Genomic DNA, 72,089 nt, shown 5'->3' on the forward strand with positions numbered 1-72,089 from the left:
TTTTTAACTGTATCTTCTCTTTTGTTAGGGAAGGGGACCTACATAGCCGACTTTCCCTGGGCCAATGTCGGGGCCACTCTTTTATGAAATGGGGAGATGGACCTTTCCCCGGGGCCTGGCCGCTCTACTGGGTGACCTGGTCCTACTCAGGGTACTTACTTTTTAAATGTTGGGTACTGCAGGGGAGCCTGAAGGCCCCTGCTGTCCCTGCCAGCTCCCACAGGACTCAGGCATTGCTTTTACACATAGGGGAAGCCAACATGCAGCTCCCTGTGTGTGAAAGAATTTCTGCTCTGCTTCCAGAAAGCTACAGCATTTTTTGCAATATCTATATCTCACAATGGCAGATGTCAATGAGTAGTTATACTTAGGTCAGAGATTTATTTAATCAATAACTTTGGATTTCTTTGACAGATCTTCACAAAATGTTCTAATAAATACTTCATCCACCTCAGCTCCTTCCTGGAAAGTGTTGGGGTGCTCTGTCAAGTAGTATCCAAGAGCCACTTCTCCAGACCATAGATAGAGCCTAAGCTGGAAAAATAAAAGAGGTCAACCTGCAGCCAGGGCACATCTCTGATCATGCTGCAGTCAGCATCACACTTGCGGGTCTTGGGGTTCAATGTGGTATAAGCTGGACGTTAAAAATGGCTATCCTCCTAGACCCAGGGGTTGTTGCTCCTTTAGAAAAAGCAAGCACTGACTTTTTGCATGACAATGCTCATTCAGCCCCTCTAGATATAATCTGGGACACCTTAGTAGCATATATCAAAGGGGTGTTACTATCACACACCAATTTTTAAAAACAGTTGAAAAAGCAGAACTGAGTAAACTGGAGTAAAGTGTGGAGATGTTGGAGGCTGAGCTGCAGCAGCAAAGTATGATGAATAACAGGATAGGGAAAGACTACCGAACCAGCTTGTGGGGGCCAGGTTGAATCATAAGATTAAACTGACTGTGAAGTATCGAGAGCGTTGGCAAACTGGGTGTATGCAGCAATTTGTATACAGGGAGAGAGCTGGGGTGCTGTTTTCCAGAAAGGTAAGGGTCGAGAGGTCTCAGAATTACAACAGTGAACGGATGATTAGCCCACAGGATGATGTCTTAAATAAGGTGGAGGAGCAGGAGCAAAGACGCCGCCGCTGGAACGCAGATGCAGAATTGTCCAATGGAAGCACTTCCTGTAAGGTGGAATGATACATCAAACAGCTAATAGCATAAGGCGCTCCTGGTCTTGATCCCCGGGGAGTCAAGCCTACCTGGTGCTCTGTCCCTGCTTTGTTTCCACTGCTGCCGCCACCGCCAAAAGAGTCATCTGGACATTCAGGAAGATCCCGGTCCCGGCCGTGAGCAAGGACGCCGGTCGGGGACCACAAGCCCCAGCAGCCCCAGTGGCTTGCACGCCGCCCACGCTCATTCGTAGCGCCAGGAGGTGCTTAAGAAGTGCGCAGGGCTTCCGCAACGCGGGACGCATGCGGGTGGGATGGAGCAAAGCCCTGGCCATTGGCGGGCCCGTCTGCGCCCGACAGAGGCCAGAAGAGGCTGGGCTGGGATACTCCCCTGAGAGGTGTTGCCAAAGTAACTGTGCCGCCGGACTTAGGTGAGTGCTAAATAGACATTGCGACATGGGGAAACGCACCACCACACCAAACTCTCGTCCCACCACCACTACTACCATAGACAGCATGTTAGTAAGGGCTGTCAACATTGTCTCAACAGAAATTGAGTTAACAGAAAGGAGACTATCCCTGGGACTGTTAGTACCTCGACCCACTATGATGGAAGGGGAGGAGCAGGAGGACTGTACTGGCCCTCCTCTAATGCCAAACGTAATTCTTAATACCATCAGACACTCACCAATCCAGAGAGGTGGCTGTGAGTTGGTAAACAATGAGGGCAATGAGGACAACAACGAATTTAGGGAAATTCAAACTATGATCCCCGCAAAGGACTTTTTCCAAATAAAGATGTCTGACCAGATCCAACAACTACAGGGGCTAAAAGAAAAAGAACTTTGGCTAAACCAAGAGGAAACAACCATCACGCTCAAAACCACAATGCACAGCCCTGAGCTCATGGATACAAGACACGGTTGCCCCGGCGCTCACAGTAAATACAGAGCACATTAATGCCACAATTGACACCAACTTTAATCTGACCTCACCAGAAGTTCTAACTCACTCTATTTACACACAAACTGAGCATACAATAGCCCCGACAACTTGCATCAGACCTGGTGACATTTTAACTGACACTATAGTGGACATTGTATGCGAACGTATGTAAAACTTGGTGGATAAAAACTTTAACGCTCTTCTGAAACGTCTAAATTGTTTGGAGGCTTTGATAAATAAATCAAATACACATACAAGTATTTCTAAAGTCACAACCAAATCAGGGGGTGTTCAGAATCCAAAGCCTTCTGGCGGAATAAACTTTAATATGCGACAGCAAATTGCGAATTCTATATCCTCCCCTTTTAAAAATGGCAGTGTAATGTGTGGCAAAACAAAAGAAAATCTACCCACCCCCAAGCCTATCCCCTGTGAGAACACTTTATCATGCACAGGGCACACTAACAACAGCAACTGCTCACATTGTAACACTTCCCTAGTCAATCCTCCTGTCACCAATAACCCCACAACTTTAGCCCCCAAGGGGCCCAACACCTTGAGTGCCACTTCATCACAGACAACCATGACATGGGGCCATCGCTAGAGCCCAAGAGTGATGTACTTAACCTACCACCTGCAGCGTGTCCCTATGTCCTAGTCTTAGCAGGCGTTCCTCCTATAAGAAAAAAACAAACTGAGATTTGGGACCAACTGCGGAATAAAAGCGCCGACTGGTTAGTTAAACACAAAGCCTTTAGGGTGGCAAATGTCAGTGAGATATTAATGGTGCGCAGGTCGTGCTGGGTAGGACCTTCACAAAAGGAACATCAAATGGGACTGTGTTGTTATTAATTTTAGACAACCGTTACTGGTAAAATCGTTACTGTCAGTACAGGAATTCAATAATAACTTTCCAACCCTCATTTGATCTTTGCCCCTAGGTTCTTCTATAAACCAACCCCGGCCCAAATACCCACACACCATCCATAACAGGTTCTCTGCTTTGTCTGGTTTAGACAGCCTGGATTGACTGTCTCCCTCTCCTACACCAGCTACACCTGCTATCACTGGACCCTTGTTAGACCCTTCTGCCGTTGCTACCCCTGAACCAGACGAATCATATCTGCAGGTGCTTAGCTGGAATGTTGCAGGCCTAGCTTCCAAGCTATGCTCTACAGAGTGGGTTAACAAAGTCCAAAAATATGACATCCTAATGTTCCAGGAAACATGGTGTACAAAGGAACTATTTTTAGAAGGTTTTGCATGTTTTAGTAGTATTGTACCGTGCCCTAAAGCAGGCCGCCCTTCAGGTGGACTCTCAACCTGGAGGATCTCAGCAGGTGGGAGCATAAAGTCTCTTGTGACAAATAATGAATACTGCCAAGCAATGATTTATACACGAGGGGCATCAATTTGTTTTATTAACTTTTACAACAATGATTTTATAACGGTTGTATGATGATACAGCGGAAACACTTTCCTCGTGCGGCTTTACATCGCCGCAAATACATCGCATCTACTGTTACACCGCCATGTTTTACCTCGAACGTCGTTGCGATGCTAGTGCGGTAAATCCTATTGGCAGGATAGCACATCGCATGGCTTGAAATCGCGTGTCAGGACAACGCGTTATCTAGCCTGGGCGCGTAGTGATGAATATTTCTAAGTCTGCTGAAGACCCATGTACGTAAAGTCAGAACGAGGTAATGGATGGTTGAAACACCTACCTAAGAACAGTTTGAATATGGTGATGCGCTCATATGCGCTGTATAATCCAGGTCATCAAGATTCGATTTAACAAAGGCAGTACTTGGCTATTATGTCTAACATCGGTTTCTGATTAAGTGCTAGGCAATCCTAATCGTGCCACATCTCATAAAAGCATGCTCCTCCAACCAATTTCAGACCTTTCTCTGTTTATGTTAAAACTGTCAGCAGATCTCCGAAAAGCGATTAAGACACAGTTTATTTTATACACTGTTTATTTTATTCATGTCCAGGCACGGTTCTTTCACAACGGGAGCCTCCCTTCGGGACGAGGCCTTATCCCGTTAAGCACTCTGCAGGCTTGGCCGTCTCAACAGCAACACCCTTTGCAGTCTCAGTGCAGCTGCACTTCCGTTACAAAGACCCCTCCAATCTCACTAACTACTGCAGCGCTCTCTGGTATAGCGCGCTTTGCAGTCACTCTGTAATCACGCTCTCGTCCCCGGAGTCTCCCTGCTCCCCCTGCACTCTCTTATATGGCTGCCTGTAGCTTGTCTCTGTGGTGGGTCCTGACTGCCATCTGAATCGATAATCTCAAAAGAACTTCAGACGTAACTGTGTGCTGTGTGCAACATGTTGTGTGGAAGTTTACAATTGCTATAGTCCCTCTAATAAAGTTGCACTCCAATTTCTGAAAATGAGATAGTACGAAATTTCGATGGCTCCCTAGTCCTTCAGTTTATGGCTTATACCAGATATAGCAAACACTAGACATTCACTTAGGCTCCCTGTTGCAGTTGGGTGCTGGAGTCCCCATATAAGCATCAAAAGACGACTTACATTTTTGCTTGGGAGTGGTAAAATGAGAGGTTTGCCTAGGTTGTTTTAAATGTATTTGCTAAAGCCGTACATGAGAATAACCATTACTGCAGTCATCCATCATCCACTCATTCAGCCATTCATTATTCCTCCATCAATCTGCTCATCCCTCCACTCATTCATCCGCTCATCCATCCGACATTCATCCTTCAATCCATCCACCATCTACTCATCCACCCATACATCCACTCATTGAGCCATTCATTATTCCAACATCCATCTGCTCATCCACCCACTCATTCATTCGCTCATCCATCCGACATTCATCCTTTATTTCATATACCTGTTCTTCATTCATGCATCCATCCACCCATAAACCCATCCATCCACTCCCTAGCAACTACCCATCCATCCATTCATCCACCATCACCCACCCACTCACTCATCCATGCATTCACCCACCATCACCCACCCATTCACCCATCCATGCATTCACCCACCATCACCCATCCATTCACCCATCCTTCATTCATGCATCCATCCACCCATAAACCCATCCATCCACCCCCTAGCAACCACCCATCCATCCATTCATCCACCATCACCCACCCATTCACCCATCCATGCATTCACCCACCATCACCCACCCATTCACCCATCCATGCATTCACCCACCATCACCCATCCATTCACCCATCCTTCATTTATGCATCCATCCACCCATAAACCCATCCATCCATCCCCTATCAACCCCCATCCATCCATTCATCCACCATCACCCACCCATTCACCCATCCATGCATTCACCCACCATCACCCACCCATTCACCCATCCTTCATTCATGCACTCATCCTCCCATAAATCCATCCATCCATTCATCCACCATCACCCATCCATTCAGCCATTCACCATAATGCATTTGACTGTCTGTGATTTTATTTATTCACCATAAGGCATTTGACTGTCTGTGATTTTATGTTTAATGGTGTGCTGCATTTTTCCACATGTTCCCGTTCTTTTAATCGCTAACATCGTTCTATGAATGCAAATGCATAATGGTGTAACATAATATCCGCCTCATGCTTAGATTTCCCGTATATTTAATAGCGCTTTCAAATAATAGTCCGCTTCCGTTGCATTTTTTTTCCCGTGTATTAACATCGGTAACATATATGTTTTTTAATCGCTAACATAGTTTTGGAAATGCATTTTAATGGTGGAACGTTTTGGAAATGCATTTTAATGGTGGAACATAATATCCGCTTCATGTTTAGATTTCCCGTTCATTAATGCGTTTTAATGGTGTATTAACATCGGTAACATCGTTTTTTCTAATCGCTAATATTGTTTTGGAAATAATATCCGCTTCATGTTTAGATTTCCCGTTCATTCGCTGTAACATCGGTAACATCGCATCCGTTGTAATGGCATGCGATGTTAATGACATCGCGCAGTGGGAGCATGCGATGTGAACGACGATGCGATGTGAAAGTGGCGGTGCGATAGCACCGCGATGTTTAGACACCGATGCTGTGGGTGCTTCCCTTTTATAACACTACCTAACACAAATTTTATTAATTTGTTTGAGTTTATTGTTAATTTACAAAACCAGCATGTGTATGATAAACTTGTCGGAATCGGTCTGGGCGGTGATTTGACTTCCTAAGGAAAATGGCCCAACTACTATTTCTTTGGCTTTCGGACCTTTATGTAAAAGAGGGATGGAACTATCAGATCACCTGTCAATCTGCAATTTACTTATTGTGATGGAAATAACGAATGTACATCATCACAAAAATCGTCTCATACCCACTTATAAGGGTCGTGGCAGTGCCTCAACCATTGACTATATTTTTATATCTGCCTCATTGGAGGACTTTTTAGTAAAGGCAGAGGTCTTGTGCACTTCGCAGTGTGACCATAACCCAATTTTAGCAACAATCAGATTTTCCCCTAGACCTAGTCTTGTCAAAGAGCCTGGGGCAAGTAATTTAGTGGCCTCAACTGACAAACTAAGAGTAATTTGGAAAGGCATTGATAACAAAGCTTTATTTGCCAATATGATAAATCTACACTGACTGCTCATTGAAACTTGCTTGTCAATTAGCAATTCTAACCCAGAGATTATTGAGGCATTTAGTAGCCTATGCGCTGGTATTAAACAAATGATCTCCAGACCAGCGTTAGACACCAGCGAGAAACTTGGATGGTTCAATGGTACCTGCTCCCGAGCTAACAGAGAACTGCGTGTAGCACTGGTGGCTACACCCAGGGATGCAACTCTTGTTAAATTATTACCATCCCATTACAAAGAAGCTGCCAGGCAACGAAAAGACAAGCTTCTAGAAGAACGCTGGGACAATCTTGCCGGTGCCGCTACACTTAACGCTGGAAATGGTTTCTGGGCAGCAGTCAAAGCTATGAGATCTATGGGCCCCACCCTCACTCCCCTAAGTTAAAATATAACTAGTGAATCATGGGAGGCACATTTTTCTAGGATCTACACAGCCCCGCCACAGACTGAGGACATGTTAAACAGTTCTTCTGCCACTGGGGTTTTTATATCGGTGTCAGAATTTGAGGATGCCATACACCAAAATGTAGGCAACAAAGCCCAAGGGCCGGAGGGTCTTTCTATTGATCTTAATAAACATGAACCGGACTTCTGGCCACCCCTTTTACTTCATTTTTTTAACAATCTAACAAGCACTTTTATCCCAAGTACCTTGTCTACTAGCATCATCGTGCCCATTTTTAAAAAGGAAGACCGATCCAACCCTAGCTGCTACAGACCGATCTCCATGATCGATAACACTCTAAAGATCCTTGGGAGGGTCGTGTTTAACAAAATAAGGACTTGGGGAGAAAGAGAACACATTTTAAATCAATGCCAGCTGGGATTTAGAAGCAAATTTGGAACAGTAGAACAGTGCTTTAATTTAAATCTGATCGTTGGCAAGTATACGATAGCACAGAAGTGACCGATCTATTTGGCTTTTATGGACCTCACCTCAGCTTTTGATTTTGTCAACAGGTCATGCTTGTGGTCGGTCTTTTTAAATTATGGGTTAGACGATGTCTTCATTTATTTTTTGGCATACTTGCACAGGGAGTTGAAGGCAAGAGTAAGGATCAGTTTTATATGCGGATGATGCAGTCCTAATGGGCCGCTCTCCAAATGCAATACACACTTTAGTTGAGGGTTTTGAAGTCTACATGGCAGACCTAGACCTCTGCACTAATTTAAAGAAATCTTTCATAATGACCTGCGGCCCAAAAAACACTGTATCAACTCAATAACTTCAGCTTCTGAACGCTTATTACGCACTCGTACTTTCCCATATTTGGGTTTAGTATTCTAATGCTGCCCATAGTAGAAGTAAGTTCCTAAAAGCGACTAACCCGATCCTGAACCCTCCTCAACCAAAACAAGCAGAGGTAGTCTTACCCATAATCAAGATCTACAAATCGCAGTGCATTCCCACCGCCACATATGGCGCTGAAGTCTGTGGTTTCATAAACTGCAATGGGATCCAAAGAGAGGAAAACAGATTTTACAGGAAACTTTTAGGGGCTCAAATCTCCTCCCCAAACTTTGTGTGTCATAAGGAACTAAACTTGCACTATATAGAAGATTTTATCAGGTCACGTCCAGCTATATTCTGGCTAAAAATTTGGCAAATCCCTGCAGAGTTTATTGTAGACTGCCTTAACTGCGACAAGGGAGGGTGCATACCCTGGCTTTCCGCTGTCAGAAAAAGCCTAACCAGTGTGAACCTAGAGCATATCTTCTTAAACCCATAGGACCTAGATGGTATGAATAAAAGAGTCCTCATGGTTGCATTGTACAAGTCTTATAACAACGCAAGACAAGTTACAGAGCACTCTAAACCATCAGTCATTAGGTACATGTCACTATTGGAGCCAAAACAGCCTTCAAACACATATGCCATCCAAATATCTCCTGAAGAATACTGGACATTGAGTGAGAAGCCTGCTTTTTTGTGCTAGGGATGGCATCTTCAAATACTCACTCTGCTTTCCCTTGGGATTTAATATAAATCTTTAGTAAATCCCCTGCCTATGCGGCACCGGCAGCAATCAAACAATGGTACACTTTTTACTCTTTTGCAATTTTAATGAAAAATACAGAAAACAATACCTGATTCCGTATTTAAGGCATTTGTTAACATTGATTATAGGACAGCATACCTGGAGACTATTAGACTTGAGCGCGATGATTTGATTTTTCACGTCAGCTCCTTCCTGAGAGCGGCAGTCCGCTCACGTATTTCCATGAGCAATTTTTAATGTGTTAAGTGCACCTGAATACATAATACTGCTCTATCGTATGCACTTACCTTCACCTTATAGTTGGAATACTATTTAAAGTGCTACCTGCGAGCTGGAACACCTTATAAGCTAAACAATGATTTGCACGTACATTATGCTGCTGGAATTGTTTACAAACTGATTGCACTTTACCTTAATGTGCTGCTATAAATTTGTCCAACCTTTTAATGTGCTAACATTTCAACGCTGCTATCTGCCCATCCATTTGAAAATTTTAATCATGATATTGCTGTTTGTATATTATGTCCCTTTTAATATTTGTACACAATTGTAGTCTTTTCATCCCGAAAGTTCTTTTTAACTATTGTTTTTTATGGCGCTTTTAAACAAGAACTCGTACTGTTGCTGAACTGTGCTTTTATGGATATTTGTATCCCAATAAAGATTATTGAATTGAATTGAATTGAATAAGGTGAAGGAAATGCAGGCCTCCCTTGTATCTCTGTGTACTGAACGATATACAGAAAAGGTTCAAGCCAGACGTGGGGAGGCTTAAGGAATGGGTGTTTAGTGTAGGGCTTTCGGTGCTCACAACGAAGGGTAGAAAATGTTTGGAAGCTCCAATAACTAGGGGAAAATTAAGGAGCATCTTCTATGGATAAAGAATAGTAAGTATGCTGGCCCAGATGCAATATCTTCTCAGTTATAAAAACTATTAATGGAGAAGATAGTTTCAGAATTGGAATTATTGCTTAACTCAATATATAAGCGGGAGGACAGATTCTAAATTCTGGCAAAGAGGCCACAATTATTTTGGTTTTAAAACCTGCCAAGGCTTCTAGGAAAGCGGTACAAAAGGGGGTGGTGATGGATGGAGCATCTGAACCAATCAAACACTCACACCCAGTCAAAAGATCTGGGTTTAATCCATCACCGTTCTTTAGCCCACTCTACCACCCCAGTTCAGATATGGCCATATGCAAATCAGTCTGACCCTGTGCCTCATGGGAACAGTCCAGCCCAAACTGCCAAGCCATGCCTTCCCTGGACTGGAAACAAGCTTCCTAGGACAGTTTCTGGCATTTCAACCGTCTTCAGCCAGGCTTGCTTGAATCCAGTGGCAAAGTGAGCAAGGGACTCACATCTGAGCATACCCTGCCAACTTATGGCGAACAAAGCGGTACAAAAGGTGGTGGTGATGGACAGAGCATCTGAACCAATCAAACACTCACACCCAGTCAAAAGATCTGGGTTTAATCCATCACTGTTCTTTAACCCACTCTGCCACCCCAGTTCAGCCATATGCAAATCAGTCTGACCCTGTGCCTCATGGGAACAGTCCAGCCCGAAATGCCGAGCCATGCCTTCCCTGGACCGGAAACAAGCTTCCTAGGACCGGTTTCTGGCATTTCAGCCGTCTTCAGCCAGGCTTGCTTGATTTGTTGACTGGGTGTGAATGTTTGATTGGTTGAGATGCTCCGTCCATCACCACCCCCTTTCGTACCGCAAAGGATTCTAGGAAGGCAGACTCATGTTGGCCAATATCCCTGCTAAATTCAGATTATAAAATTATAACAGGTATTTTGGCAGGGAACCTGGCTAAGTTAGCCCCCAGTTGATAAACCCAGATCAGAAAGGATTTGTCCCAAAGCGCCAAATCCAAGAACTTACACAGTAGTTGATAGGGACTATTGATCTCCCCACTGCTCGTTTGAACCCCTGGCCATGGTTACGATAGATGCGGCCAAGGCGCTCGACTGTTTATGTTGGGCATACTTGTGGACGGTACTGGATTTGATGGAATTTAGTGTTAGCTTAATCTCGTTACTCTGGAAACTTAATGAAATCTCTTTGGCTAGAATCCTCCTAAATAGTTCCCTGACAAGGAGTTTCAGTATTCAAAGGGTACTAGGCAAGGTAGTCCCCTGTGGCCACTTTTCTTTGATGTCTACATTTAACGATTAGCACAACTCCTCAGGAAAGGTAACCAAGTTGTCCTTCTCAATTCACTCCCTTCTAGTAGTAAAATCGCACTATACGCTGATGAGCTGATAAAATATATATCAGACCCCGTCCAAACCATACCTAGAGTGGAGAAGTTGATGGAGTAGTTTGTGACCAACCCCGGATAATTGGCGAATAACTCCAAGACGGAGGTAATGTGTTGGAATATAGAGGATGGGAGGGGGAAAGTGCATGTTTAGATAAAATATCTAGGGATTGTATTTGTCAATCGGATAGATGAACTCCCAATGTAGAATCTGAAAAGGGTGGTTAAGTAGGTAGACATGTTACTATCCAGATGGAAAAACTTGCCTCTGACTCTGTAAGCGGGAGTTTATCTTATTAAGATGTCGATCCTCCCTAAAGTGACATGCCTATTCAATTGTATCCCCCTCACATTTCCAAGAGCTGAATTGGCAAGATCCAGCTGAAAATAACCGGTTTTATGTGGGCCTCCAGAGGAGTAAGGTTGGCGTGGAAAAAGTTGAGGTGTAAGTTTGAGAAGGGCGGTTTAGCCCTCCCCAATTTAAATGTATACTGCATAGCATTTCAGTTTTTAAAATGTTCGGATACTATTGGGAAAGCTGGATGGCTCAACATGAAGTATTCCATTTGGGGGGAATGATTAGGGAGTTTGGAACAGTTAGCTTTTTATATAAATTTGGAGCACCAAAATGTTTCAAAAATGTATGGCTGAAGGTCTTAAAGGCAGCATTAAAACGTTGGCACCTGGTGAGGAAGGCACTTAGAATTGGATACTAGTCAGACATTGCACCGATTTTGGACTCTACTGGCACTCTAGAGTGTATGAAGGTCTTCCACTAAGGCAGGCAGGAATAGTCACCTAGGGGGACTTGATGATGGTGGAGGGCATATTGCCCTGAGAAGTCCTGAGAGCAAAAACTGACAATAGCTTATCTATGTTTAAGCATGTTCAGTTGTCTTCCTGGTTTATGGCATCAAACTTGGGGATTGGGGGGTTTGGGAATTTGAATCCTCACCTCAAGATGTAAGATCTAAAAGAGGTGACAACATGGTACTGGAAACTTTCAGAAGCTTAAGATAAGAAAATGACGCCACCATACACTGTATGGGCAGATATTTTGCAGGGAAAAGATCTACAACCAATATAGCATAACTCCTTGAGATTACTGTAGATTACTGTACTCGGTCGTCATGCCTGAAAACTTAAAACAAAATCATTTATTCACTATTAATAGACTATATTGGACACCCAAAAAAATTGCCACGTTTGTGTCACAACCCACCCCCAGGTGTAGAAGGTGTGGCCTTTTTAAAACCAATGAAGAACACATTGTTTTTCACCTGTTCCTGGATCAAGTAGTTTTGGGTGTGTATTGAGTCAATTTTAAGAGACATTACAGGGGCAACTATATCTCTAAACCCTGTCTTAGTCTTTCTGGGGGGTAGAGAAGACCTCAAGTAGCATACTGAGTTGGGAGCAAATCAGCCTTGTCTTTTACCTGATGTTCTTTGCTAGGCAGTAGAGCTTTAAACGCTGGATTGATCCATCTCCTCCCTGTGTTATGGAACGGCTAAATGGGTGTGCCATTTGCATATGGAACGCAAATCAGGGAGAACGGCCATGGTTTGAGCTGGTTTTATAAGGTAGTTATGTACCGAGGGATAAATCCCAGACAGTATATCGTGGTCCTATGTTTACACCAGGCACCACTCCTGGGGATGGCCCTGGAGGTCAGGGGAGTGCGGTAGAATTGAATGCAACGGACCACGAGGTGGCCGGAGAGAGTAAAAGCGGTCTGAGATTTGCAGATGCTATGGTGATATGAGGACAAAAAAAAACTTTAAATCACCTTCCTGGAAAGTGTCAGGGTACTCTGTCAAGTAGGATCCAAGAAAAAAGGGGATCAAAAGAAATTCATTTCCTATAGTAATTCCCATAAGATCTTAAGATCTTAAAGCAGCAACAAAAAAACTGTTGAAAGGAATCACACCCAATTTTATTTGAACTTTACTCAGAAAGCTTGCTTTTCATTTTATATATATATATATATATATATATATATATACACACACACACACACACACACACACACACACACATATATATAGAAGTCAAATCGTGATCCAAGGAATGAATAACGGCAGTATGTTTTCTCTTTTCACTAAAAAATTATGTCACATGACACATTACGTCACTGTGAGGGGTGTTTCCTTGTGGATTTGCATTTAAAAATAGCTTTGTGTTATGCATTCATGTTGCGGCGTGATCAAGGGCATACCTTGCCAGAAACGCGTAGCTGCTCTGTGCTTCAATTAAAATCTGCCAAAGCTGAATCATTGTGGTCCGTCTCCCTTTGTTTGCTGGTGTGTGCTCGGGGCCAGGCTGGGTCGGAGACGCCGAGAGAGATTCAAGGAGAGTCACGTGGTGTATACAGAACGGAGGTTGATTTGTCTCCGTAACGGACCCCTTCCCCGTCAAGTGGAAAGCTGCTTTCAAATCCCTTCTACTACAAATGTCCCTTTGGGAATTTTTGGCGGCTACCCCCTGGATTGCGAGGAACAAAAACCGGAGCACGGCGGTGGTTGAACTGCGGTGGGGGCTCGTGTCGGAGGACGCGACACACCAGGCGGATCCTGCCGTCGGCGGCTGTCGGTGAGTGACGGAGCTTTGTTCCAGGTGGGGAAGTAGAATCAGCAACATAATTGCTCAGCGAGACTCGAATAACGCACTAACATCAGAAATACATCGCGCAATTATTAATATTGAAGTGAACACTTTGCACAGAGACAAAAAACAACATGTCTGATGAACTAGACAGGTTGCGAGAAGAGGCTGCAGTTGATTTATTCACCGGCTTGCCGAGTGAAAGCAGCAATATCAGAAAGCATACTGAGCCTATTCAAAACACTCAAATTAGAAATTTGAAAACGATATTTAAGGAAATGAAAAAATTACAAAAAGCAGAATGCACGAAGTGGTGGGAGCACAAATCATTGAGCAAATACGAGGAAGTAGGTCGCGTTCCTCGCGGCCTGCGTATTCTTCTGGCCCCAAGTTTTGAGAAACCTGATCCCGCCATGTTACAAGAGTGGGGGGAGAGTAACTTGGCGGCCTCAATGAATCTAGTATGCATTTTAATTAAATACGCGGCTAAAGATCGGAGAAGACTGCTGGATGAAATTAAAATTATTGAAACTGAATTATTGACCTACACCGATGCGGAAGAGATAAAAAGATTATCAGACATTATGAGTGAGCGAGTAAGAAAACATGAAGACAAAATCAAAACTCGCAAAGCAATCAAATTCACTCGTGATGCAAATGACTATCGTGATGGAAAAATCTTTACATTTTTCAGGAAATATGATTCAGCGAAAAGACAAGCATTCAGTAAAAACAAAGTTATCACTGAAACCACGAGCACTGTTACACCAAGCACCAGTTCAGACAGCTTGACACATAGAAATGACTCACGTGCTGGGAATTTGTCTGCTGGTGCGGCTAATGATGAATCAATTGAAACAAGTAACTTGGATTCAGACACAGGCTCATGTAGAAGCGATTCAAGTGAAAACCTAACCTCTTCTTCCTCTGTGAATTCGGATTTAAACTTGGTGGGACTAACAAAACTCAGCCTGCAGCAAGAAATGGACTTTATTGTAGAGGAAAGATTACAGACTTTGAGGCCAAGGCAACAATCATTGCAAACAAACAAAAAAAGAACAGGCGGAGAAAAGAAAGGCGCCGTAAGCGACAACAGCACTGCCCAAACACAAAACAAAAAGAAAAAAACATGGGTGAAGCGCCGTTAAATGACAATACTATCATAAACCTTTCAAATGTCACACTAACTAAGGCTGAACAACAATTATTATGTCTTGGCCTGAATTTCTGTCCAGTTCAATGTTTCAATTATGCAATGACTAGAGTTGATCTATTCCTGTATATAAGAAAATTGAAATTAAAAAAGCATTTTGCATTGAAAGCCGGCAAAGAACTGCCTAATACTGACCACATATCTGAGGAATCAAATAATGATAACATTGGCGCTCTATCAGCCTCAGATGTACATGCATTCTTAGACGCCAATGATTTACAGACTTCAAGGTCGGACTTCCAGGATGACCCAGATGTGGCAACCCAAGCACGTTTGAGTAAAATCTCAGTATTGCAGAAAGGAGCTGGCCTGAGTCCGTTCAAAAGTAAATCCAAATTCGTACCGTTGATGCCCAAAGATGCCATTGACGTCTTCCACGACTGTGTCACAAATGACATCAAAAAACTGTACAAACAAACTAATTCCAAGACGAACAAAAGAGTCACACATATGAAAAGAGAATACGTGAAACTAATTAAAAAACTTGGGGAAAATCACGAGATAGTAGTGAAGAAATCGGATAAATGCTACAAAATCTCTAACAATAAGGAATATTCTAATGCAAAAATTGAACTGCAACAAATGTTGGCCCAATGGAAAAGAGAGGGACTTATTTCTTCTGAAGAATACAAGTTTATGCACACGGAATTTCCTATTATGCCCTCACTTTACCTGATTCCTAAAGTGCATTAAGGGGCGGTTCCTGTGCCAGGCAGGCCTATTGTCAGTGCCATCAACAGTGTGGGTGAGAGAGTTGGCCAGTACATTGACTTTTTTCTTCAGGACAGTTGTAAAAAACCTCTCGAGCTATGTACGAGACACCAGTGACTTTTTGCTCAAAATTGCCAATATTGAATGGGACGATAGTATGTGGTTAATTTCATTGGATGTTGAAGGGCTGTATACCAGTATTGACCACACTCAGGGTCTCAATGCTATCCAATATTACTTGGACCAAAAACCCATAGCATTTTATGAGCACAACAAAGTAATTGTGGGCCTCATCAGATGGTGTCTGTATAATAATTTCTTCACCTTTGGCAAAGACCTCTACAAACAACTTAGGGGTGTGGCGATGGGGGCCTGTTTTTCCCCCAGCTATGCGTGCTTGCACGTAGGCTGGTGGGAGGAGCAGGTCCTCACCGTATTACACTCCACCGAGATAAGTAACCATGTTGTATGTTATCTTAGGTATATAGACGACATATTCATGGTGTGGAAGGGATCTAAGGATGAGGCATTGCTGTTTATAGAAGGCATGAACAACAATTCCATGAATTTGAATTTTACAGCTCACATTGATCAACATAAAATACAGTTCTTAGATGTAGAGGTGTATGTAGCTAACTGCAAACTTAATACCACATTGCATAGGAAATCCACCGCAGGGAACATGACCCTTCACGCCACCAGCATGCACCCCAAACATACCATCATGGGAATTCCTTACGGTGAGATCCTTCGGCTCAAAAGAATTTGCAGTTCCCCCTCTGACTATGAGCGTTGCTTATCAGAACTGTTAGCACGTTTGCGAGCCAGAGGATATTCTGACACTATTTTAAACATGGCAGTGGAGAAATCCAAAATGAGATCTAGAGATAGCCTTTTTCCAGAGGGTGAGTTAGAACTCGACCAGGAAAGGATCTCACAAACCCATGAAGACTACCCCAGAATGATTACTGCATTTAGCAGTGAGGACAGAAAACTAACGGCCATATTTAAGAAAAATTGGCCCATTGTTCTCAGTGACCACGTTTTAAATACCAGACTACCTGCTAAGCCTACCATCACTTTTAGACGAGCTAGAAGCATGGGCTCAGCTTTAGACAAAGCAGCCCCTGAACTAAAAGCTAAAATTCCCTGGTTGAAACCTTCAAAAGGCTTCTTTAAATGTTCCAGCTGCCGCGCTTGTAGGTTCGGAGTAAATACTCTGCATTATGCAACTCCTTTCGATGCGGAACCTAAGACCATTTCTGGCAATTTTAATTGTAAAACAGACTTTGCCGTGTATGTCCTGACGTGTACCTGTGGGCTAAGATATGTGGGAAGTACCAAGCTCCAGGTACACGTCAGGATCCTACAACACCTACGTGCGATACTTCATAATGATCCGGCCTACCCCGTGGCTCGCCATTTCAAACGAGCACACAAGAATGATCTTGCTTGTTTGAAGTATTTTGTGATTGGAGCGATACCTCCACTCAAAAGAGGCGGGGATAGAGAGACATTATTAAGGCGGTTGGAAACCAGGATGATTTTGGAACTTGACACTCGTTGGCCCAATGGATTGAATAACATTGATGAGATGCATCATTTCTTATAAATTCTACTCTATCACCATTATGGCCTCTGATGGTTACGCTTGTCGGGTTCACTACACTTACTCCCTCTTAGTTAGGTTCCCTATTTCGAGGTTGAGAATGGAGATTACAATGTCCTTAAATGTAGTGCTACTTTATAACACGATTGTTTACAATATCAAGGTATATATTCTCTATGAAATTCTGTGACTATTTATTGGATTTATACATTTATATATATTTATATATTTATGTATACTTATATGAAATTGTCCGGTCTACGAATTGATCATTGTTGTATATATGGGGGTTTATATATATATTTTTTTACAGATTGGAATACATGAAATCTTTCAGCTTGTATATATATAAATTTCTCTGCATTTCCATTTTTCTATTTTTCTATTTTTCTGCTTTTCTATGTTTCTACTTTTCCACTTTTCCATTCTTCTAATTTTCTAATTGTGTACTAGGCTTAGGGCAGTATTTTAAAGACTTGTAAATATTGTATCTTGGAAAAAGCTTCTTGCATTGTGTATATATACGTATGTATAGGTTTGTATATGTGTGTATATAGATAATGAAATGAAGTTTTATGGGAATTTTTTCAGGATTTTACACTTTTTTGATAACCATTTTATACAATTTCTGGTGGAACGAATAATTATATCCATATAAAATCATGTCTATTACATGATTTTGAGTGATCGGTAGAATACTCAACATAGATATGACTTTTGGACCGCAGTATACATAGGTTGTTTAATATATTTTATGGTACTGTATTGAATATTAGCCATTCTCGTTTCCATGTATTTTCTTTCTTTGCTATTTGCACTTTACTATTCACTCTCACTTAGCACTTTACTATCTGCCTCCCATTAATGATCAGATTTGTACTTCGTTCAGCTCACTGTATATGCCTATTACCAAAGATACTTATTCTGTATTTATACAGTTAGAAGTGAGTCTAGAAATAGACTTATATTTTGAATAAGGTTGAATGTATCCGCATTACAGGTTGTGAACATTAATTGTGGATTTATCCAGTAATACATTTAGAAGTCAAACCGTGATCCAAGGAATGAATAACGGCAGTATGTTTTCTCTTTTCACAAAAACATTATGTCACATGACACATTACGTCACTGTGAGGGGTGTTTCCTTGTGGATTTGCATTTAAAAATAGCTTCGTGTTATGCATTCATGTTGCGGCGTGATCAAGGGCATACCTTGCCAGAAACGCGTAGCTGCTCTGTGCTTCAATTAAAATCTGCCGAAGCTGAATCATTGTGGTCCGTCTCCCTTTGTTTGCTGGTGTGTGCTCGGGGCCAGGCTGGGTCGGAGACGCCGAGAGAGATTCAAGGAGAGTCACGTGGTATATATATATATATATATATATATATATATATATATATATATATATATATATATATATATATATATATATATATATATATATATATATCATGTCTTTCTTAACCAAGGAGGCGCTGAAATTTGTTTTCTTTTTACCGATACAAAGATGAAGCTATGCAGCTTTGATCAAATTACTCACAGGAAGCCAGGAGCGGCAACAGTATATGAATATAGATGCCATGCATGTTGTCCTTTAAAAATTGCTTTTCAAAAAGTGTGAATGATTAATGTAAAGGTGCTCCGGAGAGACAGCATCTTTAAAAGCAGTTCCTCAGCTTATCCACACAAGCACATGCACCTGGCGCTGAAGAGGCTAAGAACGCCGAAATGCATCCGCCATAGGAAAAGATTGCATTTTCCGTTGTATGTGCAGCCAAATAAAGCGCTTCCAAAACGTTCCCCAGCTGTGGCCTTACTCGTTCTTTGAAGGAGTGGAGTGGATTTAAAGCGCAGTTTCCAGTGATGCACTTCTAAGGCTCCCGCTTTGATAAAGAGGCTCTGTGCTTACTGGAAAAATTGGATTTCTCCGGGGTACCGGAATTCACAGAGTCCACCACGCAGCAAAGAAAGAAGTACGACGGTGAGGATGACATTATGCATCACGTCGGGCCAGTTGGATTACTAACTTGCCCCCGCCAGAAAGGATTTCTGAACTACGTTGGTTAAAGCGGTATGGGGACTGGAGGTAGCGCTGCTGCGCACATGTACTTTGGGGCATGGCTTTATCGTAACAGACGCTGTAATAAGTGTTTCCCCCTTTACTCCTGCGATACCTTTCTATGCATTGCTGTGGCATGCTGGTCCTTGTAGGCGCCGAACATTAAGCGGACTACAGGAAGGTGTATGCAACATGAGGTCATTATAGTGGGAGGAGCTGCGGTCTGTGGGGGAGGTTGCAGGACATATCTTCCTCCCTTACGCTTATCCACACAAGCACATGCAACTGGCGCTGAAGAGGCTAAGAACGCCGAAATGCATCCGCCATAGGAAAAGATTGCATTTTCCGTTGTATGTGCAGCCAAATAAAGCGCTTCCAAAGCGTTCCCCAGCTGTGGCCTTACTCGTTCTTTGAAGGAGTGGAGTGGATTTAAAGCGCAGTTTCCAATGATGCGCTTCTAAGGCTCCCGCTTTGATAAAGAGGCTCTGTGCTTACTGGAAAAATTGGATTTCTCCGGGGTACCGGAATTCACAGAGTCGACCACGCAGCAAAGAAAGAAGTACGACGGTGAGGATGACATTATGCATCATGTCGGGCCAGTTGGATTACTAACTTGCCCCCCGCCAGAAAGGATTTCTGAACTACGTTGGTTAAAGCGGTATGGGGACTGGAGGTAGCGCTGCTGCGCACATGTACTTTTGGGCATGGCTTTATCGTCACAGACGCTGTAATAAGTGTTTCCCACTTTACTCCTGCGATACCTTTCTATGCATTGCTGTGGCATGCTGGACCTTGTAGGCGCCGAACATTAAGCGGACTACAGGAAGGTGTATGCAACATGAGGTCATTATAGTGGGAGGAGCTGCGGTCTGTGGGGGAGGTTGCAGGACATATCTTCCTCCCTTACGCTTATCCACACAAGCACATGCACCTGGCGCTGAAGAGGCTAAGAACGCCGAAATGCATCCGCCATAGGAAAAGATTGCATTTTCCGTTGTATGTGCAGCCAAATAAAGCGCTTCCAAAACGTTCCCCAGCTGTGGCCTTACTCGTTCTTTGAAGGAATGGAGTGGATTTAAAGCGCAGTTTCCAGTGATGCGCTTCTAAGGCTCCCGCTTTGATAAAGAGGCTCTGTGCTTACTGGAAAAATTGAATTTCTCCGGGGTACCGGAATTCACAGAGTCCACCACGCAGCAAAGAAAGAAGTACGACGGTGAGGATGACATTATGCATCACGTCGGGCCAGTTGGATTACTAACTTGCCCCCACCAGAAAGGATTTCTGAACTACGTTGGTTAAAGCGGTATGGGGACTGGAGGTAGCGCTGCTGCGCACATGTACTTTGGGGCATGGCTTTATCGTCACAGACGCTGTAATAAGTGTTTCCCCCTTTACTCCTGCGATACCTTTCTATGCATTGCTGTGGCATGCTGGACCTTGTAGGCGCCGAACATTAAGCGGACTACAGGAATGTGTATGCAACATGAGGTCATTATAGTGGGAGGAGCTGCGGTCTGTGGGGGAGGTTGCAGGACATATCTTCCTCCCTTACGCTTATCCACACAAGCACATGCACCTGGCGCTGAAGAGGCTAAGAACGCCGAAATGCATCCGCCATAGGAAAAGATTGCATTTTCCGTTGTATGTGCAGCCAAATAAAGCGCTTCCAAAACGTTCCCCAGCTGTGGCCTTACTCGTTCTTTGAAGGAGTGGAGTGGAAATATATATATATATATACACACACACACACACACACACATATATATATATATATATATATATATATATATATATATATATATATATATATATATATATATATATATATATATATATATATATATATATATATATATATATATATATATATATATATAGCATGTCTTTCTTAACCAAGGAGGCGCTGAAATTTGTTTTCTTTTTACCGATACAAAGATGAAGCTATGCAGCTTTGATCAAATTACTCACAGGAAGCCAGGAGCGGCAAGAGTATATGAATATAGATGCCATGCATGTTGTCCTTAAAAAATTGCTTTTCAAAAAGTGTGAATGATTAATGTAAAGGTGCCCCGGAGAGACAGCATCTTTAAAAGCAGTTCCTCAGTATAATGTTTTTGAGGGTGCTGATTCATCTTCTAATAACTAATCTCCGGAGAAGTGCATTTTAAAATGCCCATTTGATACGTGTAATTCATAGAGCCTGATGCACAGTTGCACTGGTTTTCTGATACAATCTTTGAAAACAAGATTATACATTACCATGAATTATGTACTTCAAGAGACTGCAGTGCTCAATCGGCTTGCGCTTGGATAGACTACACAAGAACAGGTCAAACATGCATTTTTCACTTTGAAAAGTACTTTCACCACACAGGATTTATGTTGTTTACCATTTGTAGCTTGCCTTCACATTAAACAAAGCTACGACAACTGACCAAACAGACATAGTGTGAGATAGTGGCCTGAAAGAAATCCTGTCCCAATTAAGATTATGAAGAAAATTGAACCAATCGGAGAGGGAATAAAACAAGCTTCGGCAAAGTCGAATGTTCTGGCTCTAGCATGGTTACACCTGCAAAAAAGCGTTTGTGCAAATGCTCTTTGCATGCATTTGCTCGTTAAAGCTAAACCGATTCGCTTTCGTAAAGTTAGGTGCTTGGATACTGATTAGAACAAACCTTCCATACCACAAGCTATTACTGGGTGTCCCAAGAGTGAGGAGCCCAAACCTACAGCACCACAGACTGTTACTAGATACCCATAAAGTGAGTAAAACAAGCTTGCTACATCACAGGAAGTTAGTAGGCGACACAAAAATTAGTAGAACAAGCATTCCCTACTGCAGCCTGTTACTTTGTGTCCTGAAACAGAGCAGGTCATACCTGCAGTACTAGATACTGTTACTAAGTGTGCAGCAAGGGAGAAACAAACAGGAAACACTCGAAGAAGCACACTTGAACTAAATTTGCGAAGAGATTTTTAAGAGTATCTTGTAAACTATTATTAGGCAGATATATCATCAGCAATAGCTTGTGTCAATGGAAAGAGAAAACCCAAAGTTCCCAAGATGGACACTTTCACAATAGGGCTTGGAAATGACTGTGTGGTGTAAAGGCCTGGTAGCACAATTGAAAATGCTAATGTAGTCTTTATGTAATGTTGCCTTTTTGAAATATGTTTTAAAGCCATCACAGTGAGATTGTTTAGAAACTTGATCATCTTTTTGTTATCGGTCTATTGAGGAAATCATCATATGTCTCTATCCAATCATTCTATCTATTGCCATAATTTAGCTTTTTGGAGGTATCAGATGGCGATGGCGGTTTCAGGTAAGTGGCAGCATAGTAGTCCTCTCTGGTAGCGAGTGAGGATTGAGCTCTCTCCAGCTCACCTCAGCTTCTCATCTTGAACCTGTTCATGTGAGCCATCTCTGAGGCCTTGAGATGTGCTGGCCTCTGGATCATCCTTGATGAGTTTTGGAAAAAGAGCCTCAGCTTTGCCGCCATTGGTTAACAAGGTTTCACTTTTCAAAAATATCTGCAACTGGTCTGATTGTCGCCCATTGGTGTGTTCTTTTTCCATATACGTTCAAGGCCCTTCTGTTGCCTTGGCAAGGCTCACCAGCATCGTAAGCGCAACCCCTGTTCTTGGACTAGGTTGCAGCGCCTGGCACTTCTGTTGTATCGTCTCACTTGACTCAGGTTATGGTGAGTAAATAGCTGTTTTATTCCTAGGTGTCTCTTTGCATGCTCTTTGTATTCACCACTTTCTAATTGTAACATTATCCTGCATTTTATGATTATCAATAACTGCTCTTTCAAAACCTGCTTGCATCTCACTTCAGTGTTCATGCTCCGGATTATATATGACTGTATTTTACATAGCAGCACTGCACCTTTATGTATGTTCTGACCAGCAGGTTCTAAGTCATCAAAACAAAGCTTACTTTGGAATGCTTTCATCATTTTTAACTTCTGTATGGTGGCTGGAGTTGCGCTTTGACTCCGCATTCATTAAGCATTAGTTCCTCACTTTGATTGCAACACATATGGCACGCACAAGCAGTTTACTTGGACCACTGCAAACTCTCTGGGAGAGCACTGGCAATCTTTGGGTTTCTTATGCCACCCTCGTTGTCTGTTGTAGCATCCTCCCTAACCTGAGAACCTGCAGAGGACTACGTCATACATGGAGCTTCGTAACGCCTAGTAAACTTAGTAAACTGTGAACATAACATTGTCAACCAGCCTTCAGTGCATTACCCTATAACACCTATGTCACAGTTCTACAGAGTTCATCTGAAGTTAAATGAGTTCCATCATTTCTAATTCACAGGACATTGCATCTCTGAGAAAAAAAACAGTCGAGAAATTTTGCAACTAGTAAGTCATCCTTCATTAAAAACCTCCAAACAATCTGAAAAAATTATGTTTAAATATTGTGCTAAATACATTTGAATTATTTAATTAAAAAAATCAACTTCTGTCCTTTATTCTAAATTAATGTTTTCCACGTTGCCATTGTTTTAGTTTACAGCAAATATTTGTTTATTTGTTTGACTGTTGCTTGTTTTGATAAGTAGAATGTTGCCTCACCACTTAATTCAGCATTCTGAAGAACCTTTAGGAATACGCAATTTTGACAGCTGGACAAGCCATGCATTTGGGAGGAGGGAGGAGAATTACACTTATTTATACTTTAACCCCTTTTTCACTCTGTGATCATTCAATACATTTTTCATTACTTACACAGCACCTATTAGATGTAACGGATACATCAAAAAATGAAACTTCTACAGTTGTCATCCCTACCAAACTTTATTTAGAATACTATCCTTCATTCAAACACCTGCTGAATGTCCAATATACAGTGCCAGGACATATGTTCTTTGTACTGTAGCAAGTGGCAACGCCTTCTCCTCTTTTTATTCTTTCAGCAAATTCACTGTGATGACATCTGCCACATACAAGGTCATGACCTGATTCACTTACATTTTTGGGGTTCTGCTAATGTTCGAATGATCACTCACGATGTCATATAGAAAGTGATGCTCTCCTCAATTTTTCTCACACGTATAGGAAAGAGGAAATGAAAAATAAGGAACAAATTAATATTTCTGGTGAATGCTTATCATTATGAGTGATCTACTTGAAGCTAGATCCTGTGAGAGGTGACCAGAGAACACCCGGCATATTTCTTAACCAAGACCTGACGCCAGCACCCTTTTTTGTACACTAGTATACTTGACATGATTTAAAATGCTTCCATTCATCCTACATCTGTAATGAATTTGGATTTTTGTATCAATTGTTTTTTGCATTGGCCCCATTGAAGAGATTGGAGAAGAAAATTAGCCCACCCACGTTTCTCTGGCAATCCAATCCTCTGAAACAGTCAATCTTTTTAGCAATTGTTCTGGAAGATTCCAAACGTACATTTCACACCTTCACCACACTAGGATCTCCGGTCAGGTTTGGATGAAAAAGTACTTTCGACATTCCAAAGTTCCTCTCAGTGCAGATATTTTTAAATATTATTTCGATTGATGCTGCAGTTAAGAAGCCATAGTGGATACACATAGCTCCTTCTGTGCGGCTTTCGTGGCTCAATATGTATTATGGCCGTGCTGGTTTAGGAAGTAGGTGAAAGGGAGGAAGGACAAATGAATGCATTCGCAGGTGGGAGGGCCTGGGTTCCTCGGCCCATCCTGTCCTAAAAGCATCCCTAGGTGATTATTACATACTTACCTTGTAGGATAGTGCTGCTGGATTTACACCCCATGTCAAATTATACTGAAAAACATTTAAAGCATGCCAATTTGTGAATGATGGCATAAAAACCAGGAATAACCATAATTTGTTCGTAAACATAGAAGTCAGATGACACGGACTACGAATAACTGCTATTTTCAACATCTAAATGTCCCCACTCAGTTTGTAAGCGCACATGTATTAAAAAAATAATCTTTTTACAGTAACTTCTTACTTTCAAGCTGTCAGTATCTGGCCTTCGTTCATTCATGTAAACCCAAGCACTCCTCTTCATTCTGCAAACAGGTATTCATCCATGCACAAAGCATTCACATCAGTACATGCGTTCACCAGCTACGCACCTGCATCTATCAATCTACCCATCCACCCACTGATGCATGCACTCATAACCTTCTAACAATCCCTTCATCTATGTGTATACACCTACATAGCTATAAATCCATCCATGCGTCATGTTCTCGTCAGTGTGCTATTTCACTGCATGCATGTCTGTGTTTTTTTTTTTTTGTTGCACGCCTGCATATGAGTGCCTGCATGTAGGTTTATTGTAATTTTCCCTATTTATAATACACATATGGGAAGAAATAAATGCAAAAGAAGTCATTATGAGAAGATTAGCATTTCAATTTACACTACTTTGATGAAGAGACAAAACAATATTTTGGACTGTTTCTAATATGTGTTGTTAGGCCCCATTCCCCAATTATGTGGCCTCTTGGAGCTGCTGGAACTATGGAGCTGGGGCAGCCTGCCTAATAAACATTTCCTCACAATTGCCTTTGAATCTGGTGGTGTGTTATGGGACAAAGGGGAAATAAACAGCCCGCTAAAACATAGGCTGCGTATTGCATTTGTAATGAAACTAATTCCCTTGATATATTCTTTTTCTGCTTTTTAGGAAAGTTAATCTTGAAGTACGGGAGTACACAGATGACTACATGGAGTAGCCAAGGAAAAAGAAATAAAACCGAACTCTCCAGCGTATAATTTTATATTAAAGAAGGACAAGAGCAAAGGTCAAGCGACTGCAAATCAATAGCCATAGTCAACAGAAGAAAAACAGGTCTGATTTAATCGAAAATTCCAGATAAGTTTAATGAAGATGTCTTTTAAAGTCATCCCGACGCCTTGTCAAAACTGTGCTGTTACTTGTCATTATTGATTGCGATACGTTTGGCACTACTTGATACGTTTGACACTACTCCAGCAGTTAATGTTGTACTGCCATCAATTACAAAGGTGCGCCACGCGGCTGGCTGTCAAGATGGCACCCTCTTAAGGTGACAGCTAAGATATTAAAAGAGAAAGTAAGCTAGCCCTGCCAAACCTTTGATTAGACCTCATGAAAAAGCAAGGGGCATCTTTAGTAACATGTCACAAACATTTTTAAAGCATGTTTTCTGAATGGAAGAGGTATATGACACCAAAACATTGAATACATTAGGAGTATTGTTATACATTAAAGGTAGTGCGTGTATTTAAAAGGCTAATTTCAAATCCCATTTAAGAATGCTGATTCCCACCTTTTTTATTTCCGTAAAATTGGAATGTTTAAACTTTTTTGCAGGTTCTAACACTGGAACTTTAACACAATCCACAGATACTATAATCTAGGGGGTGGCACTGTTTCTGCTTGGCCATGTAATATTTAAAAAAATTAAAACTCAATAGAACGTTCTAGTGTTTAATGGGACTCATTTTGTTTTATAATCGAGGACGAAAACATCATAAAGTCAAAAACCTGAAAACAAAGTTAACTTGTATGCCCTAAATACAGTAAAAATTCCAACACATGAACCTTCGGCTGCACACAGAACTCAGTAACTGGATTTACGGACTGCAATGCAGCACCTGCATAGTCAGCTCTGCATAACTGACCGTCTTCTGTTAAAATGACGGCTCCTTCAACTTTACCGTTGAGACGATAATCTTTCAAAACATGTGAATCTATAGCGGGAGTCCTTCTAGTAAGCCCAGCAAAGGATTTTTTTTTAAACAAACTTTATTGGGTTTTGAATAAATATTCATTTACCACAGATCGACACCAGAGGCATTAACTCAGGAGGTATAGTCCACTATTCCCTTCACGCCTCAATTATCTGAGAGGTGCTCTGCTATCAAGGGTGAGACTTCTCTTGTGCGCCTGCAATTAAACAATAACATAAAGGCCTAAACTTCTCTATATCAAACTAATTAGTTCTCAAACTCAATATCCCATGTTACCCTCCTCCGCTTACCCCACCCAACCCTCCCTTCAGGCGTGCCACATCCCAGTAAACGGCTGTTTGGCGCAGTCAGGTAGGTTCCCCCTGTTTGTCACATTTCTCAGGACCGGTGCATCAGTCATAGTTCCACAGCCGGGTCGCCCGTGCAGTACATCTGATACCTTAGAACACGCCCAGTAGCGTTGCTCTATCAGTCGTGCTATACCCTGCTGCTTCGGGAGCCTCCTCTACCCCGATCGTCAGCTCCTATATCCTCTAGGTTCCTCAGTGATACTACCAGATTCTCCCACGCCCTCGCTGTCTCCTCCGCTCTCTCATTCCTTGCTCTTTTTGCTACTTGCATTATGGTTCTCCCCTCACATTCTGCCCATTTAACAAGTTCCGCCTCCCGTCTAGTTATACTAGGGCCCTTCTTTGCCTTCCAGTGCATATCAATATCTCTCCTAGCTAATGAGAACCCCAGGTCTAGAAACGTGCTTGTTACTTTGTTCTTTGCTGTATGGGGAAACCAGTGCAAAAGGCAGGATTTCAGGGTTACCTCTTTTTCTGTATCAGTTACATCAGTCAGCACCGCAGCGACCTCTTCCCTGAAATTCCCCATCTGTGGGCAGCCCCAGAACATATGGCAAAAGTCTGCACCCTCCCGACAACAGCACGGACAGGCCACCGATTGAGTCTCAAAGTATTTGTTAATCTTTGCTGGGGTAAGGTACGCTCTGTGCAGAATATACAAGTTTACTAGTTGGAATCTAGCATTCCTGGTGCTTTTCCATGCCCTTTCCACTAGCTCCCTCCAAGTTTTTTCTGGGATGTCCTCCTCGAAGTCCGCCTTCCATTTTTGTCGCAATGCCGTCTGCGGGAGCAACGCTTCCTGGATCATACGCCTCTATAAGCATGTGACCACCTTAAATGTTCCAGCCGCTGTCAACACTCATTGGCATCCCATTGACATCTGCGGTTCAGTCAACCCTTCCCTCCAGTGCTTTCGTATGGCAGCAGTTAGGGGCCTATTAGGCGAGGTGGAGGGACCGTCCGCAAGGGCAGCGGCGTTCCCTCCATGTCAATTAGGATTTGACCGCCACCCTGGCGGTCACATCCTGTATCTTTAACATTGCGGCGGTTGCTGCTTAAAGCAGCACCCGCCGCAATGTTAAAAATGCATGCATTGCATTTGCATGCACAAAGCGGCAGGCACCGCGCGGTGCCTGCCGCTTTGTGCATGCAAATGCAGGGGGGTACTATAGGTACCCCCCATGTGCACCCCCACGCCCCCTTCATCCTGGGGGCCCGCAAGGGCCCCCCAGAAGCAAAGGTTCACATGCTTTTCCACAGCGAAAAAACCGCCGCGGAAAAGCATGTTTACACATGCTTCCTAATTTGGCTGGCGGTGTCTTGCAGACACCGCCACCAAATAGCAGGCTACACCCCGCGGATCAGCGGCGGACGGACCTGCCGTCCGCCGCTGATCCTACCGCCATCCTGATCTGGCGGGTGGTGTTCATAGGAACTGCAGCGGTGAATCCGCATCCTCCGGGCAGATGGTGGCTTCCACCGGCCCGGAGGATGCGCCGGAGGATGCGGATTTACCGCCATCCTTATCGACCCCTCAGTGCAGAATATAGTAAAAAAATCTCCTCCGGGCAAGTAATATCTCTCCTGAAGATCCTGGAATGGAATCATGGCACTTTCCTCATATAAATCCCCTAGTGCCATGAGCCCCCTCTCTCCCCAGGTCTCCAGGCCCCTCCAGGTTCCTCAATGAGGTAACGCCTCACAAAGAAGTGACAGGATTTCTGGTGCGTGTCAACACTTAATCTGTGCCCTTCTCAGACTCTTATTCCAGCACATATGTGCCGTTCGTAATTCCAGAGGAAGAGTGTTAATTCACATGCGAAGCTTTAGCACAATTTTGGATAGCAGTTTCAGAGGTGGGAAATTGTTACGCAACTCTTCCATCCCCCTAAGCCGGACCGCCACCCATCTAGTGAGCCATTGCAGCTGTACCGCCAGTTAGTAGGCCTCAAAATCATGTACAGCCAATCCCCCCTGCGATCTAGGTCTCACAACCACTCCCAGAGCTACTCTTCACCTTCCAGTCCCCCATAAAAAGCCCGAGACCAATGATTTGAGCTGGGCGAAAATTGTTGCTGGATTCCAGACCGGCAACGTCCCAAAACAATACAGTAGCCACGGTAGTGTAATCATTTTAAGAAGAGCTACTATGCCAATCACCGACAATGGGAGGGTTCCCCAAAAATCAAAGCTACTTTTCGCCCCCTGAAGGCTCTCCCGTTGTTACCCTCAAATAAGTCTCCCTGGGGGAGGTAAATCTGAGTACCGGGGTACATCAAGCAGCGGTCTTCCCACTTCACTCCGTCTGTCTCTTGCGGGCCCATTCTGTGCCCCTTTGTAGGGAAAAGACAGAACTTTGCCCAATTTACTTTGAGCCCCGCAATCCCACGAGATCCTGCAGCAACCCCTTAGCTACCGACAGTGCCTCTCTTGAGTGTGCCAGAAACATCAATAAGTCATCTGCATAAAGCGCAATGTGATAGATTCGCCCATCTACATTGAGGCCTTGATAGTGCTGTCCCCTTCTGACTCGAGCCGCTAGTGGCTCCATGGCCACAGCAAACAATAGGGGGGAAAATGGGCACCCTTGCTCGTCTCTCGGCCAATTCTGCAGGCATCAGAAATTAACCCCCCAGTGTTTACCCTGGCAGTGGAATCAGTGTACAAAAAAGTCGTCCATTTCACAAATTCCTCCCCTGTCCCAAATGTCCGCATCACTCGGAACAGATAAGGCCAGTCAAGGTTGTCAAATGCCTTTTCAATATCCACCGAGACGACGATCGCTACCTCTTTCTAGTCGGAGTCTGCTTCCCAGACCCAGAGGAGCCTCTGAACATTTAGGGCCTTGTTTCTGGTGGGGATAAACCCTGTCTAATCTTTGTCGATTATATTGTCATATAGGGGAGGAGACGGGTGGCCACAATACGACTCAGAATCTTGTAGTCTAAATTAAGCATGGAGAGCCGCCGATAAGCCAAAATGTCCCAAGTTGGCTTCCCAGACTTAAGGAGTGGGATTATAATTGCTTCCCACGTCGTGACAGGGAGATACCCCACCCCTTTCGCTTCAATATGTAGCTGCACTAGCCTTGGTGCTAAAAGCTCAATAAATGCTAAGTAGAATTCCAATGGCAGCTCATCTGTTCCCAGCGTTTTAGTTCTGGCCATACTTTTAATAGCCCCTCTCACCTCGCCCATCTCCTTTTCATGGTCCAGAATGGCCGCTATTTCCTCTTCCTATACTGGCAATTCTGCATCTCCCAGGGACTTATCTAGGACCTCATCCTCCAATTCTGTCCTACTTCTATACAGTTCTGTCTAATAATCAAAGAAAAATTGTTAATCCCTTGCTGACCATAACATACTTCTCCATTCTGTTCTCTGAGTTCAAGAATAACCGATCTTCTTCTGGCTGAATTAGCCAGGCCAATAGGGCCCCACACTTGTCCCTCTCAGTATGAGCTCTAGTTATATATTGTTTGTAATAAAAGCGGGGTAGATGGTCAACGTCTGCTGCTACTGCTTCCCTGGCCTCTAAGAGCTCCTCTTGCTTGTCTGCCCTCTCAGGTTTTGCCCGTTCTAACTCCTGTAGTCATTGATCAGCTCTTTGTATATCCTGCAACAGCACGTTATGCACCCCCATTGTCTCTGAGATGCACCGTCCTTGGATGACCAACTTAAACGCATCCCATTCTCCTAATGAGTTTGCTGCTGTATTGGCATTGGTCTGAAAGTATTGATCAATAGCAGTGACCACCATCTCGCGGAAGACCTGATCCTCTAACACGTCGGGTCTCAAACGCCATGTGGATATTTTGGGTCTCGACCAAGACCACATGATTCCGAGTAATATTGGATTGCGGTCTGAGATTGTTCTAGTGGTAGGCAGACAAAATATCGATTTTTAAATATCGACATACTATAATGTCCATGTTTAAATATCGAAGGGACAGACTATAGAAGGTAAGTTATTTCGTTATTTTTAATATCGATGGGACAGAATTTTGAAGGTAAGTAATATCGATTTTGTTAATATTTGATGTTAGTAATATTGATGTTACTAATATCGATGTTAGTAATAACGGTGTTACTAATATACGTTTTTATATGATTATTATGTATTTAATATGCCTTTATTTTTATGTAATATAAGTACATTTTGTATTTTAGTACCATAGCAGGTTGTGGGTTTATAGGGGAATAGGACGGGAAGTAATTTAATTATACTACATTAATTATTAATTTTATAGGAATTATAAATTATTTTAATTGATTGGTAATTCGTTTTTATTAATACGTAATTAATTTTAATTAATTGATAATTATGTTCTGTAGTGGGTTATGGGTTTATTGCGGAATAAGGTAGGAAGCAATTTAATTATACTAAATTAATTATACAATTTTAGGAATTATAAATTAATTTTTACTTAATTGTCAATTCATTTTTATTAATTGGTAATTCATTTTAATTAATTGATTAATTGATAATTATGTTCTATAGCAGGTTATGAGTTTATAGGGGAATAGGGTGGGAAGTGATTTAAATGTAATTAATTAATAATTTATTTTAATTAATTATTTTGTTCATTATATTGTAAATTAATTATTAATTGGTAATTAATTATTATTAATTGGTATTTATTATAAAAAATGTAATTTAACTATTCATTGCTAATTATATTTTTATTAATTATGTATTAGTATTTGTAAATAGTTCATAATTGTTTAATAATTTTTTTTTAAATAATATTTTATTTATAAGAATGTTATTTTTAACTTCTACGCTTTCCAATACTTTCCCTACTGTTGCCATCTCTGGAGTGGGAATAGTAATTTTTACCCCTACGCTATCCATCACTTTCCCTACTGTTGCACTCTCTGGAGTTGGAATAGTAATTTTTACCCCTACGCTATCCAACACTCTCCCTACTGTTGCACTCTCTGGAGTGGGAATAGTAATTTTTACCCCTATGCTATCCAACACTTTCCCTACTGTTGCACTCTCTGGAGTTGGAATAGTAATTTTTACCCCTACGCTATCCAACACTCTCCCTACTGTTGCACTCTCTGGAGTGGGAATAGTAATTTTTACCCCTATGCTATCCAACACTTTCCCTATTGTTGCACTCTCTGGAGTTGGAATAGTATTTTTTACCCCTACGCTATCCAACATTTACTTACTTTTTTGAATTTGTTTTACATTTTTATTAATTTTTATTTATATTATTATATTATGTGTATAAATGTATTTGTAATTCATAATATTTTTATTTATTTATAAATTATGAAAATTATTTTTAATAGTTATTAAGGAAGTATATATTATGTATTATATGTATATTATTAATACAACGTGTTATTACATTGTGCATATTATTTATTCATTTTAAATATTATAACATATTTTAACTATGTCTATTACATTTATAAGTATTATTTTATTTATATTACATATTTTTTTAATTAAAAAAAACAATATTTTTTAAGTACACTATTCTGCCATCGATATTTTTTTCTTGATATTATTGTACTTACCTTGTTAGAGACAGCATGTCTATATTTTTGTAATCAACATTTTTGTTGCGATATTTTTGTAGGTCGATATTCACTGACGTGAACCACCTCATGTACATCAGGGAGCACAGTCTAGCATCCAGCCGAATATGAAAGTTGTGTAAAGGGGAGAAAAATAAATTATCTCTATCTGCAGGGTGCTGAGCTCTTCATGCATCCACCAATCCCTACCTCTGCTGCCAATGTCGCCTCACTTCTGCTATTTTATGTATAGGTGCATCAGGAAGTGGTGGATGCGAGTGAACAAGTTACACATTGGAGATAGAATTAAAATCCTCCCCCAATATCACTGAACCAGTCAATATTGATGTCAATTTCCCAGACAGCTGCGACAGATAGGTGGTCTATTCCGTATTAGGAGCATACAGACTCCTAATCACTATTTCTCTGCCATCTAACCACCCGATCACCACAAAATACCTTCCCTCTGGGTCTATGACCTGACCCATACAGTGAAATGACACACCCTCTCTCAACCAGCTCAATACTCCCCTGGCAAATGCTGAATAATTAGTGTAGAACACTTGACCTCTCAAGCGACGCTGCAGTGCCGCCCCTTCCTTCCCCATTACGTGAGTCTCCTGGAGCAATGCAAATTGACCCCCCTCCTTATCAAGTATGCACACATTTCATGGCACCGTAACATTGAATGCATCCCCCGAATATTCCAGGACATACGCTTTAAGTCTAGGAGGTGACTCATTGCATGAAATTATTCTCTCTTCCTGCAAAGTTCCCTATTGTGGCATGCCTCATCCCCAAAAACAACACATTAACCATGTTAAATCCCCAACTCCCCCTCCCCAGGACAGGCACTCTAAAACTAGTTTCCATCCAAACCTAATCTAAATCCTTAGAGTCCTCTAGTGGTTTTGAGGTGTGCGGCTAATCCTGCTATATCCGGAGCTCCATCCACACGCCGCCAATAGTTAGATTAAGTATGTAGCCCCAAAGCTATCCTCCACAGATATAGGACACAGCGGTGCCATTGGCAGTTCCCATAACTCCTCAAACGAAAGCGCTGGTTCATAAAGTGGTTGCCCTCTTCAGGAGCTCATTCCAACGCGGCTTCTTAGACAATGTCATCCGCCATCTGTGGCGTGACTACCTGTAGCTCTGTGTCCGAGCCATCATTTTCACTAAGTATTAATGATCCTTCAGACCGATCTGTTTCTATTCCACTTTTACTTGACTCAGGACTGTGAACCTTTTTACTGTGTTCCGCACTCTGAGTCCGTCTAAGCTGAGCTCTCTTGAGGAGGGGGCTCTGGATCCAGTTTTGTTATTGCTGGTGTCCTGCTGAGATATCTTGGTTGAGAAGTCTCGGAGTTCCCGGGTTTGCCTGGTGTCTAACCATTCCCAGTCCTCTTGCGGCATAGTGAAAAACCTTGCTCCCATCGAATCAGCAACTCTGAGCCGCACCGGGAAGAGCATGGTATAAGGGAATTGCATTTGGCAAAGCCTTTTTTTAACAGCCAGAAACGATGCTCTATTATGTTGGACTTCCCTAGTAAAGTCCAGGAAAATCATTACTTTGCTATTGTCAATTTGTAGATTTTGGTTCTTGCGAGCTTGTTGTATGGTCCCTGTCCTTAAAGTACAGGAGGCATGCCACTATCGGACGGGGAGGAGCTCCTTGTCTGGGCGGTCGGGCCGGCACTCTGTGAGCTCTCTCCAGCATGTAGAAGGATGATAAACCTTCTGGGGCCACTTCAGCCTGGTGCCTGCCCTCCATAAAAGACACCATGTTCCTTCCTTTTGCCCTCCCCTGCACTCCAACAGTTTGTATGTTATTTCTGCAGGACCTCCCTCACTCTCCTCAGCCCGGACTTCTAATACTTTAACCTTAGCCTCCAACTTCATGAATGATTTCTGTAGCATGGTCACTGTGACTCGGAAGTTACCAACATTTTCTCGGAGGCTACGACTTGTTCTTTAAGCTTGCGGTGATCGTCATTTAACAGGTCCAGGTCTGTGCCTATGTCATTAATTTTCCCTTCCAGCACTTCCCTGGAGGTCGTGATGACCTGCATTATATCCGCCAGCGTAGGCTTCAAGGGAGCTGAGCCCCCTCCGGTCTCAATCAGCTCCTCATCTTCATCTGTCTGATTCCCAGCACACCCGTATCCTGGGCAGCACTCCTCTTCTTCCTCAATACTTTCCCCATAATTATCCAATTATTCACTTCTCCTGTGCCCAGATGACCCCCTTCAGGCAGGGGGGTCCTTGCACCGGTGTAGGTACAAGCTAAGTGCTGTTTACAGTATTAATTCTAAGGGTTAACACTGCTCACTGCAATAGGGTGTCAGCAACCCGCGCTCATCTGGGACCAGTGAGACTCCTCTGACCTCCCAGCAAGTCCAGCTCATCACTTCCACCCCCCTGGAGCATGTGCGGCAGTTTGGTTCCTGTTGGGTGGGCAGAATTTATAGCTATAGTTGTGTATGTATCCTGCTCTGTGATTTGGCTCAGGGGGTGGCCCAGGAAGTAAGCTCATGGTGTTTTGACTGGGTGGCTCCTCGTAATCCCTTGTCTGGATGCCTTCCACTGGTCTGCCCTGCCAAGCCTGCTCACCATCAGTGTCCCAGGGCAAACGTCACACACCCAGCCTTAATAGGCTATCAGTCAGCTTTCACTTCTCTGACCTTCTCTGACCTGATCACATCGGGCTCCTCCTCTGCTTTAGTTGCGCATCAAGGAGAGCACTCAGGTCCCCCTCCCCTCGCTTTGTATTTGGGGATCAGCACCAGTAGCTGACCGCTAGGTTTGTCAGTAATGATCACCCGCTGGGTGATGCTTCCTTGCGATGCCACTCCTGTTTAGTGGAGAAAATCCAAGTATGTGAAGTCCGTCGCCTCTCTTCAGGGATAGTTTGCATGCACTCTCCCAAGAGCTTGTCACCCGTCCTGTTAATCACTGTTACGGCTCCCCTGGCATTCTTTCCCTGTATCCTTCACTGCAGGGCCCGCTCAGAGTCTCCCGGTGCTTCAGGTATGCTCTGGGGACCTCTTACTTGCTGCCTTCGATGCGTCGACTCAGTTACGCTTGGGGCTCAGGATGCTTATAATTGACTTACCATTTACATTCTGGTGTAACTCAACATGAAGGGCCGATTATGAGTTTGACGGTGCGGCGACCGCCAAACCCGCATGATAAGCGCCCACCATATAATGACTTTTTCAGTCATTCAGGGCAATTCTTTAGTGTTCCCATGGTGGTTCCTATGAAATAGCCACTGCCATGGGAACGTCAAAGGACAGTGAAGTCCATGCCATGCTGGAACTGAGGGTGCATGCACCAAGGGGGGGTGACATGTTGTACCCCTGTCTGCATTCACAATGACCGAGGCACAAGGGGGCCCTGTAAGTCTCCTTTTCTTTCCTCACCACCACTGTTTTTATTGAGGAAAGACCTCCATGAAATCAGTGGCAGTAAGGAAAGTCATAATATGCTTGGTGCGACCACAGCGGTCCTGCCAATCATATTGCTGCCTCTTGAAGGAAATGCCACCGCCAAGGAACAGTGGTTCCCTGGTGGAGTAGGCTGTCCATGGGCGTTGCGATTGCCAAGGCCATAACGTGGTGGTCGGCAGACAGCCACCACCATCCCACCGCAAGTCTGGTGTTCTGAGGACCACCAGACTTGTAATTTGGCCCAAAGTGTTTTTTTAAACCTATTTATGACATTGATGGTAAATTTCGGGGAACAAATTGAAAATTAATTTGTCTTTGTTTTTTGATTGCACCCACTTTGCTAAAGTTGTTAGGCAGCATCCACTGTTGTTCACTGGTGTTGGTTCTAGATAGAAGAATGTGGCATCTGCTTGTACAAAACAAGTATTGGTAAAAACAATAGACTTATCACTACCAATTGTGACTTTGAGATGCCATGAGGTTTCTTGTATTCAATTGTATGACCTATTAGACAGGAAGATAACCAGTTTAAGCCTTGCAATCTAGGAGGATAGCTCAACTAAATATGGGTATGGTCGAAGAGCGGAAGAAAGACCTGCCTAGTGGCATTAGAGTTCAGTCATATTGAAATAGAGACACCTGTTTTTCTTTCAATAAGGCAAAGAGTTAGTGGTACAATTAGACTTAGGGGACTGTGAGAAAATAGGATTGTGTTGCAGCATTTCCCTAGTCACTGTTGGGTGCACAGGACAAATTTGCCACCTCAATGTCCACATACTCTGAATGTTTTTGGACATGGTAAGACCAAACATGAAGAAGAAAGCCATTCTTGAAGACAAATGTTGACTCCTACTTGTTAAAGAGGACTCTCTCAAGAACTACCAAATCATTCTGTCTGTTCTCCAAGGGTGAAGTGGTTGGCCTCCTCTTTGCCTGCTTCAGGGACACAAAAACAGATGGATTCTTGGCTCCAAGAGGGCCAAGCTGACCAATGACATATATAACTCTGATGGACTCTCACCATCCACAGCCTTGAACGTTACGCCAAAGGAAGATTTTGACTTTTAACGTAAAAAATTTGACTGGGATGACCCCCATCCAAAAATAGGCTTTTTTTTAGAAAAGATTAGCCTGCTTTTGGGAGATCAAGAGGGTAGGGATGGAATCGGCATGCATCTGTTAACTAGCTCATATTTACTGACAAGTCTGAGAATACCTTTTCTTCACTTTAAGTCTGTAGTACTGTATTGTATTCACAATGTTGGATAATAATGCAATCTCTAGCAAAATTGAACAGATCCCATCTCTCTAGGCCCAAAAGACTTAAAGAAATGTAACTTTGTATCTTTCTTGCTAGGGATAGCAAAACACACAAGATGATGGACGGGATGTTGCACAATGGCAAAACATTCACCCCCAATCACAGATCTGGGTTCAATCCATTGTTATTTTGCTCACCAAGCCACCCCAGCTCAGACATGGCCATATGCATATCAGTCTTGACCCTGTGCCTCATGGGAACAGTCCAGACCGAACTGCTAAGCCATGTCTTCCCTGGACCGGAATCAAGCATCCTAGGACCGGTTTCTGGCTATCAGCCGTCTTTATCCAGGATAGCTTGAGTCCAGTAGCGTAGTGAGCAAGGGACCCACGTCTGGGCATACCCTTCCCACATGGGGTGAACAGCAAAACACACGAGGTGATGGACGGAATGTTGCACAATGGCAAAACATTCACCCCAGTCACAGATCTGGGTTTAATCCATCGTTATTTTGCTCACCAAGCCTCCCCAGTTCAGACATGGCCATATGCAAATCAGTCAAGACTCTGTGCCTCATGGGAACACTGCAGCCCAAACTGCCAAGTCATGTCTTCCCTGGATCGGAATGAAGCATCCTAGGACTGGTTTCTGGCTATCAGCCGTCTTCAGCCAGGATAGCTTGACTCCAGTGGCGTGGTGAGCAATGGACCCACGTCTGGGCATACCCTTCCCACTTAGGGTGAACAGCAAAACACACAAGATGATGGACGGAATGTTGCACAATGGCAAAACATTCACCCCCAGTCACAGATCTGGGTTTAATCCATCGTTATTTTGCTCACCAAGCCACCCCAGTTCAGACATTGCCATATGCAAATCAGTCTTGACCCTGTGCCTCATGGGCACAGTCCAGCCCAAACTGCCAAGCCATGTCTTCCCTGGACCGGAATCAAGCATCCTAGTACTGGTTTACATACAGTTAGATTTGGGGGTTTCTAGTTGGCAGCAGTAGGTACCTTTGACCAAATAGGGACCCTTGTGTCTAATCAGGGTCAGGGGGTACACCCCTAAAATAACCCCTGCTTATCCCCTCGGTAACTTGGCATGAGCAGACAGGCTTATCTCAGAGGCAGTGTGTGAAGCATTTGTGAACACATACAGTAACCCAGTGACAACACTACAGATGAACACCACACAAGTTGTAGTATAAAAATAAGTATTTTTATATAGACTTAACAAAAGACTACAAACAACAAAAATCCAAAATACTGTACTTTAAAAATGGTAAAAATAGCTTAGATCTCTTTAGATGTAAAATGCAACACTTTGAGTTCAAAGTACCTTTGGATGCGTAATGCTATACAATGAAAGTGTTGTAGGGAAGGTGATGCGTCAGTCCCATACACGCAAGAAAGGGGATGCATCGGGTCCCTACTGCTGCTTAGGTGATGCACCGGTTCTTCTCCGTGCGGGGAGGTGATGTGTCGGTTTCTTACTTCGCTTCCTTGGCGATGCAACCAGCAGCGCCGTGATGCGATGAAGATCCGGTGCAATGAAACAAAATGGCGTCTTCTTCTTGATGCGATAACGATGTGTGCACGCCCGTCGGCCCTGCAGCAACTCAACGATTCTTCTGAGCCATGACAGGCCCTGTGACACGCTTCTCCGGTGATGCGACGGTGTCTGCTGTGACGGCGACACTCTTCTTCGGTGATGCGAGGCGATTCGGGTGATGTTATGGCAACAGTGGCGGTTGCGGCGACACGCTTCTTCGTTTTGAGTCGCGCATCCAGCTCCCAGTGACGCGTAGTCTCTCAGAAGGCCCAGCTCAACACCAGGCACTTCAATTCCCAGCAAGGGAAGGCAGGGGGAGCTGGTTGATGAAATTTGTTTTCCCTGAGACTTTAGCAGGCGCCAAGCTCTTACTCAAGCCCTTGGAGATCCTTTACTAGTTGATTTGAAAGTAGCACAAAGTCCTTTCTCCTTGGCAGTAAGGGAACCACTGCAGGCCAATACCCCAAACAGCACTCAGTTTAGGGATAGTCTCCTCCTCAGTTTCTCTGGTTCCTTTCCTCAGCAAAGGTTCGTCTTGTTTTCCCAAAAGTGATCTAAAGTTCCTGGGTCTGGGTCCCAATATTATACTAGCAAATAATTTGCCCTCTGAAGGCAGAGGGTCCTGTTCCCAGTCCAAACCAGTCCTGTGCAGTCCTGGAGTACTTTGTTGAAAAGGCTCCTTCTTTCCTTTGACAGTGTGGGCCAGGGACATCAGACATACCACATGAGGTGGAACCAGCATTGTGGATGGCAGGCGCGGCCCTATTCAGGTCCCAGGGGCACTACTCCCATCCATCTACATGCAGATAGTTCTATTAAGACCTATTCTGACTCACCCTGTCTCCAGGAATCCCACAGCCCCTGTCACTCAAACTCCATCCAAGGAATACACAACCTAGTAGACGCAGGCTTGGACAGTTAGGTATTTTCAAACACAGAATGTTAAAACCACCTTCACTAAAAGATGTATTTTATCATTCTGAGTTCAGGCACACTACACTCGATTTTCTTCCTGGTTCCCTGAGTCAGTTAGGATTATAAGATGTTATAATCAAACTGCCCATTCTGGCCTAAGGTGAACAGGTAGCCTTGCAATAGTGGAAAATGAAAATGGCTGTAATTCACTGTTAGGACATGCCACACACACCGTGGCATGTCCTACCTTTTACCTGAAATGCACCCTGCCCTTGGGCCTACCATAGGGGTGACTAATATGCAAAAAAGGGAAGGTTTATGGAATGGCAAGTGGGTGCACTTGCCCAGTCAACATGGCAGCACCAGACTGCACACAGGCTCTGCAATGGCAGACATGAGACACACTTTTACTGGCTGCTTCTGTGGGTGGCACACCCAGTGCTGCAAACTCACCAGCAGCATTTGGTTTACAAGCCCTGGGCACACTCAATGCACTGTACTAGGATCTGACAAGTAAACCAAACCAGCCAATCATGGAATCACTAATCCATACATCAATTTACCGTAGGGAGAGCATATGCACTTTAGCACTGATCAGCAGTGGTAAAGTGCCCAGAGTCATAAAACAGCCAACAACAGGTCCGAAAAAATACAGGAGGAAGGCAAAAAGTTTATGGATGACCGTGCAAAAAGGGCCAAGTCCAACAGGCCACATGTAATTAATCACATTCATTCACCTTGCATTAATGTAGATCTAATGGCATGCGGGAAAGAAAATCTCTTTCCAGCAACATATTTTACCTTGTATATGAAGTCTTGTAGGCACATTGACATCCTGGCTATCCTCGCTGAGCCTGTGAACAACCCATCTGTGGTAAGGAGTTTGACTAAGGGCTTGTGATATGATCTGATCTGACTATGCATTCTCTCTGCCAAACAAAACTACGGAAGTGTTCGAGAGCTCATACACAAGCTAAGGTTTCTTTCTCAATAACAGAAAACTTGCTCTCTGAAGGAGATAGGGCTCTGGACGCATATGCAACGATGGACTCTTTGCCTCTTTCATCAGTTTGGGAGAGGACACCCCCTAAACCCTTGCTGCTTGCGTCAACAGTGACTATGAATTTACTGTTCACATTAAAGGGCACAGAATAGGAGCATGAATTATAGCTTCTTTGATATCTTCAAATTCATTCTTGTATAACTCAGACTATACAAATCTAACATTGCTTTTAAGTAACTGTCTAATGTTGTAAACTTTACTGAATAAACCTTCAACGAATTTGGCGTAAAATTCCAACATGCCAAGGAAATATCTCACCTCATCTTTACCGGAGGGTGGAGGGGTATTTTTGATTGCATCCACTAACTGAAGTTTAGTAGCAACACCTTCTGCGCACAAAACATGACCGAGGTAAGTGACTAATTTCACCAAAATGTACTTTTAGAGTGCTCAACAGTCAATCCTTTTTCCTCTAAAGTACTTATCACTTCCTCAAGCACACTGTCATGTTCAGTTTTATCCTTCCTGAAAATGAGGATATCATCCTGGAAACATCTCACCTTGGGATGCTTGGCAAAAAGTTGGTGCATAAGCCGTTGGAATATGGCAGCGTCGGATGCCAAGCTGAAAGGCATTCTTTTATACTGGAAGCATTCCTTGGTGTGATAAATGCAGTGAGATGTTTACTACCCTTGTCTAACATATTTTGGTGGTATGCTGCTAATAAGTCTATTGTTGAAAAAAACATGGCATCTTTGACTAATGATAGCATTTCTGATATTTAGAGCAAAGGAAACTTATCAAATACTTTATTGTCATTCAGATGGCATAGGTCAATGCGGAGCCAATTTTTTCCATTGGAACGCCTGGCTACCACAATGGGGGAAATCTACTCTGACGACTCTATTGGCTCAAAAATATCTTCCTTGACAAGCCTTTCTATTTCCTTTTCCACTTCACCAAATATCAATATGGGAATTTCTCTAGCCTTGTGGATTATTGGATTGGCATTATTTTTCAAAACTATGCAGTGTTTAAACCCTTTAAAACTACCAATCTTACCACTGGATACTTTCGAAAATGTGCTTAACATTGTATTACCAATTGCTTCGCTATCATCCTCAACCTGTACAGGATCATAGCTGTTAGGATCAAGAATGATATTAAGATTCCTTTGATCCTTCCAGCCAAGCATGGATGGTCCACATTTAGCTACGTACAATTTTCCTACGGATTCTCTCCCCTTAAACCTGGAGTTGAGAGGCCTAAAACCAATTATATCTATTTTTTCACGTGAAAATCCTTCTGGGGACACATCACAGGTGCACAGTTTGTCGCCTAAATATTATAAGAACTTAGCATTCCATACTTCTTCACTCACTGTAGGGAGAACCTGAATCTGCATACATTTGAACAGAACCCCCTCTATCAAAATGTTAAAAATAGGTTTCTTTTTCACTTCACTGGTATTAGTTTCTATTATGTTAAGGATAAACTTTTCTTCCTTTTGTGTATCACTAGAATCATCATTAACAGAGCAATGTATAATTTTCTTGATGATCGTTTCATCATCCCTTGAAGCAATCTCATAAACAGCTTTTACTTTTTGACTCTTCTTTCTTCTACATGAGTAATATCCTATCAATCCACAGATAGAAAACTTTTGTTTGATAGCGGGACATATTTTATTATTAGCCAAATGGGTACTACTGCCAGAACGATAACATTTAAAATCCTCTCTCTTTTTAAATTCAACAGTTTTAGGTTGAGGATTAGGTTTTTGTTTAAAATTAGATTTGTTTTGAATATTGAAGACAACATGCTGATGTACTTCTTTACTTTCATTCTTAAGAGCTTTAGCACTTCTGCTTGATAACTCAGCTTTCCTAACTATGCTAAAACATCTTTACCTTCAGCATCACTATTAATCCAAAGTCTATCTTGGATTGCTGGATTGTGAGTGTGCATGACAACCTCCGTCCCTAATAAATTGCTCTTGAAGATGGTCAAATTTGCAATCTTCTGTGATCTTTTTAATAGCGACAACATGTATGGCTACAGTCTCACCAGGTTTTTTTTTGTGGAAGAAATTATACCTCGTCATACCTATACACACTTTGGGAGCAAAGTGATTGTCAAAGTCTCTCAAAACTTCTAAAAATACATTGGGTTCACCCCACCAGACGTTTTAGTTATTTCATGATATACTTTCAATTCAGCAGGACCAATGGAGTGCAAAAATTAGTTTTTTCTTCCTTTCTGGCTTCATTTTGCCCTCTTCATCTATAGTTTCAATGAAGTTCAAAAAGTACACTTTCCATTGTAACCACGTCATGCAATGTTCACTTCCTGCTGGGCCAAAAGGCTTGTGGGGGTTGAATAGAAACATTTTGTGTAGCCATTTAAAATAAAACGTTTGACCAGTTAATACAGCGGAATTATTACTGTTAGGATGGTCAAAAAGTGCTAGGGACTAAGAATGAAATAATCTTCTTAAAGTTGGAACACAATATAAAAGAAAAAGAAATATAAATATCGTCTGACAGTACTCACAATTTGTAAATTTGAAAATAATCCTGAGTAGTTGCCCAAAAGAAAAAGTGGATTCCTGAACAGCGGTTGTGCCTGTTATAAAATTAACGCTGTGATGAAATTTGTGGAAATACAAGCATGTTACAAGAAAATATTTTTGCGGGATGAGTGTACATTCAATATGGCTGTAAAGTGATTAGTAAACTTTGCGCATATGCAGGATACACGTTATTAATCTAAAAGCAACGACGCAATGACTAACGAGGAGAATTGGATTTCCAAGATGGCGGCAAGAAGGTTAAATCAGGCTCCCCCCGTGATCCGGCCCCCCCCAAAATACTCAATGCCAGTCTGGATGTGCTAGAGCCTCTGTTCAGACATGTTATCCAACTGTCTTTCTCTTCGGCCGCCCTTCCAGGAGACTGGAAGAAAGCCATAGTTTTGCCGATAAAAAAGAAAGCAAATGTAAGCCAGGATATACTGGATAATCTCCGTCCAATCTCCCTTTTACCTTACTTGGCGAAAGTGACGGAAAAACTGGTAAACACTCAGCTCATGGAGTACTTAGAGTCAAACAATATGTTTCACAGCTCTCAGTCCGGCTTTCGAAAGAACTATTCCACTGAGACTGCCCTGCTGAGAGCAACCGAAACTCTACGGATCGGAGCTGATGAGGGCAACACTATGGCACTCATTATGCTGGACCTCAGCGCTGCTTTTGACACTGTGGCACATTCCACCCTGCTACGGTGTCTGAGCAGCGCTGGGGTTACCAAGGCAGCATTGGGATGGCTCAAGGACTTTCTTTCGGACCGCAGTTTCCAGGTTCAGAGAGGTATGTTCCTTTCCAACAGCGTTGCCTTAGAACAGGGGGTGCCTCAGGGCTCGGCCCTGAGTCCCACCCTGTTCAACCTGTATATGGCTCCATTGGCAGCTGTTGTTCAGTCATACGGCATAGATCTAGTATCTTATGCCGATGACACGCAGCTGCTCATCTCCCTGTCACAATCACCCAAGTTAGCAGCGGCCAATTTTAAAACCTGCATGCAGGAGCTCGCTGGCTGGCTGGATCAACACTGCCTGAAGCTCAATGGGGCTAAAACGGAGGTGTTAGTGATAGGGGGAGATGGGGCGACCTGGACTCAGGAATGGTGGCCGCCTTGCCTTGGCTCTCTGCCCATCCCGTGCAGTGAGGCTAAGAACTTGGGGGTCTGGGTTGACCCTAAACTCTCTTTTGAGAGTCATGTTGACAAACTGGTGGGGAAATGCTTTGGGGTTATGAAGACCCTAAACCGTACTCTGGACCTACTGCCACTTGAGGCCAGACGTACTATGACCCAAGCGTTGGTCACTTCTCGTGTTGACTACGCGAATGTGCTGCTATTAGGAACTACAGAGAAGAACCTGAGAAGACTGCAAGTGCTGCAAAATACGGCGGCCCGTTTAGTCCTCAGACTCCCCAAAAGAACAGCATCCAAGCCTACTTTGGCTGCCCTTCACTGGCTTCCTATAAAGAAAAGAATCCTCTTTAAAGCCCTACTCTTCTGTTATAGGATAACTTCTGCAAAAGCTCCAGAGTATTTGAAGGACTTGGCCATCCCCTATCTGCCCCAAAGAGCACTTCGCTCTATGGGTATGGGTCTCCTTACAGTTCCTCGTGTAAGAAGGGCCAGGATGGGAGGCCGCTCTTTTCGGGTGTTGGCAGCCACCCAATAGAACAGCCTGCCAGCTGTGATCAGACTAGCCAAAACGGAAATTATGTTCCGGAAACTTTTAAAAACACATTTGTTTGCCCTCTAGGGATGGTTGTTTCTGCCCTCTTGACTCTCGCTCCACAGCGCGGGGATACGCCGGGATGGCGTCACCAGGCGCTTTATAAACCCCTTTAATTACACAGAGCATTGCACATATAAGCAATACGTGTAATTGAGGCTCGGCGATATGATGTCACTTACAGGAATTCCGAGCGAGGAGAAGAATGAAGGCACTGAAAGTTCTGCGAACAGCGTTTCTCTGCATGACTCAGGGGATGCGTCTTTTAAATTTGATACGGTAACTCCCCCTTTTCTTTTTTTTATTCCCAAAGGTCAAACACAGTACAAATTAAAGATCCAGGCTTAGTAAACAGTACAAAAGTCAGAAAAGGGCAGAGCAAGAAAGGGTAAAGTGGTGCAAAATATCCTTGCTACTCGATTTGAGCTGTAGTAATAAAATAAATGAAAAGTCTTCCAACAAGGAAAACCATACCTTTATGATGTCCTGGATATGTCGAGATCACAAGGGAAATATGAAGATCAGGCGGAGTCCAACGAAATTTGAAAAAAAAAAACTTTAAGTAGTAGAAATGGGGTTGTTTCCTTCCTATTGTTCCAACCAAGATCGTCGCCAAATTATGTACGACTTCAGTCGAAAATTAAGTAAGCAAGTTGTTTATTAGTTGGAACACAGGAGCAAGGCAGAATGCAGCCTTCACAAGTCTTCTTCCACAGCAACTGCCTTCCCTGAGCGCCTGCAAAGAATCTGGAACTTTGCAAGAAGGAGCTCATGGAAGTCAGAAGGCTTGGAAGTAAACAATTCTAAAAGGAGGGGAACATGACACTAACCCCTTAAAATAAGGTTTAAAGCCTTCCAGAGTAAGGCACTGCTTCAAATCTTGTGATGATCACTGTAGTGAACCTAGAGTTGCATTTTGATTTTCCAAGAATGGTCACTGAGTGCATCACATGCACAAGCTGTATGAGCTAGACCATGAGTTGTGCTGTTTGCTGAACATGACTGCTAAGTTGTCTGAATAAGGATGTGCACTGTAAACACCAAAGGCGTTGATCAAGATATTTCTAGTGCCCTAAATACTAATGTGATACTGGAACAATATTTGGAATTTACCAAATATCTGGTATCCAGTTTGGCTGAGGGCAGGGATGCCAATAATTAGCATATAACCTCTTGAAAGTTTTTTTCCTTTGCTTCCGAGGGAAGCCAAAGAAATGGTAGCGTGTGCCCTCATCCTCTCTCGCCTTGACTATGCCAATGCTTTGATCATTGGCATCCCGGCTTATCTGGTCAGGCGTCTCCAGATCATACAGAATGCCGTGGCTAGTCGCCTATTTAACTTCTTGCAGAGATCTAGTGTCCGGCAGCATCTGCGTAATCTGCACTGGCTCCCAGTGGCCCAGCAGGTGCTATTTAAGGCCCTCATTTCATCTCACAGGGCCATTCATGGTCAAGGGCCAGTGTTTCTGAGAAGACGCTTTATCTTGTATATGCTAAACCGCCCCCTTTGCTCTGCCACTCAGTGTCGGCTTGTCATCCCACGGTTTTGAAGGGTGCATTTAGGTGGCCAGTCTATCTCTGTGAAAGCTGCAGCTGCCTGGAACGCCCTTCCTGTGGAGCTTCAGGACACTCAGGATTTCAAGCTTTTTAAAAAATCACTTAAAACTCACCTCTTCAAAATGATTAAGTAACTCTCTTCTTTTTCTGCCCACTTTCTCACTGTCTGTGCACGCGCCAAGACACTCTTGAGTATTCGAGCACTACAAAACCCTCTATAACATAACATATAACATAACATAAAAAGCAGATCGGTGTTAGGTTTCAAATGAGAAGAGAGTATTAGAAATAACCCTGGGCGTAGTGGGCGTAGTGGGGCTTCGCGGAGCTACGTGAAGTGGGCGAGAAACTACGCCCACCTCCGCACTCCGCGTAGCCCCACTACGCACCGCAGGCCTCCCTCCCGCCCTCCCTAAATACTTTAAATTAAAAGTGGAAAAGAATTAAAAGGCACTTACCTTGCCCGCCGCTGCCCGCCGCGTCCCCGGGGCTCGCTATCTTCATGGCTGCCGTCTTGTGTACTAATGCGCATGCGCGGTCGACCGCGCATGCGCATTTCTCGTGAGAAATGCGCATGCGCGGCCGCTCACGCATGCGCATTAGATACACAAGACGGAAGCAATGAAGATAGCGAGCCCCGGGGACGCGGCAGGCAGCGGCCGGCAAGGTAAGTGCCTTTTAATTCTTTTACACTATTAATATAAAGTATTTAGGGAGGGCGGGAGGGAGGCGGGTGGCGGCCAGCTACGCTCCGTCTGCGGAGCGTGCGTAGTGCCGGATTCTACGCCTGCTACGCAAAATGCGTAGAAGCCGGCACTACTCACACTCCGTGCACGGAGCGTAGCCGCCCGCCCAGGGTTAATTAGAAACTACTAACTGGAAAATGTCAATAAGGGTGGGAGATAGAAGGAAAGGATTTTTTTTTAATGAGGTTAACTGAACAGATACGATTGCTTGGAGGAAGAACAATACTGAGCTTTTGGGGAGAACAATACTGAGCTTTTGGGGAGAACAATACCAAGCTTTTGGGGAGAAAAGAAATTCCCTGGTAGTTTGCAAAAGTGACATTGTTTGCCATATCTCTATGGACATTGAGAGAAAATAATTCGGATTATAGCTATTCGCAAGATGTGGGTGATTCTGATGGATGGTTTAATACTGCCTTGACAGTGAGTCAAAATAAGGCATTTCAGCAATGTGATATTTTGTATATTACTACTGTGTGCAATTTGAAGAATATCTAATCATGTGTGGAGATCAGTTTCCATTTTCCTGCGAAATAGCTCATAGTTATTTAATTCTTTTATGTCATGAAAGACCTTTGCACCCAAATAAGGTATGCACTGGTGCCTAATTTGTTGTCTATTTCAGTATGCCAGAGCACAATATCAGATAACAACACATTTATTTCATATCCATATGGCAACAATTATTTTCATATTAGCACGAAAAGGTTTATGGCCTGTCGAAATTCACCTGGTCTAGTGTCAGAAAGCAGAAAGGTGGATTATTGCAATAACATTGACGTTACCACTACCCGGATCCTCAGGATGTGCCTTCGGTCTTCTAACAAGAGGTTCTGTGAAGATAATGAAATTAATTGGGAAAGTGAGCTGATCGGTGAGTGTGACTCTCAATCACAATACTACCAATATTACTACACACTAGGATCAATTCAGCAGAAACTCCCTTTTTGCTGCTTTAATAAATTGACATACTTTATCCAGTTTGCCAATCCCTGCAATTGGAATTGATTCTATTCAATGCCACGGAGACTCCCCTAGTTGGAATGTAGCATCAGGCATCTCTCTTCTGTAGCATGCCTAGTCAGAGTTTTACTTCTTGGTGAGTGATATATTGGTGGCATCAAATTAGCAATATCTGCAGCGTAGAAATCACATCTTTCCAACTGAGACTGAGGTACATTCAATGTTGGGTCAATAATGAATTCTTCTCTACCTCAAACCACATGTACTAGCCATACAATTAATTGGATGTGAAGGGCAAATGGTAGAAAAACCAGAAATGTATGTTTTCGCACCTTGGGCAAACGGCCAAGATAAATATAGCTCAGATCCGTTTTTTATTTCTGCCCCGGGAAACTGGTGTATTATTTAACTCATTTCCATGAAGCTATATCCTCATGTTAGGAGTTTTCAAAGGTGAAGCTGGCAGAATTGGTGGGAGATCTATCATGGGTGATTTTAAGACTGGAACCCATGGTCCACAGTGGCTAGGAGGAGCTTATTATATAAAGCTGCCTAATGTGCATGAACCTGAATGTGCTGCGGCTCCAGGGTATTTATTTTGTTACTAGAAGACTTATGAGATGGTGATGAATAGGCGCCCTGGACCACATCAATGCTCATGGGTTGCTCTGGTAGTGGTTGGAAGGGCTTTATGATGTCTAGTTCCATGATTTATAAAAATCATTTAATCTTGGTTTGAGAGTTTTTAAATGGTGTTCTTTCCAATGAGAGAGCTGGCACACAACTAGCAAAAAATAGCAGAGCTGGAACTGACACCCTTTCTCTCCTTCAAACCTCTATGCAGATCTTTCTCTGCCATCCTGTAGTATCCTCAGGTCATGTTAATATGTTACCTTTCATCCTGTACCTAGCTGCTCAGCAGTGTGAGAGTTCTGTGCAGAATGTTAGTGTGAGTGGAATGCTTGGGTGCCTGGTGTATGAGTGTTGGCAGTTGGAAGATGGGGAGAGCAGCTAGGAGGCTACTCCTGCTGGGGCTCTGCAGCTTTGTATCCACATCTACTTATGGACTCAATAAACTACAAGTAAATCATCTCGGATACGTCTACTTTGTATCCTGTACTTGTTGGGCCAGCCCACTACACATCCCTCTCTTTGTGGAAATACCAGTGATATGAGTATTAGGAACTAGTTAAATGAAAAGTAAGTCCACCAATTGTTCTTCTTCCAGGGTATGAGGGCTGCAGAAATACCAACTCGCATGCTGCCACCATGTCTCAAATGTCTTTAGCACTCTTCACTGGCCACCGGGCACAGAGCAGATGTTAAACTGCTAGTACAAGATTACCTGCATTTCCAGCTCTCATGTGGCAGGTCATTACAGAATATTCAACCTCCACAGGGAACGGGCCTTTGCATTCAAAGCTTTGTTTTTTGTGCATGGTAGGAGTGACTTTATGTCTGTGAGGGTACTCAGGCAGTGCTGGCCTCAAAGCCCCCCTCAGCATAGCCCAACCCCCTCGTAGAGCCTTGAACTTCTCCTTAGTTGATGGTTCAAAGAGCCAGGTCTCCCTCCCTAAGAGCCCTCATCTCTTCTATATGGGCTCATAGAATGAAAGCTTGACAGGTTTTAAGTTGTATGAGTGACCTAAGATGATCTTTTGCTTACTTACTGAAACCAAGTATCAGAATTTTACCATTGAACACATTTATTTCTCAACACGTGCATGGAATCTTAAGCTTAACATCCATAAAAAATTTTTTTTAAATATGACTTACAGATTTCGCTGCTCAAAAGGGTTATGGTAACCAATGGCTGTCGAGACATAAGTAAACAATTCATTTGTCACAAAGGGTCGCCGACCTTTGCAACTCTTCACCTCCCTTCTAGACACTGACAATCTCCATGCCTTTTTTTCTTTTTATCTTCAGCAGTATTGACAATTTCTACACTTAACAATTTCTTTTCAACGAGACAACATTCTCAGAGTACCAAAAACCAGCAATGGAGCAGCAGGCTGAGATGATGGCTATTCACCAGCTGCTGGTGCTTAGGCACATGTTCTAGCACACACACCTCCACAGTCCACATCAACTCCACATCGTCCACAGTAGTCACAGCAGGCTAAGATGCCGGCTTACTACTTGCTATCGATGCTGCTGCATGACATTTTAGATTACCTTAAACAACATCCTTGTCATCGACAGTACTCTAAGTGGGTTGACATCCTGTATAGTGTCCGAACATCTGCTGTGCAGCACACCATTCAAGGGGTCTCCGTTGTATCTTTTGTGAAATCATGGACGTCAGGGCTTTAAGTGGGAGGAAAAAACTAGGGGGTCTCTCAAGGGGTGTGGCCGATATAATTAAGGGCATGGCTTTAAAACACTTACGCTAAACATCTGTGTTTAGCATAGTGTTCCGCCCGACTTGTAGTTTGCTGTTTCTGTCGTTACATCAAGATATATTATACAACAAGTAACACAGTGGTGGAAGTGGGAAAAAAAAGTGGGGTAACTGTGGGTGGAGAATCAGGGGGCGGGAATAACCGATGATTGAATCAGTGGGCAGAGTCAGGGGTGTGGCTAGAAAAAGAAAAACATACCAATTTGTAGTACGTTTAGCATTTCACTGACCAGTTACAGCTCATACCGTTATTTAATTAAAACAATGGACAAACATGTTTATTTGAGGTTTAATTCAGGAAAAAGCAAACACTCATAGGGAATACAGGTTAATGTAAAGCGTGCGAAATATAAGCAGGAACAACATGTTACCTTAATGCTTTTACTCTCATTGTTCAGAAATCCATGATTATTTTTGTCTCAAACATTGAGGTCATGAATACAGGGCTCCTCCTGTACACATGTGTTAAGCAGGGCTCAGAAGAGAAAGGGACTCTTCAGGAGAATCTAGAATCACCGACACTGAAGGCTCCTTCATATTCATGTCAGCCAGCTAGCTGCTCAATCATAATATAGCAAAAAGAACAACTGGTGGACAGAATGCAGAACAGTATCATGCATTCACCCCAGTACAGAGATCTGGCCCTAAATCCATTGTTTCTTTGCTCACCATGCCATTCCAGTTTGGAGCCAGCCATTGGCAAATCAGTCTTGATCCTGCACCCAATGGGAACAGTCCAGCCGGAACTGCCAGGTCAGGTCCTCCCTGGACTGGCAACGAGCATCCTAGGACCGGTTTCGGGCTCTCAGCCCTCATCAGCCAGGATAGCTTGATTCCAGTGGCATGGAGAGCACGGGACTCATGTCTCAGCATACTTGTCCCACTCAGGGTGACAAATGCAAAAAGAACAATTGATGGACAGAATGTAGAACAATGTCATACATTCACCCCAGTACAGAGATCTAGGCCTAAATCCATTGTTTTTTTGCTCACCATGCCATTCCAGTTTCGACCCAGCCATATGTAAATCATTCTTGATCCTGCGCCCAATGTGAACAGTCCAGCCCGAACTGCCAGGCCATATGTATTCAAGTATCCTTTCATTCTGGAAGTGAACACAAAGCAGTACCCACTGAACTTTGCACATAACATATTGCTCTTTGATATGCATGGTACATGTTCTTTGCAGCAGGCATATTACCCCTCTGCGCTACCTTATATGAGTAAAACAGCCACTAGACAAAACATCCTCCCATCTCTCTCCAGCAGGTACATTAATCACCAAAGTTATCTTGGCTCTTGTATTGTTGACCGAATCCTGCTGAACATACAAAGAACTTTGCAGTGTTTTTAGAACTCCTGCACTTGTACAAGACCGGTCCCCCCAAACTAAACTGTCCCCCTACCCTTCCAGTCACCCTGGGAAACGACTGGCTCCTGCCCTTTCACTGCTCCTGTCCAGTCAGTACTCCTGCTCATGCTCAATCAACACTCCTGCTTCATCAATTCCCCTGCCCCCTCCCTTCTCCTGGCCCATCACTTCTCCTTGCCTGTCACTTCTCCTGGCCCGTCACTCCTCCTGGCCCGTCACTCCTCCTACCCTGTTCACTGCTCCTGCCCCATTCACTGCTCCTGCCCCATTCACTGCTCCTGCCCCAATCACTGCTCCTGCCTCGTTCACTGCTCCTGCCCTGTTCACTGCTCCTGCCCCGTTCACTGCTCCGGCCCCCGTTCACTGCGCCTGTCCGTTCACCACTCCTGCCCGGTTACCACTCCTGCTCATGCCTAATCACCGCTCCTGCCCCATTACTTCTACTGCTTTGTCACTTCTCCTGCCCCATCCCCTCTCCTGCCCCATCACCTCTCCTGCCCCATCACCTCTCCTGCCCCATCACCTCTCCTGCTCCATCACCTCTCATGCCCATCACATCACCTGCCTGTCATGTCACCTACCCATCATTTCTTGTGCCCGTTCACCTCTCCTGCCCTGTTGCCTCTCCTTCCACGTCACCTCTCGTGCCCTGTCGCCTCTCCTGCCCCATCACTTCTCCTGCCCCGTCACTGTTCCTGCCCCGTCACTGCTCTTGCCCCGTTCACTGCTCCTGCCCCGTTCTCTGCTCCTGCCCCTTTCACTGCTCCTGCCCTGTTCACTGCTCCTGCCCCGTTCACCGCTCCTGTCCTTTCACCGCTCCTGTCCTTTTACCGCTCCCACCCGGTTACCGCTCTAGCTCATGCCCCGTCACCTCTCCTGCCCATCACCTCCCCTGCCCCATCACCTTTCATGCCCCGTCATCTCTCCTGCCCCGTCACTTTTCCTGCCTCATCACCTCTCCTGCCCCGTCACCTCTCCTGCCCCGTCAGTTCTCCTGCCCCGTCACTTCTCCTGCCCGGTCACCTCTCCTGCCCAGTTACCTCTCCTGCCCAGTTACCTCTCCTGCCCAGTCACCTCTCCTTTCCTGTTGCCTCTCCTGCCCCGTCACTGCTCCTGGCCTGTCACTTTTCCTGCCTCGTCACATTTCCTACCCCGTCACTTTTCCTGTCCTGTCACCGCTCCTGCCCATTCACTGCTCCTGCCCATTCACTTCTCCTGTCTGGTCAGCTCTCCTGCCCGATCAAAGCTCCAGCCCCATCACTTCTCCTGCCCCGTTCACTGCTCTTATCCGTTCACCGCCCCTACCCATTCACTGCTCCTGCCCATGCCTAATCACCACTCCGGTCCCTACACTTCTCCTGCCCATTCACTTCTCCTGCCCCATCACCTCTCCTTTCCTGTCACCTCTCCTGTCCTGTCACTGCTCCTGACACGTCAACTCTCCTGCCCCGTCACTTCTCTTATCCGTTACTTCTCCTGCCCGTCACTTCTCCTGCCCATTACTTCTCCTGCCTGGTCACCTCTCCTGCTCTAGTACCCCTCCTTTCCTGTCCTCTCTTCTGTCCATTCACTGCTCCTGCCCAGTTCGCTCTGTGTACAACATTGACAAATTGCAAAGGTGTCAAGTTCCCCACAGCACTCTGTTTGGGGAAAGCTCCTCTGTAATCACTAACTCTGATCTCACTGACACTTGATATGCTAAAGGCAGAGGGCGGCGCATTGTCATTCGAAGGGGGATAATCTGCCTCAATCGGAATGACAATGGGCCTGCCCTCGGTTGGTCTGTGCGAGCTCAGGGAGGGTCTGCTGCAGCCTCTGGAGTTCAACAGAGAAGTGCGAGCAGCCCCTGGAAACTTTGAATGAAAAAAGTTGTTTTAAGTAGGACTATTCTTGCCGTCCCGGGATGCTTTTTTGAAAGTAAGAAGTAGGGGAATAGACTGAAATAATTTTTAGAAGTAGGGGCACGCCGTGCCCTTCCGTCCCCGCCCACTTCTACCACTGAAGTAACATCATACCTACAACAAGTCAGTACTATTGGCTTTGTCAATGGTTGTTAGTTGCATAAGATGAATAAGCTGCAACTATGGCTTGTTACATATAATATTATAAAAGCTTCCACTTAAAGCCCTGTTGACTCCACCGCAATGTTGTTGCTCTCGCCTTTCAAAAAGAGAAGGGAAATACAGAAAGAAAATGACTCTTTAAAGGATTTCCCTTCCCCCACAACACTCACCTGGCATGACGTCATGCCGTAACTTCTCGACTAGTGAGAAGTAGGCAGTGTGATCAGCGCACATCGATGTGCCTGCTGTCTCAAAACGGGTCTCAATCGGGCTGTTTTGTGCCCTGGCACTTTTTTCCGGACTGCAGTGACAGCAAACCGATGTCACTGCAGTCCGGCAAAAAAAACGGACCGCCGGTGCCAGGGCTCAAAACAGAGCCCGATAGAGACCCGTTTCGAGGTCCCCTTTTAAAAACTGCCGGTGCTCAGATCCCTTGAGACACGGGCCACTTAAAGCCCTAATGGACGTCGAAAGAGAATCCACTAAGAAATTTCCAAAGGAAAATAAGCATCGATAAACCTTTGAAAAACATAACGTACACACACCTTGTCATAATTAACTCTGACTGTATAATATGCTCTTATGTATAATTTATTTATGTATGTATATGTGTATGTATGTATGTATTTATTTATTTATTCATTTAACTAGGTATGGTGTATTTCTTTTTGTAACACGTCCTACGAATCTTTCTAAAAATAAAACAAATAATATGTATCATAACAGCTGGATGAAGGATATATAGCACTGTGAATGGAGAGAAAATTCCTGAAATACATTTAAGGCAGTAGTAATATAGACGTCCGTGCAGTGGAATGAACTCCCTAGAAAATGTCTGCACTAGAGTCACAAACAGTACAGAGTAGCACTGTGAACATGACATGCTTTGCAATCAGTATGCAGCTGACGATCTTGTCTTCGAAACCAGAGACAAGTGTAGCTGCTGCAAATGCTTTAGACCTGCTAATATGATGAGTGAGAATCAAATGGCAATTGCCCTCAAGGGGTCACTTTTCTATGGGGGCTTCCATCCAACAAATCATATCAGAGCCGTAATACATGTTAATTGTGTTCACAGATGGAGCGAGGTACATATTTATCAAATTTAAGCAAAAACATACATTATTAAACGGAGAACATACTTAAGAATAGTCCCTTAACATCTGGACATTAATTAAAATCCTTATTTTACACCGGGTAATGTGTGCACCCTGATTGGTTTGAATTATCCGTACTGAAAATTATGTGCTGGCATGATATAGCAATGAATACTGCATTTTATATTTTCAAATTTAAAATACAGCTTAGAACAACTATTAATACAAGGTTAAAAGGCTCCTCTTTGAAAGTGCTCTATTTTAAAGCAATGCAGCCTTACTAGCGATTGGAATCCATGTCAGTCTGCCCCTTGATCAAAGTGTTGCTCAGACCGTGTGGAGAGCAGGCTTACTTAGAAACCCTCCACGGGTGGAGTAGTTCCCGGCCCAGCCTCACCTGGGTTTCACTTCGTCCAGGTCTTCTTCTCTGTTTGCCCCCCTAACAATTGGCCTCTAGGGGTGAGCAATAGATACACTCCGCAGAAAGAATAGGCAGAATTTTGGGCACTCTCCATTAGACTTTTAACATGGAGTTCTGGCCAAATTCCGCTCAAGACGCGATTCAAAAAACTGTTAATTGGCAAAAGGGATTTGCCATCCCCTAGTAGGGCGTCCAGTGAGATTTTTCCAATGCAGATGGTCACAGGCTGTCATGCCCGTTCAGGGTGAAAAAGCTGTCTCCCGAGTTCAAAATCTACTCGAGCTGCAGCAAAATCAACTCAAGACTTGCACCATCTGGCACACAGTGCGGTGTCGTTTCTGCTGATTTTTCAGTGCAGATTGAGCTCCCACTGCTAAATCACTGCACAAGGGATGTACGTTGTTACAACGCGGGTTGTAACAACGCATACCTTTAGCACGCGGCCGCTACAACGCAAGTCGTTACCACGACTTGCGTTGGAGGGCGCGGATTTAGGGTTTTTATAATTTTATATTCCAACACCAGTCCCCGTGAATATACTAGGGAAGGTGTTGGAATATAAATTTATTAAATTCCTTATCCCACCGCGCCCTCCAGCGCAAGTCGTGGTAACGACTTGCGTTGTAAGGGCCTCGTGGTAAAGGTACCGCGTTGTCAAAACTTCGTGGTAAACGTTGTTTACCCTGCACAAGCAGTGTGACATGCCTATTTGCACCCATTCGCGGGATTCACCGGAATCTCGCAAAGTTTTTGGGTATCTCCATTGATTCCACTGAGTGAAATTACACAACTTCCACCCAGGCATGCTCTCCTCAATACCAGGGGGCATATTTACAATAAGCGGTGCATCCCTGGATATCAGCAGGGATGCACCACTTATTGTGCGCCATGCCTAGGGAAACAAGGTTGTGCTGCATTTACAATGCGGCGCACCATGGGGCAAAAACGGCACAGATGCGTCACGCATCTGGGCCGTAAAAGTGTCGTATTACTGGAGTTGCGTCGCAAGCACGACGCAGCTCCAGCACTGCTCGGGGGCCCTATTATTCTAATGCTGCGTCAATCCTTACGCCTGCTTCAAGCAGGCGCAGTGTTTTGACGCAGCATGGGCACCAAAATGACTGAGTGAAATCTTGTAGATTTCACTCAGCCACTTTCAGGAGGCGTTCCTGCGCCGGAACACCCCCCCTGCGCAGGAACGCCTCCTTCTGGCGCAGGGCTTTACAACGTGACGCATCTCCCAGATGCGTCACGTTGCAAATACCCCGCACCTTGGCGCATCTTTTGCACCGCCGCTGCGTCACAAAAGTGACGCAACGGCGGCGCAAAAGCGGCGCAAGGGGCTTGTAAATATGCCCCTAGGTCCCTGAGTAAGCATAACTCTAAAATCTACAACTTCCTAGAGGAGAACTTACTAGACATACTCTGTCTTGCAGAAGCCTGGCTGGAGGAGTCATCTTTGCCTGATATCTTTGAGGCATTACCATTATTTGTAACACTAATGAAAGTTCTCACAAGAGTTGTGGGGGGGAGTCGCCATTATTGCTAGCCACAACCATAACTCACCTGTTTTGATATGTACCATTATTTCAGAAGTTGACATTATAACGGTAAACATTGCATTTCCCTCTTGCAATCTAGTGTACATGGACGTATATGGGCCACTGAATAGCTAGACCAGCTTTACTGACTCCTTCTTTGAGTTAATATACAGCCTTGGACCTCAAATATGACAATCCTCCAGCAAAGCAAAGTCCAAGGAGAAAGCGTTCTTTAAGCACGTGTCTTCTCTATCGTTCACACAATAGGTCCAATTACCTACCACTGATAAGTGATACTGGATTTTGGATTGGATATGGTCACACAACATAACTTTCGAGAAGGTGTCGGTCCTCCCTTGGAAATGGTCAGATCACCACTTCATTAAATGTGAAGCTTTTCTGGGGACGAGCACTGCATTTATTAATGCATGCCTGAGCACGTTTTGTAACTGGGGAGGGTTGAATCTCGAGGAAATTGCTATTATCCTGCACAAAACCTTCTCTGTCCCCTGCCTCTTTGTAGGACAGAATTATGTTGATTAATTCAACTGGCTGCAAAACGCCCATGATGTACATGTCCCAGAAAACACTTGTATTATGTGCCTCCTTTTAAACGTGTTCTATGGTTCAGTGAGGAATTCAAAGCGGAAAAGCTCAGGCCACGCCAACTTGAAAGGCAGTGGGATAAAACTAAACCCCTTTGGAAAGAGAACGTTTTAGTGAGGGCTTGAGGAAGTATAATAGCTTGGTCCTCACCAACAAAACCTCTTTTTATTCTAATCACATTATTTTAATGGTAAATAAACAAAAGGAAATGTATAAGATATTACACAAACTCACTTGTCCCAAACATGTAACCTTGGAGATCAGACACTCCCAAGCACTGTGCGATGCACTCATCACTTTTTTCAGTGAGAAAATTAAATCAAATATGTATAGCATTTTGACCACTTTTCTGCCTCAATGACCTGGGGAATGTGCGCTGTGGCAGTATTCATTCTCCCTTGTTAGTACGGTTGTCCCAGCTTTAGCATGAGACTCTTATTTCTCTCCGCAATAAGGTAAAATCAGGCTCTCTGACTGGAGCCCTGCCTCACAACTATAATGCGAGTTCCGCGTGTCATATAAGCCAACCCTCCTTTAGCCATTTTGAATAAATCACTCTTTCAGGGCATTATCCATCTCAAATTTAAAACTGCTGTGATACTACCCTTGATGAAGAAGCCGGGCGATGATCCTAAGCTGCTGTAAAATTATCACCACATTTCACTTCTCCCTTATGCATTTAACATTTCAGAAAGTTCTAAGCAGGTTCCAATTCATCCAACTTTCTTCATCCATTGCTGGCTGGTTTACGTTCAGCTCACAATACAGAAGCAGTGATGCTTATTGTCCTTTGAATCTATGATTTAAAGTGGATCCAGGGCATGTCATCATGCAAGTTCTCCTAGATTTATCATCTGCCTTCAACACTGTGGACCATACAATTCTGCTAAATCATCTGAAGGCAGCTGGTACATCAGGGTAGGCTCTAAGTTGCATATTCTCCTTTACAGGAGGCCACACACAGGAAGTGCAGCTTGGGCCATTTTCTTTTTCCTTTACCCATGTCATTTGTAAGGTCCCTCGGGGCTCAGCATGATCAACTTTCCGGTTTATTTTAAAATCTGCTCATTGATCTTATCCCTGGCTAGTCGTGGTTGTATATTCTACAACTACAGTGATTACTCTCAACTCATCTTACAGCTTAAAGGTACTGCCCATTCCCACTGGGATTCCCAATTTACCCTGAAGTTTATTTGGTACTGGATGAACACTAACTCCCTCAAGCTAAACACGATAAGACTGAACTGGTTATTTTCTATCACAGAACAGATCCCTGGGCCAACACCTACTGACCCTCTGAGTTCAGAGCCCTTCTTGGCCCAGTGGCCTCTGCCAAGAACCTGGGCATTGTGGTAAACAATCAACTGTCCATGATACTGCAGCTCAAGGCAGGCACGAACTCTGGCTTATTGAAGTCAATTAGGAAGGTTGTTCCTCTTCTGTCACCTGAAACTTTGAAATTGGCTATTGCAGACTTTTTTTGCTGCCACTTGAACTATGTAAACTCCCTGTAATTCGGTCTCCCTGCAGCTTCTTTATACAAACTACAAGTCATTCAAAATATAGCAGCAAAGAAAAAGGGTAAATTGCATAGACATATTCCGGAATCTACCACCACAGGCCCTATTGACACCTTTGTCGAGTCTCTACTGGCAGATGTATTTGGGAGGGACTCCTTCACGTCAGGATTTGTGGTGGAGGGCGCCCATCGGACACTGGGCCCGGTCATAACCCTGGCTGTCCCCCCGGCCAATAATTGCTAGGATCATGAACTTTAGGGACCGCAACACAGCCCTGCGACTGGCCTGTAAACGCAGTGACAATATTTGGCTGGGCTCCAAACTGTCCTTATACCCAGACTTCACGATAATAGTTCAAGAGGCCCGTCGCAAGTTTAATGGCTCGAAAGCAACATTCAGAAATCTTGGCTTCCGATATGGCATTCTGTACCCTGCTGTTGTATAGCTTTTTAGGACCCTAGTGTAATTTTCCAGATTCATGCCCTTATATAGGTATAAAATACTGTATCCTTATATAAGCATAGAAATCATAACCATATTAAGACATAGCTCAAGTAGTCCTAATACAGCTTGGCTACTTCCACCAGTTCCAAAAATCTACAACAATTTATGGGAAAAACCTGCCTTCAGCAGTCAGGTACTTCCCCCTACATGAATATTAAGTTATCCAAGAAATCATGGAGTTTTCAGTGAATTAAGTCTCTGAGGACGTTCTTATGTCCGATCTTACGTCAAACTTGGCACCTTCAAGGTATTAATATGCCAACACTTGTCCAAACAAACACACGGTGGTTTGGAGCAGTTCGACTATCTACTTGCCCGACGCGCCCTGCTGCAGCAAGTGCCGAAGGAAGCAGACCCTCCAGCTGACGCACTGAGAGACGCTCTACTTTCTCCTGCCGAGAAATCCAGCTCCAGTGTTTTCAGGCTACCCTTGCGGGTTGCTGGTAAATCGAGTCCTGAGAGGGAGATAGAAGGCCTCCTACATTCTAAAACCAAGGTACGGAACTGATTAGACCCTGAGAGAATTCTTGGAATAGATTCTTGGCAACTAATACTAAAACTAGGCTACACCTCACTTACTTTTTCCCTTGTACTATACCTAGGTTAGGTACACCGGGGTAGGCGTATTTTAGAAGCACCAGTTGAGTACTGTTAGTCATTATTTATCACTGTATGTATTTTATGCATTTTAAGTATCTTATGGCTTAGAAACCATATCATGCTTTTACAGGACTATTTTATAATACTCTTCGTATTATATGCTCTGTACTTTACAGCAAGTATTACGATTGAAGCAGTTCTTTTCTTATGCTTGAGAAAGAAGACTGTTCAATAAATACCCTTTTTATTGAAAACGCCTGTCTCTCTATTTCTCTGCACCTCTGGTGAAACTAAGCATGCACGATTGACTGAGTAAAATAACTATCTTTTGTTTCCGCGAATCTAGAGATATATTTCTTATTCTTGGGAAACAAAGTTGTCATGTTTTAAGCGGTTGTCAGAAACTAATCCCTTCTTGTTTATTCGAGAACGTTTCTAGTAACCTCTGAGCTAGCTGGCACACACACAATTAAGTTTAGTATATTCGGTAGAGAACTAGTTGACTTCAGTCCTACGTCTAAACTACAGGATATACTATTCCAATGCGCAGAGCCTATTGGGAATATAGGAACTACACTACACTGCAAGACTGTGCGTGGAGGTTAATGGCAAAGCTCGCATCTTCGACAGCCCTACAGAAGTCTTGAAATGTTGTTGCATGCACAAAAACAATGTTTAATCAACCACCAACGGAGATGCACCCTCCTTATCACAGAACGGATCAGAAGCAAGCATGAAACTGTTCCCTGGGTGTGGACATGGCTGAACTGGTTCGTACGTTCCTTCTCCCTTGCTTTTTTCCATCATCATAAGTAAACTTGGGATGTTTATTTTGCACATTTATCATTCCCTATTGCTGGTGTGCTGAAGGGGTGTTGCCTCCCCCCCATTGGTGTATAACAAGGTTTCCCCTTTTGATCCATGGATGTACCTTTTCTGGGTTATTTGCATTTGTATATTGGCACAGTTGACACTCTTTGGATATTTGTACATGTTGGGTATGCCTTATTTATTGGGTTTTAAGGTTGGGTGTGTGAGGGGAGGAGATTGCAATTTCAAGATTCGTTTGGTTGCTCACATGCTTGATCACAGTCAGTAATCCTATTGCAATGTTGCTAAATGGTTCTATGTTATTCTTTCGACCTCGAAATGGCCAGCCTAGGTAATGTTAAAGGACCTTCAGATCTAACCATTATGTCGGGGAATGTCCCCAGCCTCATTGATAACTGCAAGAAACGCCATGTCCTCCACAAGGTCGACATTGCCTTCCGGCAAGAGACCCATTTATCCTCTTCTGACCCTTCCCACTTTGCTGCCAGCTGGGCCACACATAGGTATTTTGCTAACTTTAGCAACTACGCCAGGGGCGCTGCGGTTCTAACACACAAGAGGATCCCCTTCAGCTTACGCTAAATAGTGCGCGATAGAGGAGGCTGACATATCATTGTTGCTGGAGCGTTGATGGGACAGAGCTACGCCTAATATGCGCTTATGGTCCAAATGTTGACTCCTCAGACTTTTACCACACACTCCATGCACAGCTTTTGAAATTGAAGCAGACGGTTATCATAATGGGAGGGGACTTTAACATCGCGCTAAACCTGTCTCTAGACAGCACTTCCAATGCCCCAGACTCTAAACCCCGCAGCAACGAGCACTACAGTCCCTATTCCAACAACTGTTCTCTATTTGATGTGTGGCGCTCACGTAACCCAAATCACAAGAAGTATGCACATTACACGGGGTACCACAACACTTCCACCAGAATGTATTTATTTAGGCACGAAATCCGCAAAGCGATTGAAGACTACTTTACCTTAAACACTGGATCGGTAGATATTCATGCTGTTCTATAGGCTGGTTTCAAGGCATACATACGTGGGGTCTGTATATCTAAACAAGCAAGAGTACTCCGCGACTTGCGCACCACATTGTCCAAGATAGAGCGCAATCTTGCTGACCTGGATGCCACTTTAGCCCAAGCCTACAACCTGGATGTCGAATGGACCCGACTAGGCCTACTTGCGTGGGATTCTATACATGGTCAAAATATCACACTGCAAAGCAATATGGGTAGGGAGAGAGACCGGGAAGAGTTCTGGCCCAACTGCACAGACCCCCTTATAGTAAGGCCTACATTACTGAACTTCGGACCCCCACAAGCTGGTCACTTTTAGGCACTACAGAAATTAGGGATGAATTCCTGGCGCATTTCAAAACATTACACACTTCCACATTAGGGACTGACCACACTGCATTGGAATCCTACCTTTCCGAGATAGGTTTAGTCTACCTCGAGAAATACATGCAGGACTTCTTGGCTGAGCCCATCTCCGAAATGGATGTACTTGAGGCCATCGGCTCTCTCAGGTCATCCTCTGCCCCAGGCTAGATGGGTTCACTGGAGATTTTTACAAAGCCTTTAAGGATCTATGAGCCCTGCATCTCATTGAATTATACGCAGAGGCCCTAGAGAGACAGGTTCTACAGCCTACCCTGCGAGAAGCAGTCATTATCCTCCTCCCAAAACCTGGCAAAGACCCACAGCTATGCGGCTCCTATAGGCCCCTGTCCTTATTAAACTTTGATTACAAAATCCTTGCTAAGATTATCGCGGGGTATCAGTCTCAATTAATGGAATTTATTACTATCCCTGCACAATCTGGATTTGTCCCTCGCCGCTCCACATCCCTGTACCTCAGAACGCTTTTCTCCGTATTACTTAGAATCAACCCAGATATACCGGCAGTAGCCATTCTTCTTGACACAAAAAAGGCTTTTGATTCTCCAGAGTGGCCCTTTTTCATGTCTGTCATGCGATGCATGGGTATGCCGATGGGCTTCTTGGACACAAGGGCCTGGCTTTAATGCCTGCCGACGGCTCGACTTAGATTAAACAGTACACTCTCACAGCAGTTTTCACTATCATGGGGCAGCAGACAGGGCTGCCCACTATCACCCCTGCTTTCATCCTTGCGATGGACCCATTAATAAGACACTTTCAAGAAAAGCATCTGCAGAGAGGCTTACAGTTTAATATGGGCCCTTTCTGGTCTCCCTATACGCAGACAACACTATCATGTATATCCACGAACCGCAAACTAAATTAGATCCACTCATTCGCGAGATTCTCCGATTCGGCCAGCACTCTGGACTGGGCATTAATTAGCGCAAATCTGTCATATTTCCTCTCACACATAGTACGACCCCCTGGGGGTTTGGGTTCCCACTTGAGTGGCGTACAGACTCTGCTAAATATCTGGGCATATATATACACTTAGACACAGAAATGATAATACGCCTTAACTACGGGCAAGCGATTCCCGCACTGGAGACACAAATAGACAATTGGCTAAAGTTACCTTTATCACTTGCGGGAAGAGTCGCCATAATTAAAATGGTTGTGCTCCCCAAATTCCTATACTTCTTCAAAAATATCCCCATCCCCCTCCCAAACAGTTTTTTTGCGGCACTGCTTTCACACCTAATTTGCCTGGTGTGGGGAAATACACGGGTGCAAGTACGCTGGCAGGCTCTAACCGTCCCCTATGACAGAGGCGGCTACGGAGTTCCTGATTTCCATTTATATTATCTAGTAGCGCAATCATCCGACAATAGGATTCCATATCTCTGCCCTAAATAAGACCTTGTTCTCCCTGAGCAGTTGTCCAGCATCCTTCCAAGGACCTCCCTAGAGACCCGACAGACATCCAAACAGTCTCCACAACCACTTGGGCTTGGGATGGCTGCGTCGCAACACTCACACATCTGTACTGTACTCGGCTGCACTTCAACTTCCTAATGCTCGCTGGCTTCCACTTACAGGCGAAACAATGGTACAGCGCACATTAATTAAATTCGAGATCACGAAAGCGGGAGACCTCTTTCCCGATGGCCACGCTGTTGCTGGAGATAATGAGGTCTGCTTCATGGATGCCACTTTCATGGACTGGTTTATAATCCAGCGCCTACAGTCCGCGCTGAAAGCCATACTGCCCAGTTATCCTTTAGAACCCGATTTGTTTGCTCCCTTATCCCTGGTCATTGAGAGTGAGCAGGGCGCACGTCTCATTTCCAAACTGTATAAACTCTGCCCAAAGCTTGTCCCTGTACATGATGACAAGCTTTGAAAAGATTGGGAAGGAGATCTTGGTGGACCAATTATGGATGACCAATGGGCCGCATGCTGCGCCCTCACTAAAGACATCTCCCTCAACAGCAGACACAAGCTGCTTCAGTTTCCACCCAGGGTATACAGCACACCCGCCAAAGTACACAGATTAGTACACAGATTAGATCTGTCCAGACCCCATAACAGCCGCAAATGTGGTTCGCCACACGCTGACTTTGCACATTTGGCATGGACTTGCCCTCGCTTGTAACCATTCTGGAAGGTGGTTAATAAGAAGCTTGGCGACATTATCCACATATCACTTGACCCGGTCCCTGACACGGTCCCTGAACTTGCGCTCTTAGGCTACATGGTTAATTTCCCCAAAATGAGCTTCCTTTTTTAGCCAAAAGGGAGGTTGAGCTCCACTGGGGCCGTAAAACAGTCCCTACAACGCAGACTTGGCTGAGAAGCATGGTTACATGCAACACGCACAGCGACATGTACTCCATGACTATCCCATCTTCTTTAAGACCCAGAGACATTTGGGGCCCACTGAAAACTTATCTTGCCTCACAACAAAATGACTTGCCCACGCAACTGGTTAGCGGCATAGTGTCAGCCGGGGTAGGGTGAAGATTCCCTTCCCTTCAATGCACCAATACCATTGCTGTTTACATTGATAAATCAGGTTGCGAAACTGTTTGAATTGTTTATGTGTATCATACAGAACCTTGACCTACTTATGGTGTATCATGCTCAATGGATTTATAATATGGACAGTGTGACCTGAAATCGATTGGCCAAGATATCCATCACAGTCTGGACGTGTTCTACAATTCTGTTCCGGATCACTGGCAAACCTCAGATACAATGCTAGCAATGTAACTTGGTATTTTATGTATTGCATGAGACTGTGATAATTGTGATATTTTCAATGTGATCAAAATGATAAATAAAGTTAAAACAAAAAAATTGCATAAACACATTCATATCTCCCCTGCCTTAATAAAGTTTCACTGGCTCCCTGTCAAACAGAGAGCTTTATTTTAAATGGCTTGTGCTATTTACAAATGCATTCATGGCCAGGCTCCAGCGTTTACTGCAAATAGAATTAAGAGGTGTTTTCCTCCTTACCTCTCAGATCCTCTCTTGCCAACCAGTTGAGGATATATTGGTTCAAGCAATTAAAAGAAGGGAGCGGGAGCTTTTGTGTCCTGTGCCCCATCTTATGGAACTCTCTCACTTTCTCGATCAGGCTGAACCATTACTTCCTGAGTTTAAGTAAGCTTTTGATTAGCCTGAGTTCTCTCTGTTCTTTCTACTGGTTCTCGCAGCACCTGGAAGCCCTTTGGTGTAAGTGAGCTCTATACGTTTTCCTAACATAACATACCATTACTATCTTAGGGGTGTTTTGGCTTAAAAGCTGTGTGACCTCCATTAAAAATCCACCATTGTTTCTCAAACAGATGTTCACCATTTTTAGCAGGACCTTTAAAAAGATAAGAATTTGATAGTCCTGCGTGACAGTGGCATTCCCCTTGCAATGTCTCTAAAATAGCATTGAGCCATGTGCAAGTGTCATGAAGACACACATTTTCATGTCCTGGGCTTTTCATTTTCACCTCCTTGTTTTCATATGTAATAGTACAGTAGGTTCAATTAAACTCAAAACCAAGATTACAAGTTCAAAATAGCACTCAAATTGTAAATGATAGCCAATGACCCCAAGCAAGATTTCCTGATGACATCCCTACATAATATCAGAATATCATGAAGTAGTTAGTCCCCTATTGGATTTCAGCATCCTTTGTTTACAAATGGTCACTGTTAACAGAGTGAGAGAGGAAAACGTCTTCTATCAACCCCAGGCAAAGTATTCAACAGAGTCATCCTGAACAGAATGAAGGTACACGTTGAATCCTAGTTACAAGACCTGCTAGCTGGCTTCCACAAAGAAAGCTCTTGCGCAGACCAGATTGCAAATCTGCGCTTCATCATTGAGCAGTCGATTGAATGGAACTCCCCCCTCTATGTCAACTTCATCAACTATGTGAAGGCATTTAACAGCATGGGCAAGGCAATCCTTTGGAAACTCCTCCACCACTACGCTATGCCAGATAAACTTGTAAGAATCATCAGGAACTCTTACGAGGGAATGACATGCAAGATAGTCCCTGGAGGATGACTCACAGAATTCTTCTAAGTGAGGTTGTTTACTCTTGTCATTTCTCTTCCTGCTGGTCATAGATTGGATCATGAAGACATGCAGAGCAAGGCAGGCAAATAGGATCCAGTGGACACCTTGGACGCAGCTTGACAACTTGGTCTTTGCAGGCAACATGGTCCTACTCTCCCTTACCCATCTGCAGATCCAAGAGAAGAAGGACAAAGTGGCAGTCACATCAGCGCAATTTGGCTTTAACATCCACAGGAAAAAACCAAGATCCTGAGGGCTAACATGGCCAGCACAACAGCAGTCACTCTTTCAGGAAATGAACTGGAAGAGGTCGAGACCTTCACCTTCCTGAGCAGTGTCATAGTGTGAGAAAACGAGGCAGTATCTGTGAGGCCTGCACAAATAATATGTCTATATTTGTCCTTCACTGTGAACCAAACAACCCATCGTAGGGCCTTACTATCAGAGGGTAGTGTTGCAGGGCAGTCTAAGGCTTACTCAAGGGAGTTGGTGTGGGCTAGTAATCGCCATTTACCAGTACGCAGAAATAACACTCAATAATTGATTTCCCAGTCTATACTTTGCTTTATAAAAGGAAGAGCACATTTATTACACACACACACAGACACTACTCAATACTATGAAACAATTTACAAATATACATAAGCTGTTGGAATTACTTTGTGGCATTGCATAACATTCTCACCCCTCCCTCAGGGGGGATAGGGCCTAGTATCACCACTCCCATGTATGCACATCATCTTGCCCCCTAATGCAGTGGGTTGATCATAACTTGGAGTGAGGGCCCTGCCCACTGGCACCATACTATTGGTGACCCACCCCAGTATCTCACCAAGCATTTATAACGGGAACTCTTTTCATAGCGACACATAACTCTGCCTGAGAATCTCATGCAGACCATACAGTGTACACCCTTGAATCACAGTGGCTAACAATCTGGGTTGTTCATAAATTAACACAGTAGCAAGAATACATGTCTAAGCATCTCTTCAGACTGGCAGGTTCTTATCATATCTGATAACAGTTTTAATGCATTGCAATTACAGCCCCTAAAAGGCATCACAGTTATAATCACAGGAGTAAGCATTTGCAACCAGGCACCCAAGCAGGAATGCCTAGCAACACAACCCAACTTTGCTTATGATTTCACAATTCATGTGACTTCCAGTACCCAAAAGAAACAACATCATTTAAATGCACCACTGTACAATTTCACCTTTCCACCTCTAGGGGATATCACTTCATGGACCATCTAGGTGTAACCTTGCACCATTTGGTGCAGTTCCAAGCTTCAACTCCCAGATGCCGGAATAAAAGCTCCAGCATTGTATTAGCTTAACAAACCATGGCTGATCCTTGAGTGGTTCTTTCTTTTAAGTCCCCCAGAGACTGAGGGTAGGGGCTTCCCATCTTCATGCTAGCGGAGTTTCAGTTGCTCCTGCAGCTCCCCCTGCACCTTTGCAACAAATTAGTGGTGACCCCATCTCCCTGGGGCCACCACATCCAGAAAACTGGCACTCCACTCAACAACACTAGACTTTATGGCTTGAAACACATATTTATTAAACTAATCCTTATTTATTCATTCTAGACAAGTTAAACTTAAACTACACAAACACTAGAATATTAAAGGTACAGTTATATCTTACATTTATATTTTATGCATTGTCTTTAAATTACTATAACTATATTTATTCTTTCTTTGCGAATAAATATTAAGCTTACAAAATGTAGAATTTCTAGAGTTATACTTATCCCTTTAATTCATGGTATATGCAACACATTCAAATTATTATTATTAGTATTATTGTCAGTACAATGCTGGAATTTCAGAATCAGATTCTGAGTTTCCATCAATGTCATGACGAAAGCTGCCATTTGCAAGTGTATTATTTACCTGATATGTCTTTTTAGCTAACCAGATTGCCTTTTTGTAGGTCTGCCTCAGAGCCATTGTTTACACTATGATGGAATGGCTGAGCATTGGGTTGTTTTTTAGGAGATGACTAATTTCCTTATTATTTGCTCTTATTTTCCGCCGAATTACTACAGTAAACCCAAGGGGCCCCTTTGATTGACCGGTTGAAGGTTTGCGGAGATCTGGCTGCCCATTTGGTGACAAGTTCCCCTATGAGAAATTCCCAGTTAGACCACGTCATCTGTTGAACAGTGGTTATGTGAGATGGGAGTATGGGTATGTAGTTCATTATTACGGGTGCCATCCTTCCATCCAAATATCATGAAACATTAACATCGATATTACTAATATCAAAACATAAAATATTGTTTTAACTAATATCGAAAACATTACACAAGCATAGAAAATGACATAAATATCGATAACAAAAATAAAGACAACACAATTATCATCATAAATAAAATATTGACACCTAAAATGTTTTTATAATAACACAATACATACCCCAAAAAATACACACATCAATAAAGCACAAAACATATTAAATGAATATAACACATATTTTAATTATATTTAAAAGTAATAACTTGAACATTATTAAATATACCAATGTAATTCCTCTCTTGAACATTATATACAAAATAAACAAATAGTATTTAACATTAAATACAATATAATTTACAAATAATATACTATAACACTTTTAAAAAAGAAAAAAAACCTCTAACTTAAGCTTAATTAGCGTTTCCCATATCGGGAAAAAGCTGCCACATAAATGAAAACAATAACTAACAACCAATGAAAAATGCATACAATTAAAATAACCCAATGAGATATACAGAACACGTGATTAGACACTATATAAGCCAAAACAAATTAAACATTATTTTATCCTACAACAATAAAACCAAGTATAAGGGGAAACTCTGCCAGATTGCTTCTGCAACTTTGGACATTATAGAAAACTCTGATTTCAGCTTCACAAAGTAAGTAAAATATCATATTAATATTACAGCTGTTTACATTGTTCAGAAAACACTTTTTATTATAATAAAGTAATTAATATATTTTTTTTAAATTATAACTCCTCTACGGATAATACAGAATATACTCAACTAACTACAGAAAACGTCAAAATATCAACTTGCAAATAAAGTAAGTATACATCACAATTAAACTAATAAAGCTACTAAAAATCCCAAACTGAAGCAAATGCTCAGCAGAAACCCCCCAAACTGAAAACACAGTCAAACAAATTATTAAAATTACTCTTTTTTCTGCAACAAATATAAAGAAACACGAAAGACAAGCAACAAAAGCAAACCATTAGCGTGAAAAGAATTCAACAAATTCAACATTGTAAGTATAATGTTATAAATGTAAATGTGTTTAACAATAAAACAAAATCAAAATACATTTAATATTTTTTATATACATTACTCTTAGCATTTGAAACATCACCATGACTGAAGGGGCTCAATTCATTGCTTCCCTGAAAGTTTTTTTAATGTATTATGGGATATGTTTACACCCACGAAAAACAAACAAGCGACAAAGTTAACTGGACATGTAGCAAATATTATTTAAACAAATGTTATGGGAGGGCTACAACAAAAGAAACAAATGTATTATATGATAGAGAACATAACTACCCCCCTAACATAGCTGAAATTGAAGTTCGAGACACATTATAAACTCTAAAAAAAAGCTACCACTAGCTCTCTAAAGCCTAACACTGAAATAGTAAAAGACATAGGGCTCATTAGGATGGCGTAAGGCCTGTGGGCCCTCCGCCATCTGACTGGCATTGTCTCTGACATTACGATGGCGGGGGGAATCGTTCCACAAACATGACGGGTGCAATAACCGCCTGCCACGCTTCTGCCACAGGTAATTATTACAATTGCCTGGGGGAGCAGACGGATGGAGTTGAATGGTGGCAGTACCTATCAGGCACCGTACACCTGATTACAATGCTGGCCTCAGCCAGCCTTTCCATATTGGGAAAACTGCCATGGAAAGGCTGGTGGGGATTGGGTTTGGAGGCCGGTTGCGGGCCCCCCTTGTCTGGGGGAGGTATTGCTGCACTGAGGGCCAGGCACTGCGTAGTGCGTAGTGCCTGCCACGTAGTGCAGGGAGCTGCACTGCATGACATTTTAACATTGCAAACGGTGCTGCAGCCATCAGCTCTGTCTGCAATATTTAAATCCCTGGGATGCGCCCGCTATACTCGCTGGGGCATCATAATTTCAGTGGTGGGACCTCCACTCGACTGGCGGGCAGTTCCAACCACCGCAACAATGTGAGGTGGGCTCAAGTCTGCCTGCCATAGTAATGAGCTCCAAAGTCCCCAGAGTCCCAAAACATAAAATTGCCCAATTGCCTTCAATCTCATCAATAAAAAGAATGATTGCTAGGACAAAAAAATGAATTGCTACCAGGCCACCTTCCCCAAAAACTGTCAGTGAAATAGAAATACCACCTGAACTCACTATAACACATAATGAAAAACAAGTTCTTCTTTATGACGATAAATCAAAAGAAAAAAGAACAAAAATATTTGGAACTGCCTCAAACTTACTTAAACTACAGAACTGTGAGACATGGATGATGGATGGAACTTTTAAAATATGTCCCAAACCATTTTACCAGTTATATACAATTCATGGATTGTATCAAAATACAAACATCCCTTTTATATATGCCCAGTTACCAAACAAACAAACCACTACCTATATTGAATTCTTAACCACAGTAAAACAAGAAACCAATAATTACTATCCTCAAAAAATTATCATGGACTTTGAACAGTCAATGATACAAGCCATACTAAAAAACTACCCTCACACTGCAATGCAACATTGCTTCTACCAATTTAACCAATGCATATGGAGAAACCTCCAAAAATCTACACTAAGGGGTCGATTACGATGGCAGACGGACTGGAGTCCGCCATTGTAGTGGGGAACGGAACCACCTGCCTTGCATGCAGCCGTCCCACACTACACATTACAATGGCACCGACACCATGGTGGCGCGAAATGCAGATTTAACATTGTGGCGGGTGCTGCTGAATGCAGCCCATGCCGCAATGTAAAAAATGCATGTTGTGCATTTCACTGCACTATGTGGCAGGCACCACATGGTGCTTGCCACTTGGTGCAGTGAAATGTAGGGGGTTACCATGGGTACCTCC

This window comes from Lissotriton helveticus, chromosome 10, assembly GCF_964261635.1.
Source record: "Lissotriton helveticus chromosome 10, aLisHel1.1, whole genome shotgun sequence".
Taxonomy (NCBI): domain Eukaryota; kingdom Metazoa; phylum Chordata; class Amphibia; order Caudata; family Salamandridae; genus Lissotriton; species Lissotriton helveticus.